General features: G+C 43.0%; 3 protein-coding genes, 1 long non-coding RNA gene and 1 pseudogene across 5 annotated transcripts in view; 1 reads left to right on the top strand and 4 right to left on the bottom strand.

Moving 5' to 3' along the window:
* LOC135511079 (alpha-actinin-2) overlaps positions 1–2,730 on the bottom strand; it is a 20,427-nt gene extending 17,697 nt beyond the window's left edge. The window contains exon 1 of the mRNA XM_064932590.1: positions 2,435–2,730. Coding sequence (XP_064788662.1) covers positions 2,435–2,566 — 132 coding nt within the window. The 5' untranslated portion in view covers positions 2,567–2,730. The remainder of the gene's footprint in view (positions 1–2,434) is intronic.
* Positions 2,731–10,780: 8,050 nt separating this feature from the next.
* LOC135511077 (prolyl 4-hydroxylase subunit alpha-1-like) lies at positions 10,781–28,877 on the bottom strand. The gene is made up of 15 exons (XM_064932586.1): positions 27,954–28,877; positions 19,547–19,644; positions 19,197–19,293; positions 18,964–19,115; positions 18,646–18,783; positions 18,326–18,565; positions 17,701–17,924; positions 17,263–17,439; positions 16,588–16,658; positions 13,852–13,951; positions 13,709–13,762; positions 13,183–13,248; positions 12,992–13,060; positions 12,782–12,878; positions 10,781–12,016 (listed from the first exon to the last, which is right to left on the bottom strand). The coding sequence occupies exons 2-15, from the start codon at positions 19,641–19,643 to the stop codon at positions 11,946–11,948; spliced, it is 1,653 nt and encodes a 550-aa protein (XP_064788658.1). The 5' UTR covers position 19,644; positions 27,954–28,877; the 3' UTR covers positions 10,781–11,945.
* A 182-nt stretch (positions 28,878–29,059) lies between these two features.
* Positions 29,060–32,306, bottom strand: LOC135511078 (serine/threonine/tyrosine-interacting-like protein 1). 2 transcript variants are annotated; one of them, XM_064932589.1, is made up of 5 exons: positions 31,976–32,306; positions 31,645–31,787; positions 31,006–31,135; positions 30,578–30,714; positions 29,060–30,448 (listed from the first exon to the last, which is right to left on the bottom strand). In XM_064932589.1, the coding sequence occupies exons 1-5, from the start codon at positions 31,993–31,995 to the stop codon at positions 29,796–29,798; spliced, it is 1,083 nt and encodes a 360-aa protein (XP_064788661.1). In that variant the 5' UTR covers positions 31,996–32,306; the 3' UTR covers positions 29,060–29,795. The 2 variants fall into 2 exon arrangements, with proteins under 2 accessions (XP_064788661.1, XP_064788660.1); XM_064932588.1 differs by having other exon boundaries at positions 31,006–31,213; positions 31,976–32,304.
* A 2,021-nt stretch (positions 32,307–34,327) lies between these two features.
* On the top strand, positions 34,328–35,971 carry LOC135510037 (uncharacterized). The gene is made up of 3 exons (XR_010451051.1): positions 34,328–34,404; positions 35,593–35,752; positions 35,918–35,971. It is a non-coding gene; the product is annotated as an uncharacterized LOC135510037 (long non-coding RNA).
* A 23,661-nt stretch (positions 35,972–59,632) lies between these two features.
* On the bottom strand, positions 59,633–63,934 carry LOC135510130 (protein ecdysoneless homolog; annotated as a pseudogene).
* Positions 63,935–65,681: the final 1,747 nt, after the last annotated feature.

Below are 65,681 nucleotides of genomic sequence, written 5' to 3'. Positions count from 1 at the left end.
TTATAAGTGAAATAATCTGTCTGTAAACAATTGTTGAAAAAATTACTTGTGTCATGCACAAAGTAGATGTCCCAACCCGACTTGCCAAAACTACAGTTTGTTGCCAAGAAATTTGTTGAGTGGTTGAAAAACGAGTTTTAAATGACTCCAACCTCTATGTAAACGTCTGTAGGTCTTCTTTAGCATGCCCCTAAAATAAATATTTGTTTTGCCTTGTTAAACCAAGATATTTGAGGTACAGTTCAACCTCTTCCATAGCAATAAAGTTTTGGGAAATGGTGAAATGCTCTGCTGACAGGTATTTTTCAACCCGCTCATACAGTAGTAATAAAGACCAAGTGCACAAATATTATAATTTTTGTATGTATATACATTACAAGTCAAAAGTTTGGACACACCAACTCTATCCAGGGTTTTTCATTATTTTTTACTATTTTTTGTATTTTAGATTAATAGTGACTACATCAAAACTATGAAATAACACATATGGAATCATGTAGTAACCAAAAAAGTATATTTGAGATTCTTCAAAGTAGCCACCCTTTGCCTTGATGGCAGCTTTGCACACTCTTGGAATTCTCTCAACCAGCTTCATGAGGTAGTCACCTGGGATCCGTCTTGTCAAAAGTTAATTTGTGGAATGTCTTTCCTTCTTAATGCGTTTGAGCCAATCAGTTGTGAGGTGACAAGGTAGGGGTGGTTCACAGAAGATAGCCCTAATTGGTAAAAGACCAAGTCCATATTATTGCAAGAACAGCTCAAATTCGCAAAGAAAAATTACAGTCTATCATTAATTTAAGACATGAATGTCAGTCAATATGGAACATTTCAAGAAAGCTAACCATCACTTTGATGAAAATGGCTCTCATGAGGATCGCCACAGGAAAAGAAGACCCAGAGTTACCTCTGCTGCAGAGGATAAGTTCATTAGAGTTACCAGCCTCAGAAATTGCAGCCAAATAAATGCTTTCCAGAGGTAAAGTAAAAGACACATCTCAACAGCAACTGTTCAGAGGAGACTGCGTGAATCAGGCCTTCATGGTCAAAAATGCGGCAAAGAAACCACTACTAAAGGCCACCAACAATAATAATGGACTTGCTTGGGCCAAGAAACATGAGCAATGGAAATCTGTTCTTTGGTCTGATGAGTCCAAATTTGAGATTTTTGGTTCCAACTGCCCTATCTTTGTGAGACGCAGAGTAGGTGAACGGATTATCTCTGCATGTGTGGTTCCCATCGTGAAGCATGGAGGAGGAGGTGTAAGGGCTATTTGAGCAAGGAGAGTGATGGAGTGCTCCATCAGATTACCTGGCCTCCACAGTCACCCGACCTCAACCCAATTGAGATGTTTTGGGATGAGTTGGACCGCAGAGTGAAGGAAAAGCAGCCAACAAGTGCTCTGTATATGTGGGAACGCCTTCAAGACTGTTGGAAAAGCATTCCAGGTGAAGCTGGTTGAGAGAATGCCAAGAGTGTGCAAAGCTGTCATCAAGGCAAAGGGTGGCTACTTTGAAGAATCTCAAATATATTTTGATTTGTTTAACACTTTTTTTGGTTACTACGTGTTATTTCATAGTTTTGATGTCTTCACTATTATTCTACAATGTAGAAAATAGTAAAACAAAAGGTTATTATGTCTTCCTTTCGAAATGCTCATCGCAGCGGGAAGAAGGGGTGCACTGCACCACTTGGGAGCCCATGTATATATATCCCAAGTGGTGCAGTGCTCTAAGGCACTGCATATCAGTGCAAGAGGCGTCACGGCAGTCCCGCATCCAGCCGTGATTGGGACTGGGTTTGGCCGGGGTAGGCCGTCATTTTAAATAAGAATGTGTTCTTAACTGACTTGCCTAGTTAAATATAGGTTACAAATTGTGATTTATCAGGGGTCCCTCATGACGGATACTGATTTGGGGGCCTAATATTCAGATGCTTGGAACAGTATTCTGTGGTTTCTATAAACAAAATAATTCCACACTAAGGACACTGGATTAATTTACTATAATGCCTTTTGGTCTCGACACTAAAATTAGATATGGCATCCATTTTAATCCCAAGGACGTCATCATGTGTTAGAAGCATCTGTTGACAGTTCTCATTCCTCGCGTATCAGTGGAATGGCAAGTTAAGAGCCGCTCATTGAGCTATTGTTAGCTGGTACCCACCGCATCCGTCCGTCAATATTTCCGTCAACTGGAGCCAAGACAGACCCCCGGCTCCGGCTGAACCAAATACCAAGAACAAGAGACAGAGTTTTGAGCCTGCGCTCAACGTGAATAATTCAATATTAAATTAATAAAACAATGGAAATGCAAACAAATGTTAATTTGCTCTCATATGAACTCCCAATCACGTGCGTAAAGTAGTCCTACTGTACAGCGTAAAGTTAATTTGTTAAATTGGTTATCTGCAGGTCATCTTCTCTTGATTTACCTTTCTTTGCTGTTTTTCCCAGGCAGGGTCCAGCAACATGTCCCTGTCCCACTCATCCTCCTGTATCATGTAGTCCTCCTCATCCCCGAATCCGTTATTATAATGCACTGTCGTCTCTATTTCGGTCATCATTGCGTCTTAAGTCTTTGTATTCTCCCAAATTCAATTAGTTTTTGTCTTCCAATATCCTTATGTATTTAGACTGAAAATGTTATATTTTTCCTGGGCTGGGTAACTTCCTCTGTCTCCCTATCTTTCTATTTGACTCCCTCTCTCACACGCTTGCCGGTGTTCGGTCTGGCCGCAGTTGCCACAGTGGAACAAATGCTGATAGCAATTAGTACTGACAGGTCACATGACAGGCGCGCAGGGCGCTATACACTTAGAGGAAACACTCTTATCACGCCACTTCGATGTAGCAGGTTAGGGAAACGTATAAAGCAGGTTAGGAGACTGAGGTTAAAGTTAGGGAAAGGGTTAGTGAAAATGCTTCCCTAACCTGCTACGAATATCACTTTGTATCGAAGTGGCGTGAAAAGAGTGTGCCCCATCATGATTGTGGGGGATCGGTAGGCGGATCGGCTAATAAGCCAGGGGAGGCGTTACTCTACGGATCTTAATTGAACTAAGCCTATAATCTGTCAAGGAATCCTATTTGTAGATCAGTGATTCTACACCTCACTTTGCTCAAGCTGACCTCCAAAGCATTCGGAAGTTGTAGTAAATTAGGGGCAGTTGAGACAATGAAACCATGTTGTGGCGAACTCGGGGAGTTGGCAGGACCTGGACTCGAACCCTGTGACTGTCCAGCCAACACCTTAACTGTTATGCCAAAATGTCAGACCTATTGGCGTAATGGTTCATGTGTTGGCTTGACTGTCTTGTCAGAAGTGGTATGGGGCCTGTGAGGTCATCAGAGAGGCGTGTACAAGTAAGAGGCTTGGAAAAGAGAAAAATGAAGAAACGCTATCCCCTTATAGTGTCCGCATAGATAGGTTTGGTTTGCTCCTGGCAGAACTTGGCTAGGCAATGCATACTCCCGAAAGACCTTCGCTTGAAAAACAAGAAAAAAGCTGCAATATTACTGTTGTTTGTCCCTCGTGAGCCACCATAGCAACAACATAGTCAGAAACACATTCTCTAAATAGTCTGAATTAATTTAAGATAACTAAAGAAATCTGTCATTAATGTTAAAGTTTTGGCAGAGGTTAGTCTTGCAATTTTACATATAGCTACGATGTTTGGTGCAGTATTTCGAAGAGTGAAATTTTTTTCATGAAAATTTGTCATCTATTGTTGGATGACAACAAACACTTAATGACTTAATGTTTCCACTTTTACTAGGAGTAATACTGTTGATCAATCACCAACGAAGGGGCCTAGACTTCGACTACTGGACTTGCCTCAAGAAAAAATGTGTGCACAAACAGCCACATTATTTTTTGACTAAGACCAAAAACAAAAACGTCATTAAATGTTATCAAAATATATGCGTCAAATGTTTCAGCTGGGAAGCATAAGATATGCTTTAGGAAAGGGATAATGTAATGACCTCAGGCTCCTCAAGAGGTTCAGAGCTCTTGGCATAGTCACACAGTGGAGGTGTCATAATACCCATAAAACCTAGTGGCCAATCCTTTTTCCACCATTCATTTTTCCCAGGGGGGATTTTAGAAAGACTAAAATAAGGGCTGTTTCGTGTAGGCTTACCCTGGCATGACGTTTTGATATCCATGTACATCTCTCTAGGACAAGGTGACTTTTATCAGTATATTCAGCTCTATTTACTCTCAGATTCGAGAATGCTAATCAGCATCAAAGTAGACATCAAGCAAAACTACAAATCCCTGCAAGCTCCTGCGTGTCATCTCTAGCTGAGACCTTTGCTAAAAGGTGTTGTGTTAATTTAAAACTTGCACAAGACAGTTCCCAAAATTGTCCATTTAAAGACAGTTTTCCCATTTATTCATTACTATATTTATCTAACATTAGATAGTTAATCCAGAGATTCTTACTTTTGCCTTGATTTGGCAGCTTCGTCCATATCATCATGGCATTTGTAGTTCTTTATGATAGGCAAATTAGCAGCTAATTAGCATTTCATTTTTGGGTCACCTTGTCCTAGAGAGATTTACATGGTTACCAAAACATCATGCCTGGATAAACTTACACAAAACACAGCCCTTATTTTAAGCGTTTCTAAAATCCCCTACCAGAAAAATGAATCGTGGAAAAACGATTGGAACCATTTCCATGTTTGACAGCTAGGTTTAATGGATATTATTTATTCTGTATAAAACTTTATTTAAACAGGGATTGAGATAAAAAAAACTATTTTTTACAAGAGAGCCCTGTATATGTTTACAAATAAAACCCAATACATAAATAAAACACAATAGTGCATTCAGAAAGTATTCAGAGCCCTTCACTTTTTCCACATTTTCTTACATTACAGCCTTATTCTAATATTCTTATTCAATCTACAGACAATACCCCATAATGAAAAGCGAAAACAGGTTGTTATAAATGTTTGAAAATGTATTAAAAAAACTAAAACAGAAATACCTTATTTACATAAGTATTCAGACCCTTTGCTATGAGACTCGAAATTGAGGTCAGGTGCATCCTGTTTCCATTGATCCTCCTTGAGATGTTTCTAGAACTTGATTGGAGCTGTGGTAAATTCAATTGATTGGACATGATTTGGAAAGGCACACACCTGTCAGCTGGCCGCACAGCCAAACTGAGCAATCGGGGGAGAAGGGCCATGGTCAGGGACGTGACCAAGAACCCAATGGTCACTCTGACAGAGCTCCAGAGTTCCTCTGTGGAGAGGGGAGAACCTTCCAGAAGGACAACCATCTCTGCAACACTCCACCAATCAGGCCTTTATGTCCAGACGGAAGCCCCTCCTCAGTAAAAGGCACATAACAGCCCAGATAGAATTTGCCAAATGGCACCTAAAGGACATTCAGACCATGAGAACCAAGACTCTCTGTTCTGATGAAACCAAGATCTTTGGCCTAAATGACAAGTGTTACGTCTGGAGGAAATATAGTACCATCCCTACGGTGAAGCATGATGGTTGCAGCATCATGCTAATAAGATGCTTTTCAATGACAAGGACAGGGCGATTAGTCAGGATCAAGGGAAAGATTAACAGAGCGAATTACAGAGAGATCGTTGATGAAAACCTGCTACACAGTGCTCAGGACCAGTGGTGTAATGTAATTAAGTAAAAAGACTTTAAATTATTAGTTAAGTAGTTTTTTTGGGTGTCTGTATTTTACTTTACTATTTATATTTTTTACTACTTTTACTTTTACTACCCAAATTTCTAAAGAAAATAATTTACTTTTAACTACATACATTTCCCCTTGCATCCAAAAGTACTACTAACATTTCAAAAGCTTAGCAGGACAGGAAAATGGTCAAATTCACACACTTATCAAGAGAACATCCCTGGTCATCCCTACTGACTCTGATCTGGCAGACTCACTAAACACACATGCTTTGTTTGTAAATTATGTTTAAGTGTTGGATTGTGCCCCTGGATATCCATAAATAAAAAATGTAATTGTGTGGTCTGGTTTGCTTAAAGCAGTGGTTCTCAAACCTTTTATAGTTCCGTATCCCTTCAAACATTCAACCTCCAGCTGTGTACCCCCTCTAGCACCAGGGTCAGCGTACTCTCAATTTTTTTTTTTTTAAATCATTGTAAGCCTGCCACACACTATACGATGCATTTATTAAACATAAGAATGAGTGTGAGTTTTTGTCACAACCCGGCTCATGGGAAGTGACAAAGAGCTCTTATAGGAACAGGGCACAAATAATAATATAATAATAATCAATCATTTTGCTCTTTACTTAGCCATCTTACATATAAAACCTTATTTGTTCATCGAAAATTGTGAGTAACTCACCACAGGTTATTGAGAAGGGTGTGCTTGAAAGGATGCACCTAACTCTGCAATGTTGGGTTGTATTGGAGAGTGTCCCAGTCTTAAATAATTTTCCACACAGTCTGTGCCAGTATTTAGTCTTCATGCTAGTGAGGGCAGAGAATCCACTCTCACATAGGTACGTGCTTGCAAAGGGCATCAGTGTCTTAACAGCTTGATCTGCCAAGGCAAGATACTCTGAGCGCGGCCCTATCCAGAAATCTGTCAGTGTCTTCTGATTAAATTCAATTTTCACAGAACCGCTTGTTGCAATTTCGATGAGGCTCTCTTGTTCAGATATCAGTAAGTGGACTGGAGGCAGGGCATGAAAGGGATAACGAATCCAGTTGTTTGTGTCATCCGTTTCGGGAAACTACCTGCGCTGTAATCCTAGATTCAGATCATTCAGGCGAGAAAAAACATCACCCAGATAGGCCAGTCGTGTGAGAAACTCGTCATTATGCAAGCGGTCAGACAAGTGAAAATTGTGGTCAGTAAAGAAAACTTTAAGCTCTTCTCTCAAAACGTGTCAATACTTTACCCTTGATAACCAGCACACTTCTGTATGTTGTAAAACGTTACATGGTCGCTGCCCATATCATTGCATAGTGTTGAAAATACACAAGAGTTCAAGGGCCTTGCTATAACAAAGCCATTAACCATTTTCACTGTCGTGTCCAAAACGTCTTTCAAAATGTCAGGCATTCCTTTGGCAGCAAGAGCCTCTCGGTGGATGCTGCAATGTACTCACATGGCATCGGGAGCAACTGCTTGCACGCGTGTTACCGCTCCACTATGTTTCCCTGTCATGACTTTTGCACGATTCAATACGGATACCAACACATCTTGAACACCAAAGTCCATTTGATGTCACAAAGCTGTCCAATAATAAAAAAATATCCTCTCCTGTTGTCCTGGTTTCCAGTGGTTTGCAGAAGAGGATGTCTTCCTTAATTGACCCCCATAAACGTAACAGACATATATACCAGAAGCTGTGCCAGGCCCGCCACGTCTGTTGACTCAACCAGCTGTAACGCATAGAATTCACTGGCTTGTATGCGAAGCAGTAAGTGTATCAAAACATCTCCTGCCATGTCTCTGATGCGTCATGAAACAGTGTTGTTTGATGAAGGCATTGTCTGTGTAGTTGTTTTGTCCTTTTCCCCCAGCATTGCCCCAGCCATAACCGCGGCAGCAGGAAGAATTATGTCCTCCGCAATAGTATGGGCCTTGCCTGTCCTAGCCACTCGGTAGCTCACCATATAAGATGCTTCTAGCCCCTTCTTATTAATGGTATCTGTTGCTTTTACATGTCTTACTACTTGAAAGTCATCTTAATTCTCACAATAAAACCACCCGTGGCTTTTTCAAATTGGCATGTTTTGTTTCTAAATGCCTGCTGAAGAGTGAAGGTTTCATCTAGTTGTTAGATAGTCCTTTTGCACATATAACACACTGTGGCTGAGGAAAGGCACTACTCCCAATATAAGTGAACCCCAAATCAATGTATTTCTCATTATATTTGCGCCTCTTCGATTGTCCAACCTCCCTGTCTGTTGTTCAGTGCTTTCCCAGGTAAGGAGGCAGTAGTTCTTCGGCTGCATCAGATTCACACTGTCAAAGTCCATGCTAGCTGGGTTTACAACAAATGTAGAATTAGCATTGGATGTGCTCGTGGAAGAACAACTTGTGTCGTCGACAGGTGCAGGTGTAGTACTGCCAGTAGAGCTGGTATGTCTCCATGGACGCGGGCCTTACTTTTTTTAACCATTCATCAATTTTCGAGCAAATGGAATGAGCAGCAGCTACGTTTGGCTACATAAGGACCGTTAGTGGAATTCCCGCCGAGAGAGTAACAGTTAATGTGATTGGATGTTAATGATTTGACCAGGCTACCTGTATTTGACATTGTGTTGTTATTTTGCACCCAAATTTAACTGCCTGTAGCTCAGGACCTGAAGCAAGGATATGCATATTCTTGATTCCATTTGAAAGAAAACACTTTGAAGTTTGTGGAAATGGGAAATTAATGTAGGAGAATACAACACATTAGATCTGGTAAAAGATAATAGAAAGAAAAAAACATTTATTTAAAAAAAAACATTTTTTGTACCATCATCTTTGAAATGCAAGAGAAAGGCCATACTTTTCCAGTCCAGGTGCAATTTGAATTTTGGCCACTAGATGGCAGCAGTGTATGTGCAAAGTATTAGACTGATCCAATGAACCATTGCATATCTGTTCAAAATGTTGCATCAAGACTGCCCAAATATGCCTTATTGGGTTATGTATCTATTTTCAAGTTCACAATTGTGCACTCTCCTCAAAAATAGCATGGTATGCTTTCACTGTAATAGCTACTGTAAATTGGACAGTGCAGTTAGATTTAACAAGAATGTATGCTTTCTGCCCATATCAGATATGTCTATGTCCTGGGAATTTTGTTTGTTACTTATAACCTCATGCTAATCACATTAGCCTACGTTAGCTCAACCGTCCGACAGAGGGGACACCAATCCCGTAGAGGATTTAACATAAGCAATGTGAAATGTAATATATACTTTTAGTTTTGATCCTTAAGTATATAACAATTACATTTACTTTTGATACTTAAAGTATATTTAAAACCAAATACTTTTAGACTTTGACTCAAGTATTATTTTACTGGGTGACTTTCCTTTTAACTTTAGTCACTTTCTATTACGGTATCTTTACTTTTAATCAAGTATGACAGTTGGGCACTTTTTCCATCTCTGCTCAGGGCCTCAGACTGGGGGTGAAGTTTCCCCTTCCAAAAGGACAACAACCCTAAGCACACAGCCAAGACAACGCAGGAGTGGCTTCAGGACAAATCTCTGAATGTCCTTGAGTGGCCTAGCCAGACCCCGGACTTGAACCTGATTGAACATCTCTGGACAGACCTGAAAATAGCTGTGCAGCGACACTCCCCATCCAACCTCACAGAGCTTGAGAAGATCTGCAGATAATGGAAGAAACTCCCCAAATATAGGTGTGCCACACTTGTAGCCTCATACCCAAGAAGACGTGAGGCTGTAATTGCTGCCAAAAGTGCTTCAACAAAGTACTGAGTAAAGGGTCTGAATACTTCTGTAAATGAGATTGTTCAGTTTTTTATTTTGTAAAATAAAATAAAAAATAAAATAAAAATCTTCTAAAATCCTGTTTTATGCTTTGTCATTATGCGGTATAGTATGTAGATTGATGAGGGGGAAAAAAACAATTAAACCCATTTTAGAATAAGGCTCTAAGTCAAGGGGTCTGAATACTTTCCGAATGCACTGTATACATTACAAATAAAACACACTATAATAAAACACATAATACACGATATTAAACATAATATTTAAGAGGTTAACGCCTTCTCATAAAAGCCTGGGTTCTGTCGCTAAAATAATTCTGAAACCATACAGGCATCAGTGCCAAGGCTTAACACAGACAGCTTACTCAACAAGATTGAATGATCAACTGCATCAAAAGCATTTGACAAATCTAGGAATAGGGCAGCACAATTAATCTTAGCATCCAAAGCATTGACAATATAATTTCAACTGATGTGGTTGCAGTAGTAGTACTTATGACTTATACTGTGGTACTCTATAGTTCATTTTGTTGGCTTGACAGGTGCTAGACCCGGGTTTGAGTCCCGGTCGGATTCATTGGAGACAGCTTGTGTCAATTATATAACTTTTCTTAGTATTTTCTACAGGCAGAAAAACCTAGTGGATAATGCTGGAAATACCAGGTAAAAAAAGAAAAGAAAATGGCCCTAGTGATAATAACTTTGGAGATAATAAGTGCTTTCCCATCTGTGTACACACAGAGGCACTGTAGGACACCATAGGACAATTGAAGTGATTAGGGAGAGAAGCCGGAGTTGGCTCTTGGAATTTAATTCCCAGGTCTGGACACTGTCCCCTCCAACAGTGCAGATCTTAGGAACGTTATTCTGGACTCTAATAAGGCAAGGGTGTGTGAGCAATCAGGTCCTAGCAGTGATTTAACAGGCGCATCCTCACCCACACACACATACAATATTGTATTTCTGATGATACCAAACACACTCTTTCATTCACCAACACAGACAGAGGCCTCCTCCCTTCCAATCAATCTGGAGCCAGGCCAGTGTTCTGATATGGCCCAGTGTATCTACAGCTGACCACACACACACACACTTTCTCTTCCTTCCTCACACATAAACAGTACATAGCATCTCTCACATCCATTGTAGCTTTTATAAACCATCATAGACTACACTACTTCCTATTGGATATTTTAGTGAAGATGGCCTACAAAACACCCATCTGAAAATGTAGGGGTCATAGCTGAGGGCTTTAAAAATGTAGTCGATGAGAGGGAGAAAAAACAACATCACTCAGGTGGGTAGCAATGACATTTAGACTTTATTTCTATAGAAAACATTCATTTCACACTTCCAAAAATATTCCTGCATATTTGAAAGGACGTACAAACCACACAATGGGTGAATCTTGTCAGATATAAATATCATGTTTCTCCTTGAGGCCCCCAGATAGTATTACATAAAGAAACAGGCCTCACAATACTTTTCAGTGGGGAAAACACCAGAAATTATTTGTCTTGCCTTCTAAAAAACACCACAACTTTTTTGGGATGGGCCCACATTGATACACTTTAAGGTTGCATGAATCTGATTGAATTTTCCAAGATTTTAAAGACACCATGTCCAATGTTTCTCCCTCCCTCTTTTCCATCACACAAATGGGGAAGTGCAACTCATCTGTATGGCCAAAGAATCAAATGTTCTGTTAAAATTTGAGTGACTATTCAAATCCAAAGTCAGTTAAATACCAAACCAGATCTTAAAAAACAATAAACAAATGATACCTCAGCTATAAACAGTTAAATGTCACATATGATTGTCTGTGCTGTATGTGGGAGTGTTGGAGTGTGTGTGGTGTGTGTTTTTGAGAGAGATATGTTAGTATAAACTGGAGCGACATCAGTATTGAAATAAGAGATGGAGTGAACACTTGACCTGAATTGAGAAAACAGTCCATGGCATACTATGGACATGCACTAAGAGAGGACATATTATTTACATTAGAACAGAGCAAGACGCAGAACCTGCGCTCTGAAATGACCATTTTTGCTGTGTACAGAGCCCGTAAAGAGTGCAAACAAAGACATAAGGGTGAACACACAACGTGTTCACTTGAGACATATCAAAGAGCCATGAGAGCACCATGTCAGTCAGAACACCACTAATACTGTCTAAGCTGAAAGCCCCAAAACATCCTGGGCTCAGAGAGGTACAGAGCTGGGGTAAGGAATGGATGACGTGAAGGAGGTAGGAAGAGGAGGAGAAGGAGGGATGCCAATGGCCCCCTTTTCACGGCCTGTCATCCACAGCAGTGCTCTCAGGCCCTGGGGTTGAAGAGAAAGCAAGGGGTAGAGGAGGAGAGGGATAGAGGAGGAGAGGGATAGAGGAGGAGAGGGATAGAGGAGGAGAGGGGTAGAGGAGGAGAGGGGTAGAGGAAGAGGGGCGTGGAAGGAAAAGCCTTCCCCCATCATGCAGTCTCATTCAGGCCACAGGGTCGCCGGAACTCCTGCCCTCTTTCATGGATCCATTTGTTAGATACTGAGGGTGACAAGGAGGACAGAGAAAGAAGTTAGCTACTGTACCATAGCCTAGTCTGGAAAAAAAATCTACAATACTCTAGTCTGGAATACTGTGTACAAAACATTAGGAAAATCTGCTCTTTCCATGACATAGACATTGATGTCACTTGTTAAATCCACTTCAATCAGTGTAGATGAAGGGGAGGAGACAGGTTCAAGAAGGATGTTTAAGCCTTTAGACAATTGAGACATGGATTATGTATGTGTCCCATTCAGAGGGTGAATGGGCAAGACATAATATTTAAGTGCCTTTGAACTGGGCATGGTAGTATGTGCCAAGAACTGCAACATTGTTAAGTTTTTCACACTCAACAGCTTCCAGTGTGTATTAAGAATGGTCCCCCATCCAAAGTACATCCAGCCAACTTGACACAACTGTGGGAAACATTGGGGTCAACATGGGTCAGCATCCCAGTGGAACGCTTTCGACACCTTGTAGAGTCCATGCCCCAACGATTTGAGGCTGTTCTGAGGGCAACTCAATATTAGGAAGGTGTTCTTAATGTTTTCTACACTCAGTTTATATCAGAGATAACTTGGTGAAGACCACAACAATGATCACTTGAGAAAAGTAAAGGAATGACAGTAGCGGGAGTTATAACTACAGATTTAGGAATTAACTAGTAACTAGTAATAATGGTAATTTAATAGGATGTCTATGGTTATAACAGTGTCATAGACATTTACAGAGCTAAATTTAGGTAGTTTCAACACACAAACTCACCCCACTTGTTGCCCACCAATACTGGGCAGGCTGCGTGCCTTGTACTGTAGTCTCCCTCCCCACTGGGAAACAGGTTGTACCAGAACACTGCAGTCCCCTGTAATACATCACACACAGTAGAGACAGGTTACAGGGAACTATGTACCTACAGTCATACACACACTCTAGGCTGCAAATACACATGCTCATTGCTCACAAGCTTTTAGTCACCTTTTTGGGCCATACTGCAGCACCCACATCTGGGAATACTGTAGCACCTCCTGCTGCCACGTCACTCATCTAGAATCGATTAAAAAAATATATATTATCATCTTGGACTCTTCAAGAGACCAAAGAAAATAGTATTTATTTTAGGGTAGGGGGCAAAGAAGGAAGCAGTCCCATGAATACAGAGCACTCACATAGAAAAGCCAGGTGGCTATGCGGTTTCCAGTGCCCAGCTCTTTGAAGGCATCAGGCTCATCTTTCTGTAGAGCGAGAAAAACAAATTATCATGACATCACGTGATCATTATGAGCAGAAATGCCAGATCCTAAATGTCACGGTTGCCCATTCGATTTTCTTGTTTACATAAAAGACTCTAACAAACCCATCAAAACAGCTCCAAGTTATTTTAATTTTGGAATTCTGTTCCAAAGTAGTCCCATAAATAATAGAGAGATATGTCATTTGACTAAAACATAATCATTTCAAACCTTGCTAACATTTGTGTACAATCACATACAGTATATCTGTTTGGGCTTCTTGCGGTCAATTTGCAGTCCACAAATGATTAGTAATTATGGTACGGCCCCCTGTCCATCTGCTCAAGAAAAGAATAGTCTGGCTGCTGAATCGAGTTGATGATCCCTGCTATATGCAATCCAAAAACGTCATACAGCAGTAATGTGTGCGGTCATTAAATCAAGGCTGCAGGGCAATACTAACCCGTCCAAAGTCAAAGTGGGGCTCATACTGCCCACCCACACCATAGTTTGCAACCTGCAAAGCAACAGTGAGATCATTAATATTGGAAATGTAACTGTCAACCATCTCAAACAACGACACACACACAAACACACACACTTTACCTGCAACTCTTCCGCAGTGTCCATCTCCAGACCTGTGAGGTCCTCAATCCGCTGGTTTATCTGGTCAATCATTGGGTGTTCATACGCTGTCAGCCATGCACTGGGACAGGGGAAGGGCACAGGGATAACAGGTCAAATACAGGGGGGTGGTAGAGTCACTATAGTACAGTAGTTATTACAGATGAAGAGTCTAGGAGAGGGAGAGAGAACAGACAAAGCATGCTGCAAGCTACTGCTGAAGATGAAATATATAAACTACAATAGGTTCATGTTACGTGCAGATGATACATGAGAAGTGAGAGGAGCGTAAAGACAGGAAGAGGAAGGACTTTAGAAAGCGTCCCGACAGAGTCTCCAATCAGCTCAGCGTACATTGGTCAGAGTGAAGTTTAGGAGTAACTAAATACAGTTGTGCGTATTTTTTATGTACTTTTCAATAATGTAAGCCTTCTATTGGTTGAAGCTCTGAGTTTGCAGTCATCGCGTGACTTGGAAGAGTTCTGGAGGTCACAAGGGCTTTGGAGGTTGATAAGTTTACTTTAGGGGCCCAGAGGGGAGAATTTTTTGAATGCTTTTAGTGAACACTACCAGCCTTTCACCATCCACCCTGGCCCAGTGGTCTAAACTACCGCCTCCAACAGGGAGCATTCCATTCTCACTGGGAGTCATGGCTTCTTTCACATATCATATAAAGACGTCACAATAACCTATCTGTCATTTCATGCAGCACAAGGCACAGTGTGAAAATAAAAAAGGGTCAAACCACAGAAAATAGCATTAAAACGGTAGATTCTCTGCTTAGTAGATTTGCAATACACTGCATAAAGTGAGAGTTGTAACAGTTGTGGCCGTAATGATTTCACGGCGAGAGGGCTAACGTTTGAGGTCCATTCAAGTTCAGCCATCTGCTCTACACACACCATCCCTTTTTATTGGATACATTGTTGAATCTCTCAGCCAATAAGATGACTCCTCTTTCCTGGTGTAATATACTGTGTGTATTACTTAATACTGAAAGTCCTTGTAAGGTTAGCCAAATTCAAAACTAAGATGTGTGTTAGTCTATGTGTGTGAGTAAAGTGATTTATTAGAAGTTGCTGTTCGGGAAGTGAAGACGGTAAAATATAAATTGGACATGATAGAGTGGTGGTTAGGTCAAAAAGTCTCTCTTCCTTCAAATTCTCTCCCCTGCTGTGATTACTCTCCCACTTTGACCTCGTTGTCAGTTTAAATGAGGTTCACGCTCAGTTCAGTTAACCCTTCACCACACACACAGTTGCACATACTTCAACACGAAGACACAGACCCAGACACACAGGCAGACAGACACACACACATCTACACTTGCATACAGACACACGTGCACACCCTAGCAAACACACACACAAATATACACTCCAATATACACAGTAATAAGCAGGGGCAGTAAAAACCAAAGGGATGTGGGATGGTATGGGTGTGGTATGGGTGTGGCATGAGCATTTCTATTTTTAAGAAGAAGAAAGTTATTAAAGTAACTATGACTAAAGATTGGCATGTTCCCCTACAATCAGCAGTCTGACCGTAGATTGGGGTTGTCTGGTATATTAGATCTACACAAGTGGGCACTCACTACTCATCAAAATCATGAACTGAGAGAGAGAATGTGTGTGGATGTGCGTTCGTTCGTGTGCACAAACTTGAGGTGTAATTGGCCCTGTCTGCACAGTAGCACAGAGGAGGAGAGAAGCCAGAATGACCTCATTCATCTGATTGTAAGGGAGCAGCATAGATTCATTGCAGAAAGAGGTGGCCCTACTGGCCCAAAGACCTGCCAAAACCTGGATAGCACATCCTGGGGATGTATGGCGGTATGGGATGGGAGACCAGAGGGGATGGGGGGGGGGGGGGGGTGTATCATGACCTTTGACCCCTTACCTCTTGGAGACTCTGTACATGGCCGTGGTGAGTTTCCCAGTTAGGGGGGTCATGTACTGTGGCTGCCATGGCTAGTTGCCCGGGCACACGAGAGAGAGAAAGAGAGAGAGAGAGATAACACGCCAAAATGATAAATGAAGTAGAGGGAAACGGGAAGTGAAAGAAACAGAGAGAGGAGAGAGAAAAGTAGATTCGGTCACAAGCGGTTAATGTTATTCCAGCAGTATGCCAGGGGTTGTTTCAGGGCCAGTCCTTTAACCAAGGGTAGTATAACTTAATGGTTTATTCTCTAGTTTAGGAGAATGCTAAACTAGTGATTACATTAGTGATGAAAGGAACAGAGGATTTGTTAAAAGTACTGCTCCCGACACACCCTTAGTTGGCCAAAAGCAACTACACCTTTTCTCCTCCCACTCCACTGGGTTCACATCCTAGAGAACTCCTGAGCAGAAACACATTTTCACCACAGACAGGACCATACAATCATATCTCCTTATTCATTAGCTTATACTCTGAACTTCTCGAACACCCCTGGACTATTCTAGAATCTGATTTATGGTTAGACTAAGAAAATGATTCAGAGAGAGTGAAGGAGGGTTCAGTAAAAGTATGGTTCTGTGCTTCTGCAGAGGAGTCTTCCAGCATTGGAGGGAGGCAGGAATACGGTCCAGACTCAGAGGCATAGGCCAGTGGCAGGTGTAAGAGGAGGGGTTTGAGCTGGGGTGTGAATGAGGAGAGGGGTTATGGGTGCTCTCCCTCCTGCTCCACCCCTCCCCTCGACACCCTCCTCTCCACTGCCTGCACCTGGCTACACCTTACCTCTTGCTGATCCTGTAGGGGGCAGTCTCGAGCACACCAGTGATGGGGTTGGAGATGGTGGCCCGGCGGAGCTATAAGGCAGGGAGAGGGGGTTTAGAGGGTACCCTGACACCACCTCCACCCCCCAGACCCTGCTTTGGGTGGGCTAACAGGGCTCAACCTACCTCCACTTCCATGGCTCTTTGGTATACACCCCTCACCACACACACTAAAAGCTTGCTGTTCCCTCTGGGAATACGTCCTGTCTAACCATTTATAGCAAAAGTCCTGTGTCTGACTGATTGGATTTGAAAAAGTCATCAATGTAAGGAAATGCTGTCTTTGAACCTAAATCTAATGACATGGTGACATGTTTTCTAGAATTCATGTTAGTTGATAACTCAACCAAATGTAAATCAAAACTAGATGTTGAAATTATGTCTGTGCCCAGTGGGAAGTGTTTATGTTTAGCATGAACATTTCCTATTCATTCTGTCTACGAGTGGCCTTGACTCTGCAGACACAGCTGCAGCTGGTCAGACAGTTACTAGTACGAGCCTCAGAGCATATCCACAGCAAATCCACTTCTGTAGGACCATGAAACCCTTCCGTCAGACACATCTGTGTGGCCATGACACCCTTCTGAACCCTTATTATCTCAATATAGCACACACACTGACAGAGAGTGGAACTCACTCTGGGCTTGGCCAGCTCTTTGACCTTCTCGATCTCGCCGTGAGAGATGATGTCATGGTAGCGGACTATGTAGGGCCGGTCCCACTCATCCTCCTGCTTCACCGGGCTCAGGAGGTACTTGGGGTGACCGTGGTTGTCAAAGTATCGGCAGAAAAGCCGTCTCTGTCTGCGGGGGGTCTACAAGGCAGAGACGGGGTGGGCGGAAGGAGGTAAGAAGACAGACAGATTGACACGTACAGATGTAGGATCTTCATTTGAGCCAGTTTTTATAGCAGGAAAATAATCCTACAGTAACAGGAAATATTCATTATTATGTTGATTATAATGAATGGACATTTTTGTAGGGGTTGATACATTTTTCGTGTGTGTGTGTGTGTGTGTGTGTGTGTGTGTGTGTGTGTGTGTGTGTGTGTGTGTGAGTGAGTAATTCCTCCTCACCAGCTTGATGCCCTCCCCTCGACACAGCATCTCATACATCTTCCTCTCTGGGACAGGCTCCCTGAAGCGCTTCTTCTTCTTGGAGGCATCACTCGTCAGTCTCTTCCTTCGCTCCTTGCCCTCCTCCCGGGCCTTCTGGGCCTCCTGGGCCTGGGCCTTCCTCTGATTTATCAGTTGAAACTCAAAGTACTTCAGGTTGCCGTTGGCACGCTGGTGTTCCGGGTCTGGAGTGAGGAGAGAGAGGGGACAGTGAGATGGAATACTGATGCTCATACAGTAAACAGACAAGGAAGAGTCATTTAGAATTTTCATCTGGATCTATCTGAATCACTAACTTCAGACCCTACTGCCACCTGGGACATTTCATGAGTAATCCTCTATACCAGTTTATGCTGGGCATACAGGTCAGCAGCTGTTGTTCAATGATTCACCTGGAGGGCATCATATTCCCTCAGCACTCATTAACATTCACAGTGTTACACTACCACTTAACCTCCAAGTATACCCATCCCATAACTTAGCTCCTTTAGTGTGCGTTCCTTTAACTCTGTCAGTGTGTTCTTCAAATCACTCCCGGTGTGACTAGTTTAACTCATTCATTCTGAGCCGCATTAGGGTAACTCACCCAGCATGAGTAGCCTCTTGGTGAGCTCCAGGGCCCTGCCTAGATCCCCCTGCTGGTAAATAGCATAGCTGAGGTAGTCCAGCACGGTGACCTTGTCCACGGTGGACTCCTCTCCTTCGTCCAGCTGCTTCAGGGCCTGCTCCATCCACAGCTCTGTGTGGTAGTAGTCCACCTCGCTGTAGGCAATCTTCCCCAGCTCAAAGCAGTCCTCCACCGTCATAGGGCTCTTGTGCGTCACTCCTGTGGATGAGTCAGTGGTTACAAACTTACAAATTATAAAAGGCCTGAGGTTCTCTCTCTAGCACTCCCTAACACATTACCTGGCAGGTCTCCTGTAGAGATGGTGTTGGTGTCCAGTCTGTAGGTGTCCTGCAGTCTGAGCAGTGCCTTGGCTGCACCTGTCTGGTCCTCGTCGGTAGGGAAGTGTTGCCTCTGGAGGGTCAGGTTAGAGATGAAGCCTGAGAGAAGGACAGAGATCCTCATTTGTGAGGATGCTCACTGTGAGCATCTAAAAGACAAACATTGCAGCAAATATTTTCTGTTACAAAACTAGTATCAGTCGTTGCTGCTTTGGGACTACCTTTCAACTTCCTTTTCATCTCTTCTAATGTGAACTTCATAGTGTCATCATATCTAACCTTCCTTGGTGTCCTTCAGCACCAGGCTCTCCAGGTCTCCCCATTCTGTGTTCAGCCTCTTCATCAGTTTGAAGGCGTTAACTGGGTTTCCCAGGAAGCCCTCGGGGTCCTGCATGGCTATGGCTGATAACACATCCAGCTTCTCTGCCCACCTAAGAGAGGGATGGGAGAAGAGACACAATTCAGCTACTCTGTGTGTGTGTGCTGTTGCTCATGTGCGTGTGGACACTCACTGTTTAACCTGCTTCAGCTTGTTCTCCTCTGCCGTGATATAATTCTTCAGTGAAGTGACTAAGTCTTTCTCTGTGTACAACAGATCTGTCATGTGACCTAAGGAAGGAAAATACACACATTATCAAACTTTATGTTAAGCTTAGTTAAACCAATCATACACATGATGATAAGGAATACACTGTGTACTACATCATTCAACTTCTGTGTAGATGAGAAATGACTAGAAACCCGTACTTCCGGGTAGATAAAATGCCCAGTATGTGCTTGACAGACAGGCTTTGAGGGCAGACCCAACACCTGTCTCACAACCATATGACTATGTATCTCATAAGGAAGGGAGGAGTCTCACCAATGGATGTGTAAAAGTCACTGTGGGCTGAAAGAGTCTGGAACAAGCAGCTCAACAGCAGTAAATAGCACCAACACTGTCGCTCCATCCTGGACATACTGGGAGAGAGAAAGACAGAGAGATAGAGAAAGATGAGGTGGCAGAGAGAGGAAAAGAGAGGAGGCCAGAATGAGGAGGAGTGAAAGAAGGACAATGAATGTATATTGTTTGCTCACTCGAACACTCTGTAAATCTAATGTACTAGAAATAGTCATAATCAACAGCGGCGTTCCCTTTTGACAGAATGGTCCAATGATCTACAGGAGAGAATTTCCTGATGAAGAATATAATTGCGAATTATATTTCACAGAATTTCTCCGATACATCTGAAACTTATAGCATCATAGTCCACTGATCTTCTTCCCCCACAGTTTAGACTATCCTGACACACAGGTCAGAAAACACATACAATTAGCTATACCTGTGCTGCCTCTCAAGTACTTAAAATAGAAGTGAGAATGGACATTCCTTGAAGGCAGGACAAACCCTAACCCTGGCTGTCTGCAGGCTGACACAGCAAGGCCTCCATCCTCAACCCCCAAAGAGTGGTTTCGTCAGTGTGAGGCCGTGGAAGGATAAGCCATGGGGAAATTGCAAACAGAAAATAGAAAGGGAGTGTTAGCGAGTGAGTGTGTGGGTGTGTGTGTGCATGCACGCGCGTGTTTTTCAAAGAGAGTAGTCCTCTAAAATAGTATTACATTGAATGACTTCCTCTCTGCCTCACCCACCACACTGAGATGAATATAACCCCTTGGATGTGGCCATAGAGTGACTAGTTTGGCACATGAGCTCTGGAGTTGGCACTGTCATGGCTTTTGCCTGGCTGCCCCTATCTAGACATGACTTAGCCCTGCGGGAGTGGTACTGTGCTCTTCCTACCCCCATAGCGAGCCTCCACTAGTCGTCCAGTGTGTGTGTGTCAGGGAAGTAGCGTGGGCCTTGTTTGAACAAACATGCCTGTCTATATTGCCCTCAGGGATGGACATGGAGGGGGATGGATGGGCCAGATAGGGGAGGAGGGGACTTCACACATAGATATTACATCTATTCCACAAACACACATCCCTATTAGCCTGGGGTCTTTAAAACACACAGACAATACCTCATCAATAGAGACAAGTCCACATTGCGGGAAACTTTATCACTGGAAGTTCCGTGAATGCTACAGTACTATCCAGCAGATTTAGCAACAAAAATGAATCACCCCTCTACACATTAGCTTATCTAGCATACCTACTACTCATTAAGCATGTAAGAACTAATGGCAACATTGGACAAAGACTGCAGTATAACCTCCCTGTGTTAACAGTAGCTGGTCTGGCTGAAAGCAGTAGCACTCTTTGTCCTGTAGCTGACACACACCAATTCATCCTAGTGTAAGAGTTTATATTGTTTAAATCCTGCAGTCAAAACATAACTCAAAACAGGTGCATACATCTAAATCCTAGCTGCACTGATGCGTAAATACCAATCTGGCAACCTCGAAGATAGTTTGGAAGACACTTGACACAAGACTGACGATCACTGACATCTAAAACATACAAGCTGGTGACACACATCTGCATTCTACTGTGCAGGTGTTATCTACTGTGCATACTCAACAAACTGGATGCAGTCTATCACAGTGCCATCCGTTTTGTCACCAAAGCCCCATACACTACCCACCATTGCGACCTGTACGCTCTCGCTTCATACTCGTCGCCAAACCCATTGGCTACAGGTTATCTACAAGTCTCTGCTAGGTAAAGCCCCACCTTATCTCAGCTCACTGATCATCATAGCAGCACCCACTCGTAGCACACGCTCCAGCAGGTATATCTCACTGGTCACCCCCAGAGCCAATTCCTCCTTTGGTCGTCTTTCCTTCCAGTTCTCTGCTGCCCATGACTGGATCAAATTGCAAAAATCTCTGAAGCTGGAGACTCACATCCCCCTCACTAGCTTTAAGCACCAGCTGTCAGAGCAGTTTACAGATCACTGCACCTGTACTTAGCCTATCTGTAAACAGCCCATCTATCTACCTACCTCAACCCCATACTGGTATTTCTTTATTTTGCTCCTTTGCACCCCAGTATCTCTACCTGCACATTCATCTTCTGCCGATCTACCATTCCAGTGTTTAATTGCCATATTGTAATTACTTCGCCACCATGGCCTATGTATTTCCTTAACTTACCTCATTTGCACTCACTGTATATAGACTTTTTGTTTTCTTTTGTTCTACTGTATTATTGACTGTATGTTTTGTTTATTCCATGTGTAACTCTGTGTTGTTGTATGTGTCGAACTGCTACGCTTTATCTTGGCCAGGTTGCAGTTGTTCTCGACTTGCCTACCTGGATAAATAAAGGTGGAAAAAAAGAAGAAAAAAAGAAGGCTGAGGAAGTAGCAAGGACCCAAAAAATAAGGTCACAAGTACTATTTCTAATATTTGGATATCTATAATTATGGCATATAGGATTACCTTTACGCATAACTCACCATGATATGAATAAGGAGGTCAAAGAGAGACAGGATTGAAAGCGGCGCCAAGTATGAAGTACGTATAAAAAAAATACTAACCCGCTGCCAATGTAAAGGTCACTGCACGTACCTTCCCCCCTCTGGCACCAACTCAGCCAACAGAGACTATCTACTGAGGGTTTAGGCAATGGACAGGCTTAGGCAAGTCCACATTTTCTTAAACAGAGTGAGGATTTGATTGAAAACAAAGGAAACATACAGGTGATATTTCTATGAAGGTCAACAGGGAGTGGAAAGAGCCAGAAGCCAAGAACTGTAAGAGCAAAAAAATTATATTTATCACAGAGAGACACAGAGTTGTCTTACACAGTACTACACCACTTACAGTAATGTTTCTCACTGGTGCTCAAATGACAGTAACACTTCACTTATGCTGCCAATCTGCTATAAAACTCATAAGAATATCAACCTTATTGCAGAGAGACAGTAGTGACAGTGTCACTGTTATGATAATGGCCTCAAAGTGTTATGCCAGAGCATGTAAAGTATTACTGTTAATTACCAAGCCTCTGAGAGCCACTAACCTCAAATGGCTGCTCTACAGACGCCCATACGTAACTGGGTTTCAACTAGCAGTAACCAGTCCCAGGAGAAATCACAATGCCTGTATAGAAAACAGACGAACCACTTTACAAAATGAGTCTGCGTTCTTTCCCTGAGGTTTAACCTCCTTGGACCAATAATCTGTTAGTACTTGTCATATGCCTGTAGGGCCTACTTGTTTCAAACAAGCCTGAGGTTAGTGTTATCCATTGCTACTGTAGAGTTAAGTCCTTTTACGTCAACTCTCTCATTACTATGTGTTACCTGGGAAACACACACACACACACCTCAATGAGGTTCAGTCACTCATTCACAGTTTGAGGCTGATGTCCAAGCTACACTTACAGAAGTCAGTCATTACCCTCCAGTTACTAATGCATGGCAAATAGAGAGCAAGAAAGTGAAATATTGACAAGGGATGGACAAGGGATTGGCAAAGCAGCTGGTGGTTGTATTAGGTGACAGAGGTATTGTGCCAGTGCCACAGACAGAATATCACTTGTGAGTGAGAAAACCTTCCCGGTCTGTCAACCCCATTTTTTAAAGTTTTAGATCATTAGCCTCACATTGTTACAGTTTCGTCATTTGTGAAGTGAAGTTGTAATATAACTAATGACTGTATTAAATTGGCTTTAAAAGGGAGTTATAGGGGCTGTTAGTGTATTTCAAAGGCTGGATGAAACACACACAGTCATGACTAAACTTTGGATGACCAGACTAAGTGTCAACATCTTACACTATTAGAATGAAACCTTCTGTTTGAGCTTTGTTTCACCTTCAACTGTAACGTCTTATAAGCACAGGGGGTGGCAGGTAGCCTAATGGTTAGCGTGTTGGGCCAGTAACTGAAAGGTTGCTGGATTGAATCCCAGAGCTGACAAGGTAAAAATCTGTCAGTCTGCCCCTGAACAAGGCAGTTAACCCACTGTTCCCCTGGTAGGCCATCATTGTAAATAAGAATTTGTTCTTAACTGACTTGCCTAGTTAAATAAAAATCACCTGATATGATAGATGCTAACTGATCCGTTATGACCACAAAGACAAAAAAGGGTTCCAGGTAGAACTCTTTTGGGTTCCATGTAGAACCCTCTCTGCTCCACGACTCTCCCTGAAAAGCACATGAATGGAGCCTTCATATCTACATTTCAAGTGTCAAGTCATGCAGTCTGAAATTTCTCCATGGCCTACACGCTTAGAAAAATAGGTGATATCTAGAACCAAAAAGGGTTCTTCAAAGGGTTATTCTATGGGGACAGCTGAAGAACCCATTTAGGTTCTAGATATCACCTATTTTGCTAAGAGTGTATGCCATGGAGAAATTTCAGACTGCATGACTTGACACTTGAAATGTAGATATGAAGGCTTCATTCCTGTGGTTTTCAGGGAGAGTCGTGGAGCCCCCGTCTGTACAGATACTCTGTAAAACCTGCAATATCCTAGACATACAAAAGCACTGATATTATAGAAGAGAAGTATTAACCTCACAAGTCATTTAATAAAGGTCTTATCTTTACAATTTTATACAACATAAACCATACAATGCAGGGGCGCAACTTTCACTGGGGACGGGGACATGCCCCCCCCCTCACATTCTGAAATTGCATTTTTATCCCCCCCCCCCCCAGTTTTATCATTGGAATGTGATACAAGACGAGGCAACGGTGAGACCATGCGGACGTCTCCGAGTGGTCGGGTAGGCTGTTTGGACTGTTATATCCGACTGGATCAAAATAGTTTTTTTTATAAGAATTATTATTATTAATTCCCCCCCACTTCTAAAACCAAAGTTGCGCCCCTGATACAATGACCCCACACTATAGGTGGAAAGATAATCCGGAAATGATCGACACCGACCAAACCGACCACTTATCATGGAGATTTTGCTGATATTGTTCATTACAATAAATAACCTATAGGGCGCTACTAGAGAAATGTGAACTTTGAAATGAAATACGTTTGCTAATATGGGTGATTGTTAATAGGACAATTGATAGCTACAACCTTCAAAGTAATATCGTTATCCTCAGTCGTAACTCTTTACCAGTGGCCATGGTTTAAAAAATAACACCCCACTAGATTAAGTGTGCCATACAAGGGCACCAACACACAAGAGCTCAAAATGCACCATTTGACAGGACATCATTGGCCCAGTTTAGTATTATCCTGGTCGGGTGAGAAATGTCAGTGAAAGGGGAGGTTCAAAGGTCACACAACCTGACACCAAAAACAAACTTGAAGTGTGACATCAATTAATTCTATTATTATAGTCCATATATTTGAGGGCTGCTGAAGCCCAAATACTTACATAAACCTGAAAGGTAAAAAAATCCCAAAACTGTATTACAGTCATTTTTGGGAGAATAACTACCTGGATGCAGGGGTAGACGTAACATAGTAAATGTAAATCCAGGATACTCACATTCGTAAATGTTATGTTTCGTATGGTACTGTATGTGTTAATTTGTGGATGTCCATCATCCATTTAGTATGATATGTTACTAATTGCAATTTGTACAATATGTTACGAATTGTAATTCATACAATATGTTACTAATTGCAATTCGTACAATATGTTACGAATTTGAAAAACACAAGATATGTTACAAATTCCAATTTGTTGTGACTAACGTTACCAAGGTGGCTAATGCTAACATTATCTAGGTGGCTAAGGGGATATGGTTAGGAGTTCTGTTAAACAGTTAGGTTTGGCTAACATGCTAAGTAGTTGCAAAGTTGTTAATTAGCACAAATTTGAAACTTGTCTGTGATGAGATTCAAACATGTTGCATGACATTCTCATTATATGCCTACCCAGCCACCCTACTTCCGTATTTGTGTTAAGTAACCTTCTGTCTTATGTAACCATGCCAAGCTTAACATACTCAATTTAGTGATCCGGATTTAAGTTGAATATGTTAAATCTAGTCTATGACACCAGGCAAAGAAGAATAAAGACTTACACTGCCAGTCAAAAGTTTTAGAACACCTACTCATTCAAGGGCTTTTCTTTATTTGTTTAACTATTTTCTACATTGTAGAATAATAGTGAAGACATCAACACTATGAAATAACACATATTGAATTATGTAGTAGCCAACAAAGTGTTAAACAAATCAAAAAATATTTTACATTTGAAATAGCCACCCTTTGCCTTGATGGCTGCTTTTCCTTCACTCTGCGGTCCAAATGATCCCAAACCATCTCAATTGTAAGTCGCTCTGGATAAGAGCGTCTGCTAAATGACTTAAATGTAAATGTAAATTGGGTTGAGGTTGGGGGTTTGTGGAGGCCAGGTCATCTGATGCAGCACTCCATCACTCTCCTTCTTGGTCAAATAGCCCTTACACATCCTAGAGGTGTATTGGGTCATTGTCCTGTTGAAAAACAAATGATAGTCCCACTAAGCCCAAACCAGATGGGATGGCATATCGCTGCAGAATGCTGTGGTAGCCATGCTGGTTAAGTGTGCTTTGAATTCTAAACAAATCACAGACAGTGTCATCAGCAAAGTACCCTCACACCACAACACCTCCTCTTCCATGCTTTACGGTGGGAAATAGACATGCGGATATCATCCGTTCACCCACACCGCATCTCACAAAGACATGGCGGCTGGAACCAAAAGTTTCCAATTTGGACTCCAGACCAGAGGACAAATTTCCACCGGTCTAATGTCCATTGCTCGTGTTTCTTGGCCCGTGTTTCTTCTTATTGGTGTCCTTTAGTAGTGGTTTCTTTGCAGCAATTCGACCATGAAGGTCTGATTCACACAGTCTCCTCTGAACAGTTGATGTTGAGATGTGTCTGTTCCCTGAACTCTTTGAAGCATTTATTTGGGCTGCAATTTCTGAGGCTGGTCACTCTAATGAACTTATCCTCTGCAGCAGAGGTAACTCTGGGTCTTCCTTTCCTGTGGCGGTCCTCATGAGAGCCAGTTTCATCATAGCGCTTGATGGTTTTTGCAACTGCACTTGAAGAAACTTTAAAAGTTCTTGAAATTTTCCGTATTGATTGACCTTCATGTCTTAAAGTAATGATGAACTGTTGTTTCTCTTTGTTTATTTGAGCTGTTCTTGCCATAATATGGACTTGGTCTTTTACCAAATAGGACTATCTTCTGTATACCTCCCTTCCTTGTCACAACACAACTGATTGGCTCAAACGCATTAAGAAGGAAAGAAATTCCACAAATTAACTTTTAAGAAGGCACACCTGTTAATTGAAATGCATTCCATGTGATTATCTCATGAATCTGGTTGAGAGAATGGCAAGAGTGTGCATAGCTGTCATCAAGGCAAAGGGTGGCTATTTGAAGAATCTCAAATATAACATTTATTTTGATCTGTTTATACACTTTTTTGGTTACCACGTGTTATTTCATAGTTTTGATGTCTTCACTATTATTCTACAATGTAGAAAATAGTAAAAAAAAAAAAAAAAAACCTTGAATGAGTAGGTGTTCCAAAATTTGTGACCAGTATTGTAGTTGTGAGTGAAAGTTCTAGAATCAGTCAGAGAAAAGGTGGAGAGCACTGCCACGTCTTCGCCCCTCCCCCGCAAGGACGTTTCTCGGGATGTGAGTTTGTGAATGATGTGATTGCTCTACTACGTGCAATCGGCAAGAAACTGAATATTGAGACAACTTGTTAATTCAGTAAGTAACTCAGTTAGCCCCTTCAGTCAATAAACACAATTTACCTTTGTAGGTCAGTAAATACACGTTAATTATGTAACAACGTGTGCATAAATGACTTGCCGCTATGTAACAATCACAAACAACGATGTAACAGCCACGGTTGTCGATTTCGTTTAGTGTCAGGTTTATTAATTTTAGCCAAGGAAAGTTTGTATAACATTTTCTTTTGATATCCTGCTAATGCCATGGCATATTCATAACTATGTCCATTTTAAAATATAGCAATATCTGTAACGTTTCCAAAGCATTCTAGTCTATTGAGACGGAGAGATTTCGCAGGCACAGTCATGTGTAAATAAACTCATACCCACGTTGCATCGGAATTTTACGCAGTGGATGGGTTTGGAATAGGATGCCTGGCGCTAGGTTTTGTGCGTAAAGTAGGCTACAAATAAATAAATGACAAGACGGGTGATTGATAGAATAGAGACAATAGGCTGACTAAAAGCAATTGATATCACATATTGGACATGCAACGTGTTTGTAGAGAAAGTTATTCATATATTAATAATACAGGTCTCATCCGATATGGTAATCAAATTTAACACTAGGCTAGGTTTAGACAAACAGATAATTGTCAACATGCAAACAAACATAAATTATTACCGAAATGATAAGAGAGACTTGTCTTGGAACGGTGGCACAAAAACACTCCGGTGGCCAAAATATATTCCCGGCAGCCGCTCGCAAGCTCTCCAAAGGTGTCCCTGCTCGTTGCTTTGGTACCGTTTATGACAGCCCCAACCTCCAGTCGCTCTTATCCTCGACGTGTCATCGGTCCTCGGCTCGCCATCTGGCGGTAGGTTCTATCCACGGAAACTGCTACGTGCAGAGTCGCACACACGCACTCAACCCTAGTTTGGTACTGGGGAATTTCAGGGGAGAATTTGTGAGCATGCCTCCACACCAATTCTGAAGTGTTCCCTTACTTCCCTGTCATTATTGGGATATAACCATTAGCATGGACGTTTTGCTCCAGACACGTGATAAAATGATGTTACTCCTAAATATGATGAATAATTAGTCTATTAGGCATTCCAGAATGCACTACTGTTTACAGTGTGTATTGTGGAGGACCACTGGTGTTTGGTTTATGTCCACATCTGAACACTTGTACATTTAATTAGCCTAGACCCAAGCCCTACTAAAAAAGTGTTTTGTCCTTTTGTGTTGGTTGATTCTTACTTTGACAGTTTGCCCCTAAAAATGTAATATGTGTATGTAACTAATTTAAGCAATGTAAGCCATTATAGGCCCTTAGCCTAAAGGTCAGGCTGCAATAGTCACACCAAACTGAATTTCTCTATTTGGATTTGTTAACTGTAAGTTTCATGGTTATGTCTTTAACAGGCACAGGTACTAAGAACTTTATAGACACCAATTTCACCCCAGTAGTAGGAGGTGGGGTCATTTATCATGTGGTCCTTCCACATTCCAGAAGAGTCTCGTTCTGCTTCCCAGTTGTTCTAGAAGGAAGCTGGCTGGAGAGAGCTGCAGGGGAGGAGCTTGGTGTATGTGTGTGTGTGGGGGGGGGGGGGGGGGGGGGGCATTCAGTCACATTCAGTCTTGTGAATCAAATGGGATAATCCACTGTGTACAGAAACGACCATCTATTACTTTGGAAGAAAGTACCTTTCTGCATGGTACAGTCAGTGTGAACAAAGTCTTGTATGTGTGTCCACTTTTGTATTGGGGGAAAAAACAACTCAATACCCATTCTCCTTTATCTTTGCAGTGACCTGTTCACAGTTTTTAAAACACACTATCATACTAATTTATGTAGGTTACTCCCTCCATTTCCTCTGCCTTTCATTACTCCATTCAAAGGCCTGGACACAGGTGTAAACGATATGGCAATAATAACCCAACGTTGACCTCTTGAGGCCCTTTCAACTGGAATTTATGTCCGCGTGTTTCATACACAGAGCATCCTCACTTTGAATGCAAAATGTCTAGTAACCACCAAATGACTCTGCTTTCTTCTAAGCATAACTGTTCAGTAGTTTTATGTTCAGTGATAGGAGAACAGGGAAATATGTTTATATTATTTGTAGCTCTACCAGGTCCCAGACAAAATATTAGAGCTGAACAAGTTTCTAACCAAGCATTGAATACACAGATGGCCTCTGTATAAGCTGGTATCAGCACTGATGCAAATATATTCACTTCCTCTCCCCTTATTCACTCTAATGCTGCAACATCAGCGTCCTAGTGTTCTGAAAAAACATCATCCCTCAAATAACCCTTAATAAAACACAGTCCTAGACCTAGGGCAACAATGACAAAGAAAACCAAACTGCTTAAAATTATTAAGACCATCAAGGTCATACAACTCTCCCAATGAGTCTTTAAAAACGCCATTATTTGAATCACAGTGGGCTCTGTCCACAGTCCACCTCCCTCTCCATGAATTATGCCCAGAAACTGCACTGCCCAAACCACATAACTTCACAGGCGGATGTCGTCCAGCGAGGTAAGCCTTCGTCCAAACAGCTGCTCCTCGTAGGTCAACAGCTGCCGCAGGAAGTTCACGTTGGGCGCCGTGCATGCTCTCCTCTCCTTCAGCCAGCGGATGGCATGCAGCAGTGTCCAGCGCTGGTGCTGCATTAGGAAGGCTAGCGTTAGCGCTGAGCTACGGCTCCGCCCCATGCTGCAGTGCACCAGCACCCTACCCCCAACCTCGCTTCTCAGGGCTCCAGCGATGAACCTCGCAGCCTGGGGCAGCGCCTCCACTAAGTCCTGCTGGGCGTCATCACTCAGCCGCAGCCTCAGGTAGCTGAGGGTGCTGGGAAATGCATCAGGGCATTCAGCCGTAGCGTTGACCACATGGGTGATGTTAAGGTTCTCAAGGATGTGGTAGTCAGAGGCCTGAGCAGCTGAGCCCTGGTAGAGCTCCCCCTCCAGGATCTCAGAGGGGTAGATGGTGAGGGCGTACCTGTCGGGCTCTAGAAGAGCCATGCGGGAGTTGCAGAGGAAGGGGTAGAGGGTGTGGAAGGCGGCAAAGCCCCCTAGGAGGATGACAGGGTCCATGCCCAGGTCACTGAGCTGGAAGAAGCAGCGCTGGAGGAACGGGGAGACTGCCCTGGCCTCCAAACTGCCCACTGATACACACACAGACATAAAACAACCACACAGTGAAGGTTAGAAGGGTGCTTTTGTGTTGCTGAGGTTGTACAGTGTCTGTGTTGATTGTGTTGGATGTTGTAGCAAAGGAGTGTGCAGTGTATTACCTGGGCTGTGGCCCTCCTCAGCGTACAACAATATGATAGAGAACTCCTGGAGCTGCACACAGCTGATCAGACAGCCCAGATCTGGGTGGATCACTGTCACACTAGCCCTGGCTGTAACCAGATGACTCTGCTTGTACCTGACAACCAATGAACATACACATATCAACACAATGCTTTTACAGTAGGTATTTATATTTATTATGAATCCCCATTAGTTCCTGCCAAGACAGCAGCTACTCTTCCTGGGGTCCAGCAAAATGAAGGCAGTTATACAATTTGAACAGATTTCATAACACATTAAGTCTGTGCCCTCAGGCCCCTACACTACTTACACGTATCTACAACAAGTCTGTGAGGTGTAGTGATCAAGTGGCTACATTGGGTGTGCATGTTTGTGTTCTGAAGTTGTGTTGCGTGAGTGCTCCCACCTCTCTGCACTGCGACAGTCCAGGATGAGGATGTAATTCGGATCATGTAGAGCGGGATGTCCAGCCTCTGCGTTCAACAGGTTATATACCTGCTGGGGGGTGATGTAGCCTCTCTGCACACTTACCCTCTCTGGGAAGGTAGGAATTAACACCTCCTGCACCTCAGGCTCACACACTACTGGACAACAGTATGCACACACACATGTACCTGCGCTCGCACACACACACATCAGAGAAAATCATACACACAGAGCCGAAATGCATATTGGAAACAATGTTCAACTGGCGACTGGGTTCAGCTTGCAGGTACCCGGCCCGCCACAAGGAGTCGCTAGAGCATGATGATGATGAGCCAAGTAAAGCCCCATCGGCCAAACCCTCCCCTCGCCCGGACAATTGTGTGCAGTCCTATGGGACTCCTGTCCACGGCCGGTCGTGGCACATCCCGGGAATGAACCCAGGTCTGTAGTAACACATCTAGCATTGCGATGCAGTGCTCTAGACCGCTGCACCACTCGGGAGGCCCAGATTGTGGTCCTTTGATCATAAATCCCCTCATGATAACTCCAGTCACAACTTTAAATCCATATTTATACTTAATCTTATATCCACTTGATCTAATATCGGCTGATAACCTACCTTGGGTCTGTCTCTGTACTGGAGTCAGTGTGTGACATTGGGATGATTTGATAGTACCATTGACCTTCCTGTAGGGGGAGTTGTTTTTTGGTTGCAAGGCGCTGCTGCGTTTTCTGGATGGTTCTACACGACAGTTAGTCACTCTGAGACAAATACACAAAGACAGAGCTGCATTACCCAGCGTTAACAAAGGACATTAAATGTATTATTTAATTAGCAATATATTTGACCAACATAATTATATTCTTCAGGGATGCATGCACGGTAACCCATATTAGACTACTGACACAAGCTGAGATCCCTATAGCTAGCAGTTAGACCTTACACTCACCTGGACACCACTATGCCCATGTTGTTTCCCAGTGCCAGACATTTGGGAGGCGCAGCTGCTGCCCCCTATGTTCCCTTATCAGGGAGATATCCTTCCATAGTGAGAATAGTCAAAACTTCTGGCAAATTCTTGACCAGCCAACCAAATATATATATACGGTTAAATGTCTGTCAAATTGCCACAAAACTGGTTTGCTTGGCTCCGGTGTAAAAGAGTTGTTTTCCTTGCCTTTTTTCTCAGTCACTCTCACACCTCCTTGTCAGGGCCTTATTTTAGCGGGTTGCCTTGACGACTTAGCAGTGATAAGTGCTCTAGAATGCCACATGGGTGCTGGCTGTGACAGGTGAGGGAGGAGAGTGATAGAAAGAAGAGAATGGCCTTCGGTCTCAGTCTAACATATAGTCAGATCATGAACACCACCCCAAATTAGGTTTTCCTCATGGACCCCTGTTGTATGACTCCATCCCTCCCAAATCAAATGATTCAATCAATAATTATTCAATATTATTCTACAATCGACAGATCCATTAAACACCGACATGTTCAACAGATATTTCAATTGTTGATCTTTTTATGAATACCTATGGCAGTCATAGACACTGAAATATATTAGGGGTATAAGCTTATATTATTATACAATACAACACAACCACACAATGGTGAGGACTTCAGTTTGATTAATTATTTTAATAAGTAGAACTGTTGATGTTACTGATAAAGTATCAACCAATCTTGATGAATCCGTCTCTCCAGGTTCCACACTGTGTTGTGTGCTAGTTTGATCAGGCATGTTGCTATAGTACCCTGGCTATGCATTAGGCCCTCTCTGCTGTTTGAATACAGAGACCAGAGGACCTCCTTCTCTTCTCAAGTCACATGAGTCTGTTTACTTTGAGCGCTTTGCCCAGATGGCTGCATGGCTCAGGTTACTAGACATTTCTGAGGTGTTGTGAAGTTTGGTAGGGAGATACAGAGGCCAGCTAGTATACAAACTCACATGCATATTCTGTGTTCACTAACACATGTATTTTCAGTAATTTGTTCAGGCAAAAGAAAAATCATTTTTCAGAAATATTTGATAATTGCTGTTCTCCTCTGCTGGAATAGCACAGGAGTGTCAGTGCTGCGGAGAGTTAGGACAGAGAGAGCGAGAGGAGAGAGAGATATGACATTTAAAATGTCTCTATTCCTTTTGTTTTGTGAGTGTAATGTTCGCTCTACATTTTTTATTGTTTATTTCACTATTGTTTATTATCGATTTCACTTGCTTTGGCAATGTAAACGTATGTTTCCCATGCCAATAAGGCCCTTTGAATTGAGAGGGGGGGGGGGGGGTCAACAATGTCACAAGCAGATGTCTGTACCACGCTGTGAATGATCAGTGATGAGATTCCCACCAGGGTTACTGTAGGATTAGACACACCTCCATGAAGTCATACTAAGCAGTATGGCATGTCACATTTGTGTTCTAGTATCCTAGTTGAATGATAAGGTAAATATGTATGGCTACAAATGCTGAGCATAGATCAGACAAATACATTGTTTATTTAGGAATTTAAGAAAGTCAAAGATCAGACATAGGTCTAACAGAACTTCCATACAGTATAGAAAGCAATCATGACACACACAGGTACTGTATATGTGATTTTAACAATAGGCTACATATAGTATGAGCTCTACAAGCATATAGCATAAAACCAGGACCAAGCCATGCTGTTTGTACAATGTGTCAAAGTTTACGACCATCTACAATGTGGCTCACAGTTATTTTCCAAATAGCTTCAGGGTATACAATGCCTTCAATTGCATCCTGGGTATATAACCAGCTGGCATGCATGGGTTAAAATCTGTCAGATTGTTCTATCTGAAAACACCTCTCCTTTTAGGGATTACATCAGCCACCGTTGGGTGATCTATTTACATATGGTGTGTAGAACAACTGTTCATCACTCATTTTAGAGGGCTACTGTTGCTTAATCCTTTTCTGTTAAACAAAATAGAGATGGGGTTTGATGCAATGCAAATGTAACAATATTTCCCTATTCAAGAATATATAGACACATACTTTATTTGTTAGTGGATTTGTCCCACCAACAGAGACACTTTGTGAGGTTAAAGTCCATCTAGATGTCAATACCTAAATGAGTGATTAGTGTTCATGTAGGTTCTCATGGAAAATGCATTCCGCTCGGGCCATTGGCCATCACACACTCCACCGCTACCCCACAGAACAGAGGAAGGGCACTGTTTTAAACCTGGTTGATATGGAACACACTTCTGTGGTTAATATACCCCACCAACCTGTTTCATATGTGGATATTGCTTGGAGAGGAGAGGAAGAAGAGGGACGCTGGAGGAGATTGTGGAATGTTGAATAAGTGGAATAAACACCTACTGTAAAAACACCATGATGGAATAGAGACTCAATGGTAAGTCCATCAGTTTGACCGTTTTCATCATGGACATATTAAGTGTAACAATGTTAGATTTGCTGTTCTTATGCTTGGGTCTATTTGAGTCTTATATGGTGCCTATGTCACATGTTTATGATTCTCGTGTGTGAGGTTACATAACAGACTAGCTATGTACACTACCATTGTACAGTATCATCGTCCCTTCAGTAAGTTCCGTTTACCAAGATGTAAAATAAGTATGTATGCATGGTTTATTTACATAATGACATTTTCAATCTGATAATGTTACTAATAGCATGCCTTTTTGTAAAATCAAGCCAATCTTCCCACCGTGTATTACAGGTTACAGATAGAAAGGTGGATATGAAATGTCTAGGAAACACAAATAGAAAATTATTAAAATAACAAGAAATTAAGAACTGTAGAACGAAATAGCACTGTAACAGTAATCCAAATGCAATCTATACATATACAGTATACACAGGATGCATTTACACAAGATAAACTAAGAATGATATGTAGTGTAGATATATTAGTGAGCTATGTCAAGAATTCAGTATATAAATACACAGTACAAAACCCCATGCAAAATGAATAGCATTGCAGGAAATGAGCTATGTGTATAGACAGTATAGACAGTATGTGAATAGAAAAGGTGTGTACAGCAGTATTTAAATAGGACAAGCCTTGACTAGAATACAGTAAATAGATATGAAGTGGATAAAACAGTATGTAAACATTATTAAAGTGACCAGTGTTCAATGACTATGTACAGCACATACACTCTAAAAAAAAAGGTTATGTCCCCAAAGGAGATCCCTTTTTGATTCCAGAAAGAACGGGTTCTAAAGGGTTCTACCTGGAACCTTCCAGGGGTTATTCAAAGGGTTCTTCAATGAGGACAGCCAAAGAACCCTTTTTGGTTCTAGATAGCACCTTTTTTTCTACGAGTGTAGGGCAGCAGTCTCTAAGGTGCAGGGTAGAGTACCAGGTGGTAGCCGGTTAGTGACAGAGTCTAAAGTTCAGGGCTTATAGATTAGTGTCTGAGTATATATAGGGTGTATTCCATTTATTGTTCTGTCAAAGTTTTTTGGAAATTACAACTACAGTACCTCACCGCAATGGTAAGTTAAAATTATAAAGAAATAAAGATATCAATGTGATTTATGCCATGGAAGTGATCGGTGATCGCCCAATATTTAGGGAGTGGAGGAACGATGACTCTACCTCCATTACCTGCTGCAGTAGAAGGGCTGATAGTTTGACTCCATCCCCTCTTCCCCTCGCTGAGAGGCAGTTGGACTATGACAATGAACCACAGGGGTACCCACCCCACTACCGTGGGCTGTCTCCTCACAGAATGGTATTCACCTGTTTTGTATAATAGTAGACAATAGTTAAATAAATGTAGACACTTGTTTGATAAGCAGTTAATTGCAGTGCATTCCAATTAGTGTAAGTGTTAATCAATAATCTCATGAACTCCAGTCCATGCGTAACACTCTGTACCATTGTGTTCCCTGAGCAGTCCCTGGTGGATGAGATGGAGGAGGAGTGCTTGTACACTGAGGAGGCTTTCATCTGATGTATGGAAGCCTCTTGTGCCATTACTCTGCTTTAGCGCCACCCTTGTGGTCGTGGTGTTATATGCCCTGGCAGATCGGCTCCGCAGCTTTGTAGCTGACATCTTCATTCCCCAGTACCACTACCCATTTGCTGTACCAATCACCTTTGTCCAGGTAGGCCACCATTTGTTCAGGGTTATTATAGGAATAATCTGTGTCGGGTTTTGAGTTGTGGTGTTGGGATTTTTCATGAGCCAACATAATGGTTCTTATCATCATTAGGCCTTTGCTATGTGGTAACTTTTACAAATAATAATATTGCTAATTCCTGAAATGTGCTTCTAGTCACATATTATCAATCTGTTCCCATATATTAGTATGGGTAACATCTGCTAAATATGTGTATGTGACCAATACAATTTGATTTGATTTATGTGCTTATATAATGTGGTTGAGTGAACATGTGTGCTTGTATATTAGGGAGTCTCCATGTATGTGTACACTTATAGCAGTGGTCACCAACCTTTTCTGAGTCGACATCAATTTCTGAGTTAAGCCGAGATCTACCACTCAAATTATTTTTAAACATGACTTCAACAGCGTAAGCCTATGCAACATTAACCAATTAAAAACAGTTCTGTTGCAATGACGTTTGTGTAGTAAGCTATAGGCCCAATACATTATTACTGCATATTGGCTATGCTTGAATTGCCCTGCCAATGTTGTTCTTCTCTGACCATTTTGAAATCTATATATACACATATAAAAAAAACGTGTACAGTATATGATCACACTGGTAATAGGTCATTTGCTGTATAATTTGTGAGGCACAGCTGAGTGAGCATAATCATTAGCCTTTTTTTTTACTCAGCTGATGGCCTGCATCTGATGGTCAGTCTGAGGGGAGGCAAAGAGCAGCGTTGAGGCTGCCTCTCACCCGACTCACCTTCCCTCCACTTTCTCTCCCTCCACTGAGAAAAGGGGACACAGTCTTCCAGTTGATGGCAAAACTCAAGTCACATTGCATTATTCCTGCATTACTCCTATAACCTGAGAAAGTGAAATATTCCTTGATAATAAAGAAGACAGAAGCCGCTAATGATAACAACGCAAGCTCATCGGAACACTTTGCTATGCTCATTCATTGCAGCTGCAGTGCCTGTTGTAGTGTGAGTGGAAGTAGGGAGAATGTACATCTTCCCCTTATTGTATGGGACACTTTTAAATGTGCCTTTAGAGGCCATGCAATTCAGTACTCATCAATAAAACAAAAGCAATTTAGGTCAAAAGAGTACATATTAACAAAGGAAATTGAAAGACTAACAGTACAGTTTGATAGCAATAAAAACTGTACCATAGAGGCATGTGTTAAGATAGAGGAAAAACAATTAGAAATGGAGGAACTTATTCAAGAAAGATCCAGTGTAACATATTATAAAAAATAAATGGACTGGATGGAATATGGGGAAAATAATTTTTGTCTTCAACATAGAAATGCTACCAATTTTTTTATTGAAACTTGTTACAAATGATGGAGTCATGCATGATTCACCGAACAATATTTTGAAAGAGGAAGTGAAGTACTTTAAGAACATGTTTTCATTTCAGTCTCCTCCATCTCCAGTAACCGAAGCTATTGTATAGATTTTTTTCCTATTATTAATGTAAAATTTACATCTGTACAGAAAGACTCATGTGAAGGCCAAATTACAGAGGAAGAACTTCTTGATGCAATTAAAGCCTTTAAGTCTGGGAAAACTCCAGGGCTGGATGGCATACTGGACCATTTTTAGCATGTTTTAACCACTCCTATATAAACAGTAGATTATCGGTCATGTAACAAGAAGGTCTGATTTAATTATTACTGAAACAGGATCCAAGTGGTATATACAGTATGAAGATCCAGTCTATTTAAAAAATTGGAGGCCTCTTACACTTCAGTGCTGTAATGCAAAAATTCCAGCTAAATGCTTGGGGCATAGAATTAAAAAGGTATTTTCAGATATTATTTATCCTAATCAGACAGTTTTTTTTTACATGGACGATATATTGGAGATAATATTAGACAAGTACTGGAAACAATAGAATATCGGGGAATATATTTTTTTTATCTCATCAATCTACACACAATACCTAATAAAAAAAATTAACCTCTATTTAACCAGGCAAGTCAGTTAAGATCAAATTCTTATTTTCAATGACGGCCTAGGAACAGTGGGTTAACTGCCTGTTCAGGGTCAGAACGACTGTAAGGGTTTTCCTGTGGTGAAGTAGAGGAGGACCAAAACGCGGCGTGGTTATATTGATTCATGTTTAATTAAAACAGATAAACATCAACACTACAAAACAACAAAACGTGGAAAACCAAAAACAGCCCTATCTGGTGCAAAACACAGAGACAGGAACAATCACCCACAAACACACAGTGAAACCCAGGCTACCTAAATATGGTTCCCAATCAGAGACAATGACTAACACCTGCCTCTGATTGAGAACCATATCAGGCCTAACATAGAAATGGACAAACCAGACACACAACATAGAATGCCCACCCAGCTCACGTCCTGACCAACACTAAAACAAGGAAAACACACACGAACGATGGTCAGAACGTGACAGTACCCCCCCCTCAAGGTGCGGACTCCGAACGCACAACCTAAACCTATAGGGGAGGGTCTGGGTGGGCATCTGTTCGTGGTGGCGGCTCTGGCGCTGGACGTGGACCCCACTTCATAATTGTCTTAGTCCCCCTTCCTTAGCGTCCCTTGAGTGGCGACCCTCGCCGCTAACCTCGGCCTAGGAACCCTAACAACGGGCCACACTGGACTGAGGGGCAGCTCCGGACTGAGGGGCAGCTCCGGACTGAGGGGCAGCTCCTGACTGAGGGGCAGCTCCTGACTGAGGGGCAGCTCCTGACTGAGGGGCAGCTCAGGCAGGTTGATGAATCGAGCAGATTCTGGCTGGCTGATGGTTCTGGCAGATCCTGGCTGGCTGGCGGTTCCGGCAGATCCTGGCTGACTAGCGGTTCCGGCAGATCCTGGCGGAATGGCGGATCCTGGTTGACTGGCGGATCCTGGCTGACTGGCGGATCTGGAAGATCCTGGCTGACTGGCGGATCCTGGCTGACTGGCAGTTCTGGCAGATCCTGGCTGACTGGCAGTTCTGGCGGAATGGCGGATCCTGGCTGAATGGCGGATCCTGGCTGACTGGCGGATCCTGGCTGACTGGCAGTTCTGGCAGATCCTGGCTGAATGGCGGATCCTGGCTGAATGGCGGATCCTGGCTGAATGGCGGATCCTGGCTCAATGGCGGATCCTGGCTCAATGGCGGATCCTGGCTGAATGGCGGATCCTGGCTGACTGGCAGTTCTGGCAGATCCTGGCTGAATAGCGGATCCTGGCTGACTGGCAGTTCTGGCGGATCCTGGCTGAATGGCGGATCCTGGCTGACTGGCAGTTCTGGCAGATCCAATCTGAATGGCGGATCCTGGCTGAATGGCAGATCTGGAAGAGTCTGGTTGACTAGCAGATCTGGAAGAGTCTGGCTGACTGGCAGATCTGGAAGAGTCTGGCTGACTGGCAGATCTGGAAGAGTCTGGCAGATCTGGAAGAGTCTTGCTGACTGGCAGATCTGGAAGAGTCTTGCTGACTGGCAGATCTGGAAGAGTCTGGCAGATCTGGAAGAGTCTTGCTGACTGGCAGATCTGGAAGAGTCTGGCTGACTGGCAGATCTGGAAGAGTCTGGCTGACTGGCAGATCTGGAAGAGTCTGGCTGACTGGCAGATCTGGAAGAGTCTGGCAGATCTGGAAGAGTCTTGCTGACTGGCAGATCTGGAAGAGTCTTGCTGACTGGCAGATCTGGAAGAGTCTGGCAGATCTGGAAGAGTCTTGCTGACTGGCAGATCTGGAAGAGTCTGGCTGACTGGCAGATCTGGAAGAGTCTTGCTGACTGGCAGATCTGGAAGAGTCTGGCTGACTGGCAGATCCTGGCAGACTGACAGCTCTGGCTGCTCCACGCTGACCAACAGCTCTGGCAGCTCCTTGCAGACTGGCAGCTCCTTGCAGACTGGCAGCTCCTTGCAGACTGGCAGCTCTGGCTGCTCCAAGCAGACTGACAGCTCTGGCTGCTCCTTGCAGACTGGCAGCTCTGGCTGCTCCATGCAGACTGACAGCTCTGGCTGCTCCAAGCAGACTGACAGCTCTGGCTGCTCCAAGCAGACTGGCAGTTCTGGCTGCTCCATGCAGACTGGCTGCTCTGGCTGCTCCATGCAGACTGGCAGCGCTGGGCCGACTGACGGCGCTGGGCCGACTGGCGGCGCTGACTGCGCTGGGCAGACTGGAGGCGCTGGGCAGACTGGAGGCGCTGGGCAGACTGGCGGCGCTGACGGCGCTGGGCAGACTGGCGGCACAGACGGCGCTGGGCAGACTGGCGGCGCTGGGCAGACTGGCGGCACTGGGCAGACTGGCGGCACTGACGGCGCTGGGCAGACTGGCGGCGCTGGGCAGACTGGCGGCACTGACGGCGCTGGACAGACTGGCTGCGCTGGGCAGACTAGCGGCACTGGGCAGACTGGCGGCACTGGGCAGACTGGCGGCACTGACGGCGCTGGGCAGACTGGCGGCGCTGGGCAGACTGGTGGCACTGGGCAGACTGACGGCGCTGGCGGCGCTGGGCAGACGGGTAGCTCAGGCGGCGCTGGGCAGACGGGTAGCTCAGGCAGTGCTGAACAGAGAAGCTCTGGCGCCTCTGGACTGAGGGGCGGAAACTCTGGTAGCGCCAGACAGGCGGGAGCACCTGTGTTGATGGAACGGAGAGACAGCCTGGTGCGGGGTGCCAGCACTGGTGGTACCGGGCTGGGGACACACCTGAGGGCGAATGCCTTGCATACTACGCCAAAGCAACTCCTCTCTCTCTTCACACTCCCCCAATTCTATTAAGACCTCCTCGAGTGTCTCCTCATCTCCCATCCGTTCACTCTCCACCATTCTGTCCAATAACTCCTCGACCCTCTCAGACTCAGCCCTCAGCTTCGCCGATAGCTCCGAATACATCCATGGCTCCTTACGGTTAACAGGGGGAGTTGGCTCAGGTCTGGCTCCTACCTCTGCCACACTCTCCCTGTGCCTCCCCCCAAGAAATTTTTGGGGGTACCTCTCGGGCTTCCAGCCGCTCTGCCGTGCTAGCTCCTCATAATGCCGCCTCTCTGCTTTCGCTGCCTCCAGCTCGGCTTTGGGGCGGCAATATTCCCCTGGCTCTGCCCAGGGTCCTTTCCCGTCAAGGATCTCCTCCCAAGTCCATTCCTCCAAATAGTGCAGCCTCTCCCACTGCTGCTTCTCCTGCTCCTGCTGCTGCTGCTTCTCCTGCTGCTGCTTCTGTTGCATCTCCTGCTGCTGCTGCTCCTGCTGCACCTGTCGCTTCTCCTGCTGCCTCCGTTTACCACGTCGCTTGGTCCTTGGTTGGTGGGTGATTCTGTAAGGGTTTTCCTGTGGTGAAGTGGAGGAGGACCAAAACGCGGCGTGGTTATATTGATTCATGTTTAATTAAAACAGATAAACATGAACACTACAAAACAACAAAACGTGGAAAACCAAAAACAGCCCGATCTGGTGCAAAACACAGACTGGAACAATCACCCACAAACACACAGTGAAACCCAGGCTACCTAAATATGGTTCCCAATTAGAGACAATGACTAACACCTGCCTCTGATTGAGAACCATATCAGGCCTAACATAGAAATGGACAAACCAGACACACAACATAGAATGCCCACCCAGCTCACGTCCTGACCAACACTAAAACAAGGAAAACACACACGAACAATGGTCAGAACGTGACAACGACAGATTTGTACCTTGTCAGGTCGGGGGTTTGAACTTGCAACCTTCAGGTTACTAGTCTAACGCTCTAACCACGAGGCTACCCTGCCGCCCCATAATGACAAAGGTAATGTATTATAAATAGAAAAGTGAAATATCACATTTACATAAGTATGCAGACCCAGTACTTTGTTGAAGCACCTTTGGAAATGATTACAGCCTCAAGTCTTCTTTGGTATGATGCCACAAGCTTGGCACAGCTGTATTTGGGGAGTTTCTCCCATTCTTTCTGCAATTCCCCTCAAGCTCTGTCAGGTTGGATGGGGAGTGTTGCTGCACAGCTATTTTCAGGTCTCTCCAGAGATGTTCGAATGTGTTCAAGTCCGGGCTCTGGCTGGGCCACTCAAGTACATTGAGACTTATCCCGAAGTCACTCCTGAGTTGTCGTGGGTGTGTGCTTAGGGTCGCTGTCCTGTTGGAAGTTGAGCCTTCGCCCCAGTCTGAGGTCCTGAGTGCTCTGGAGCAGGTTTTCATCAAGGATCTCTATATACTTTGCTCCATTCATCTTCATGCACTGTACTGTATGTTAGCATGTTCCTCACACTTGCTTTAGCCAAAAGGCAGCAGTGTTGCCAATACAACTGTTGCCTAGCAATGCTTGACTCGCTTCAACGAATGTCTCCATAGCTCTTCAAATTGCCATGATTTGTCAATCTGTTTCAGACCAAACAGCTAGCGTTAAGATTAAGAATACTTTCCCGGTCTGGACGATCTGTAATGATAAAGAGAAGATTTATAATGCTTACTAGCTTTGTCCTCCTTTGCAGGATCATGCTAAGTGCTCTAAATAACTTAACTGGCTAGTTTGCCTGTCTCTAAAGAGAAGGGTGGGATGTACACCTCCGTTTGGATAGAGCGGATTAGGAATAGTTTATACCAATAAAAAGTTACAGATGTTTGATAGAGTTTAGAGCGACAAAAAGTTTCTAGCTCACGTCTACTAACAGGTCTCTGTGTCATCATTGAGCAGCCTAAATGGGGCCGTTGCTATTGATACTCACAGACACAGAGGGCAAAAATGTTGATGAGAGTGAAGAGAGTGACCACAATTACTGATCACAACTACACAAATATTGACCACACAATTACAGACCACAACCACACAACTACTGACAACATCTATTGATGACAACACAACTCCTGACCACAACCACACAACTACTGATCACTCAAATTTTTGACAACTACTAACCAAAACTACACAACTTTTGACCACATCCGCACAACTAGTGACCACAATCACACAACTTCTGACCACATCTAGTGACCACAACCACAGAGCTACTGATCACAACCACACAACTTATGATAACACACCTAATGACCATTCAACTACTGACCACAACTTCTGACCACTACCACACAACTGTTGACCACATCTAGTGACCATAAAAACACAACTACTGACCAAAACCACACAATTTCTGACCAGAATAACACAATTGCTTACCATATCTAGTGACCACAACCACACAATGACTTACCACAACCACACCACTACTAACCACATCGACACAACTTCTGACCGCAACAAGACAATTGCTTACCATATCTAGTGACCACAACCACACAATGACTAACCACAACCACACAACTACTGACCACAACGACACAACTTCTGACCACAATAAGACAATTGCTTACCATATCTAGTGACCACAACCACACAACTACTGACCACAAACACATGACTTCTGACCACAAACACACAACTGCTGAATACCTCTAGTGACCATAACCACACAACCACTGGCCACTCATCTACTGACCACAACCCCACAACACTGACCACACAACTACTGACCTCTCTTCTACTGACCACAACTACTGACCACAACCACCCAACGTCTGACCACAACCACACAACTCCTGGCCACAACCACACAACTACTGACCACAACCACACAACTACCTACCACAACTACTGACCACAACCACACAACTACTGACCACAACCACACAACTGCTGAACACCTCTAGTGACCATAACCACACAACCACTGGCCACTCATCTACTGACCACAACCACACAACACTGACCACACAACTACTGACCTCTTCTACTGACCACAAATACTGACCACAACCACCCAACGTCTGACCACAACCACACAACACCTGGCCACAACCACACAACTACTGACCACAACCACACAACTACCTACCACAACTACTGACCACAACCACACAACTACTGACCACAACCACACAACTTCCTACCACTCAACTTTTGACCACAACTACTGATAAAATCACACAACTTCTGACCACAACCACACACCTACTGACCACAACCACACAATGTGTGACCGCATCTAGTGACCACAACTACAGACATACTGACAACAACCACACAACTTCTGACCAGAACCACACAACTTATGATAACACACCTACTGACCACTCAACTGCTGACCACAACCACACAACTACTGACCACAACCACAAAACTATTGACCCCAACGTCTGACCACAACCCCACAACACTGACCACACAACAACTGACCTCTCTTCTACTGACCACAAATACTGACCACAACCACCCAACGTCTGACCAAAACCACACAACTCCTGGCCACAACCACACAACTACTGACCAAAACCACACAACTACTGACCACAACCACACAACTTATGATAACACACCTACTGACATACTGTCCATTTGACTGCTGACCACAGCTACTGACCACAACCACATAAGTTCTGACCACAACCACACCACTGCTGACCACATCTAGTGACCATTAAAACATAAATACTGACCACAACTGCACAATTTCTGACCACAACCACACAAGTACTGACCACAAACACAACTTCTGACCACATCTAGTGACCACAAACACACAACTACGGACAACAACACAAATTCAGACCGTAAGAACGCAACTTCTAACCACAACCACACAACTACTGACAACATCTATTGATGACAACAACAACTCCTGACCACAACCACACAACTACTGATCACTCAAATTTTTGACAACTACTAACCAAAACTACACAACTTTTGACCACATCCGCACAACTAGTGACCACAATCACACAACATCTGACCACATCTAGTGACCACAACCACAGAGCTACTGATCACAACCACACAACTTATGATAACACACCTAATGACCATTCAACTACTGACCACAACTTCTGACCACTACCACACAACTGTTGACCACATCTAGTGACCATAAAAACACAACTACTGACCAAAACCACACAACTTCTGACGACAACCACACAACTACTGACCACAACCACACAATTTCTGACCAGAATAACACAATTGCTTACCATATCTAGTGACCACAACCACACAATGACTTACCACAACCACACCACTACTAACCACATCGACACAACTTCTGACCGCAACAAGACAATTGCTTACCATATCTAGTGACCACAACCACACAATGACTAACCACAACCACACAACTACTGACCACAACAACACAACTTCTGACCACAATAAGACAATTGCTTACCATATCTAGTGACCACAACCACACAACTACTGACCACAAACACATGACTTCTGACCACAAACACACAACTGCTGAACACCTCTAGTGACCATAACCACACAACCACTGGCCACTCATCTACTGACCACAACCACACAACTACTTACCACAACCCCACAACACTGACCACACAACTACTGACCTCTCTTCTACTGACCACAACTACTGACCACAACCACCCAACGTCTGACCACAACCACACAACTCCTGGCCACAACCACACAACTACTGACCACAACCACACAACTGCTGAACACCTCTAGTGACCATAACCACACAACCACTGGCCACTCATCTACTGACCACAACCACACAACTACTTACCACAACCCCACAACACTGACCACACAACTACTGACCTCTCTTCTACTGACCACAAATACTGACCACAACCACCCAACGTCTGACCACAACCACACAACTCCTGGCCACAACCACACAACTACTGACCACAACCACATAACTACCTACCACAACTACTGACCACAACCACACAACTACTGACCACAACCACACAACTTCCTACCACTCAACTTTTGACCACAACTACTGATAAAATCACACAACTTCTGACCACAACCACACACCTACTGACCACAACCACACAATGTGTGACCGCATCTAGTGACCACAACTACAGACATACTGACAACAACCACACAACTGCTGACCACAACCACACAACTACTGACCACAACCACTGACCACAACTACTTACCACAACCCCACAACACTGACCACACAACAACTGACCTCTCTTCTACTGACCACAAATACTGACCACAACCACCCAACGTCTGACCACAAACACACAACTCCTGGCCACAACCACACAACTACTGACCACAACCACACAACTTGTGACCACAACCACGCAACTACCTACCACAACTACTGACCAAAACCACACAACTACTGACCACAACCACACAACTTATGATAACACACCTACTGACATACTGACCATTTGACTGCTGACCACAGCTACTGACCACAACCACACAAATACTGACCACAACCGTAACATTTCTGACCACACAACTACTGCCCACTTATCTACTGACCACAACAACTGACCACAACCACACAACTGCTGAGCACACATCTAACTACTATATCCACACAACTTTTGAGCACAACCACATAACTGCTGACCACAACTACTGAACCACACAACTACTGACCAAATCTACTGATCACTACTGACTATGATTTCACTATTCAAGTTATATAATCAAAGTACAACTTTTTAAACTTTTTTCACTATCACAAAAATACTTTTAAAAGAGCTTTAGCAAGCCTCACAACTTTACTTGTAAAGTTGCAATCTAGTTATTATTATCGTATTTATTATTTATCCTGCAACCAGTCACTTTCTCCTAATCCCCGCCGACATCTACATATCTACCTCAAATAATTCAGTATCCCTGCACATTGTAAATGCTGTACTGGCACTGACCCTGTATATAGCTTCTTCTCTTATTGATTGTGTTTTTAAAAAGTATATATACAGTGCCTTGCGCAAGTATTCCATTGTAGATTTTGCTTTATGTTTTGGATCATTGTCTTGTTGGAAGACAAATCTCCGTCCCAGTCTCAGGTCTTTTGCAGACTCCATCAGGTTTTCTTCCAGAATGGTCCTGTATTTGGCTCCATCCATCTTCCCATCAATTTTAACCATCTTCCCTGTCCCTGCTGAAGAAAAGCAGGCCCAAACCATGATGCTGCCACCACCATGTTTGACAGTGGGTATGTTGTGTTCAGGGTGATGAGCTGTGTTGCTTTTACGCCAAACATAACGTTTTGCATTGTTGCCAAAAAGTTCAATTTTGGTTTCATCTGACCAGAGCACCTTCTTCCACATGTTTGGTGTGTCTCCCAGGTGGCTTGTGGCCAACTTTAAACGACACTTTTATGGATATCTTTAAGAAATGGCTTTCTTCTTGCCGCTCTTCCATAAAGGCCAGATTTGTGCAATATACGACTGATTGTTGTCCTATGGACAGAGTCTCCCACCTCAGCTGTAGATCTCTGCAGTTCATCCAGAGTGATCATGGGCCTCTTGGCTGCATCTCTGATCAGTCTTCTCCTTGTATGAGCTGAAAGTTTAGAGGGACGGCCAGGTCTTGGTAGATTTGCAGTGGTCTGATACTCTTTCCATTTCAATATCATCGCTTGCACAGTGCTCATTGGGATGTTTAAAGCTTGGGAAATCTTTTTGTATCCAAATCCAGCTTTAAACTTCTTCACAACAGTATCTCGGACCTGCCTGGTGTGTTCCTTGTTCTTCATGATGCTCTCTGCGCTTTTAACGGACCTCTGAGGCTATCACAGTGCAGGTGCATTTATACGGAGACTTGATTACACACAGGTGGATTGTATTTATCATCATTAGTCATTTAGGTCAACATTGGATCATTCAGAGATCCTCACTGAACTTCAGGAGAGAGTTTGCTGCACTGAAAGTAAAGGGGCTGAATAATTTTGCACGACCAATTTTTCAGTTTTTGATTTGTTAAAAAAGTTTGAAATATCCAATAAATGTCGTTCCACTTCATAATTGTGTCCCACTTGTTGTTGATTCTTCACAAAAAAATACAGTTTTATATCTTTATGTTTGAAGCCTGAAATGTGGCAAAAGGTCGCAAAGTTCAAGGGGGCCGAATACTTTCGCAAGGCACTGTACATTTCATTTTTTTATTAGTTATACTATTTTGATATTGATTACTGCACTGTTGGGTTGAGCTTGCAAGTGAAGCATTTCACTGTACTTGCACATGTGAAGTTGAACTACAGTATATCTGTGAATGAATTGATACAGTACATGTTTTGCACATGCATGATTGGAAGACCCAGGCCCAAGGCATGAAATACCCTAAATCATCTGAGTTAGTTTTTTTCTTGATACTGCAGGACATAATCGGCTAACTCTTGCAATCTCCACGATGGTTCATGTTTAAAATGGCTATTGATGGCTAATGTTTAAAATGGCTAATGTTTACCTGTGTTTATGTCATGTCTCTCCCAGGTGCTGGTGACTCTGCTATACTTGCTGGTCCTCCATGCCGTGGGCCTGGCACCACTGAAGCCCTACTCTCTGTCTCTGGGAGAGCGCCTGCTGGTGCCCTCTATCTGTGGGAGTGCCCAGGCTGTGCTAGGTGTGTGGGCAGAGGCCAGTGCCCACTCTGGCATGTACCCACTCACCATGGGCCTGCTGCCTCTGCTCTGTGTGGGCTGGAGCCACGGCCTGCGACTGGCACTACTCCCGTCAGTCCACCTAATGGGTCTTATCACAGTCATCACTTTCACCTCTGTCACTATCACAGGTAAATGTGTTTACAGTGTTTAGCTTGAGGGGAAAGTTGGCTCTCTAACCAGCATTTACCAGTTAATCAATTTGTAAGTCGCTCTGGATAAGAGCGTCTGCTAAATGACTTAAATGTAAATGTAAATGTAAATAACAGACTCATAGCCTCAAATGTGATGGTGTGTCAATCATCTATTGTGTCAGCACACTAATTCACCCCTTCTCCCTGCAGTGTCTCAGGGTGTCCCGTCAGTGGAGGTTCTGGAGTGGCTCTACGCCCCACTGGCCCTCCTTCTCCACAGCCTCTCTCTGACCTGGCTGGCCAAGGTGGCTGAGAACGAGCACCGGCGCCACATCAACTCCCACATCTCACCCTTTGACCTGTACTTCACCCTGATGGTGAACCAGAGCCTGGTGCTGGGCTTCCTGTGCCTGCTGCACCCAGAGGGCCCCCGGGCACTGAGCGAGGGTAGCTGGCATAGTCTGCTATTCATGGGGTACCTGCTGGCCATACTGCTGCTGGGAGCGCTACAGAATCTCTTGGTCGACATGGCCGCTCTGGCCTTCTCACCGCTGGCTGCAGCACTACTTCACACGGCACGTGGCTTAACAAGACCTTTGTACAGCCTGTTGTAGAGATCCAACATAGAGGATGAAGTTGATGGTAGAGACTAGTCAGTCTCAAGTCAGTTTTGCATTCCTCCTAATGATAAAAGGGAGGATTTGTCAAGGATAATCTGATCCTAGATCTGTTCCATGAGCAGGATACATAGCTTTACTACAAAGCAGTATAATTCACTCTAAGGCCAAGACTTCAACTCCCATGGTGCATTTCTTGGGACTTTTACTACGATTGCATTTTGTTCCTAACCTTTGGGCTGGATTGAGTGTTAACTTCAACCATACAGGAATTATCAGGTGACTTGAATAAAATCCAATCAAGCTTTATTTATACAGCACATTTCAGACATGGAATGCACTGCATAGCAGTGAAAATCAATGCTGTGCTTTCTGATAACGCTGCCAAGGGGTAACACATTGGGGAGAACAAGTATTTGATACACTGCTGATTTTGCAGGTTTTCCAACTTACAAAACAAAAATCCAGAAAATCACATTGTATGATTTTTAAGTCATTAATTTGCATTTTATTGCATGACATAAGTATTTGATACATCAGAAAAGCAGAACTTAATATTTGGTACAGAAACCTTTGTTTGCAATTACAGAGATCATACGTTTCCTGTAGGTCTTGACCAGGTTTGCACACACTGCAGCAGGGATTTTGGCCCACTCCTCCATACAGACCTTCTCCAGAGCCTTCAGGTTTCGGGGCTGTCGCTGGGCAATAGACTTTCAGCTCCCTCCAAAGATTTTCTATTGGGTTCAGGTCTGGAGACTGGCAAGGCCACTCCAGGACCTTGAGATGCTTCTTATGGAGCCACTCCTTAGTTGCCCTGGCTGTGTGTTTCGGGTCGTTGTCATGCTGGAAGACCCAGCCACGACCCATCTTCAATGCTCTTACTAAGGGAAGGAGATTGTTGGCCAAGATCTCGCGATACATGGTCCCATCCATCCTCCCCTCAATATGGTGCAGTCGTCCTGTCCCCTTTTCAGAAAAGCATCCCCAAAGATTCATGTTTCCACCTCCATGCTTCACGGTTGGGATGGTGTTCTTGGGATTGTACTCATTCTTCTTCTTCCTCCAAACACAGCGAATGGAGTTTAGACCAAAAAGCTCTATTTTTGTCTCATCAGACCACATGACCTTCTTCCATTCCTCCTCTGGATCATCCAGATGGTCATTGGCAAACTTCAGACGGGCCTGGACATGCGCTGGCTTGAGCAGGGGGACATTGCGTGCGCTGCAGGATTTTAATCCATGATGGCGTAGTGTGTTACTAATGGTTTTCTTTGAGACTGTGGTCCCAGCTCTCTTCAGGTCATTGACCAGGTACTGCCGTGTGATTGACCGCCATCTTGAACTTCTTCCATTTTCTAATAATTTTGCCAACAGTTGTTGCCTTCACACCAAGCTGCTTGCCTATTGACCTATAGCACATCCCAGTCTTGTGCAGGTCTACAATTTTATCCCTGATGTCCTTACACAGCTCTCTGGTCTTGGCCATTGTGGAGAGGTTGGAGTCTGTTTGATTGAGTGTGTGGACAGGTGTTTTTTATACAGGTAACAAGTTCAAACAGGTGCAGTTAATACAGGTAATGAGTGGAGAACAGGAGGTCTTCTTAAAGAAAAACTAACAGGTCTGTGAGAGCCGGAATTCTTACTGGATGGTAGATGATCAAATACTTATGTCATGCAATAAAATGCAAATGAATTACTTAAAAATCATACCAGACCCAAAATCGAACCTTGTAGAACGCCATGTGATATGTATTTTTCTCTGAGTTATGTTCACCAAGGGTGACAAAAAACTCTTGACTGGTTAAAAACGTCCTAAAACAATTTAGAACTGGACCAGAGAGGACAACCCATCACTACATTCTGTCCAGAAGGACATCATGGTCAACAGTGTCAAATGCAGCACTTAAATCCAAGAGCACAAGGACAGAGAGCTGTATGGCATCCGTATTGGCTCTAAGATCATCTACCACTTTAACTTAGTTGGCAAATAAATAAATAATTTAGCTGTTTGAACACCAATTTCTACAGAATTTTGCTTAAAAATGGAATTTTGGAGTGCTGAAGAATCTAGATTACTTTTCAGACGGAGTTTCAGCATAGCAGTTTTTAGTGCAGTGGGGAAAGTGCCATTGAACAGGGAGGGATTAATAACAATAGCGTGCCGTTCTCCAGATATGCAATTCAAAACTGTTTTGAAGAAGGTGGTGGGGATAGGATCGAGAAGGCAGGTAGAAGGCTTAAATTGTGATAATACTTTCCTGAACATGTCTGTGTCAACCAGGGAAAATAAACCCATAGTGCCTTTGCGTAGTAGGCTAGTGCACATAAAGACCTTCTCATCAGGTCTTGCTTGACTGATACCCAGCCTAATGGGTGTCATTTTATCTCTGAAATATGCAGCAAACTCATCACATTTACAGTTGAAGTCGGAAGTTTACATACACTTTAACCAAATACATTTAAACTCCGTTTTTCACAAATCCTAGTAAAAAGTCCCTGTCTTAGGTCAGTTAGAATCAGCACTTTATTTTAAGAATGTGAAATGTCAGAATAATAGTATAGAGAAGGATTTATTTAATCTTTTATTTCTTTCATCACATTCCCAGTGGGTCAGAAGTTCACATACACTCAATTAGGATTTGGTAACATTGCCTTTACATGTTTTAACTTGGGTCAAACTTTTCAGGTAGCCTTATACAAGTTTCCCACAATAAGTTGGGTGAATTTTAGCTCATTCCTCCTGACAGAGCTGGTGTAAATGAGTCAGGTTTGTAGGCCTCCTTGCTTATACATGCTTTTTCAGTTCTGCCCACAAATTTTCTATAGGATTGAGGTCAGGGCTTTGTGATGGCCACTCCAATACCTTGACTTTGTAGTCCTTAGGCCATTTTGCCCCAACTTTGGAAGTATGCTTGGGGTCATTGTCCATTTGGAAAACCCGTTTGTGACCAAGCTTTAACTTCCTGACTGATGTCTTGAGATGTTGCTTCAATATATCCACACAATTTTCCTCCCTCATGATGCTATCTATTTTGTGAAGTGCACCAGTCCCTCCTTCAGCAAAGCACCCCCACAACATGATGCTGCCACCTCCGTGCTTCACAGTTGGGATGGTGTTCTTTGACCCCCTTTTTCCTCCAAACATAACAATGGTCATTATGGCCAAACAGTTCTATTTTTATTTCGAACTGACTTTCGTTTTAAGTTATATGTGCTTCCATCGCATTTTGAACTATAGTTTTGTCACAAAAACTGTTGTGTTAAATAGCAAATGTGCCTACTCTGGTCTTGGTGCATGTACAGCTCACAGATTGTGCGGGAATGCTGTTCGGGTAGGCTCGACATAATGTAGTTAATTTATTTGTATTTGTCAAACGGCAGTCAAGCATCGATCATCATGTTACCAGAATCAGATCCTTGATATTTATTGGAAAGCTGCATCAAGATCAGCGTGCACTTTCACCTCCTTGTGAAGTTCATCAAAGTTATTTCATCTGTTGCCTACTGTGGAGTCTTAGTGGAAGGACCACACGCCATTTCACAGTGTGGCTCCAAGTTTATTTTGACCTGACGTTTTTTATATCAATATTTGGTCGTTCCCCTGCCATTTCAAATAAAATAAAATTGTATTTGTCACATGCGCCGAATACAACAGGTGTATACTTTACCAAGAAATGCTTACAAGCCCTTAACCAACAATGCAGTTCAAGAGAGAGTTAAGAAAATATTGACTAAATAAAGTTAAAACAATCTTACAAATCAAAAAGTAATTCAAGAAAATTACATAACAATAACAAGGCTACATACAGGGGATACTGAGTCAATGTGAAGGAGTACAGGTTGTGTACTATGCATTAGAGATTGACCGATTATGATTGAAACATGTCCAATTTAGTTTAAGTAATGCAAAAACAAAGTGTTGGAGATGACAGTAAAAGTGCAATATATAACATGTACAAAAGCTAACGTTTAAGTTCCTTGCTCAGAACATATGAAAGCTGGTGGTTCCTTTTAACATGAGTCTTCAATATTCCTAGGTAAGAAGTTTTAGGTTGTAGTTATTATAGGATTATTTCTCTCTATACCATTGGTATTTCATATACCTTTGACTATTCAATGTTCTAATAGGTACTTTGGTATGGCCAGCCTAATCTCGGGAGTTGATAGGCTTGAAGTCATAAACAGCACAATGCTTGAAGCACAGCGAAGAGCTGCTGGCAAACGCAGGAAAGTGCTGTTTGAATGAATGCTTATAAGTCTGCTGCTGCCTACCACCGCTCAGTCAGACTGCTCTATCAAATCGTAGACTTAATTATAACATAATAACACATAGAAATACGAGCCTTAGGTCATTAATATGGTCAAATTCGGAAACTATCATGTAGAAAACAAAATGTTTATTCTTTCAGTGAAATACGGAACTGTTCGGTATTTTATCTAACGGGTGGCATCCCTAAGTCTAAATATTGCTGTTACATTACACAACCTTCAATGTCATAATTATGTACAATTCTGGCACATTAATTACGGTCTTTGTTAGGAAGAAATGGTCTTCACACAGTTTGCAACGAGCCAGGCGGCCCAAACTGCTGCATACAGTGCCTTGCGAAAGTATTCGGCCCCCTTGAACTTTGCGACCTTTTGCCACATTTCAGGCTTCAAACATAAAGATATAAAACTGTATTTTTTTGTGAAGAATCAACAACAAGTGGGACACAATAATGAAGTGGAACGACATTTATTAGATATTTCAAACTTTTTTAACAATTCAAAAACTGAAAAATTGGGCGTGCAAAATTATTCAGCCCCCCTAAGTTAATACTTTGTAGCGCCACCTTTTGCTGCGATTACAGCTGTAAGTCGCTTGGGGTATGTCTCTATCAGTTTTGCACATCGAGAGACTGATTTTTTTTCCCATTCCTCCTTGCAAAACAGCTCGAGCTCAGTGAGGTTGGATGGAGAGCATTTGTGAACAGCAGTTTTCAGTTCTTTCCACAGATTCTCGATTGGATTCAGGTCTGGACTTTGACTTGGCCATTCTAACACCTGGATATGTTTATTTTTGAACCATTCCATTGTAGATTTTGCTTTATGTTTTGGATCATTGTCTTGTTGGAAGACAAATCTCCGTCCCAGTCTCAGGTCTTTTGCAGACTCCATCAGATTTTCTTCCAGAATGGTCCTGTATTTGGCTCCATCCATCTTCCCATCAATTTTAACCATCTTCCCTGTCCCTGCTGAAGGAAAGCAGGCCCAAACCATGATGCTGCCACCACCATGTTTGACAGTGGGTATGGTGTGTTCAGGGTGATGAGCTGTGTTGCTTTTACGCCAAACATAACGTTTTGCATTGTTGCCAAAAAGTTCAATTTTGGTTTCATCTGACCAGAGCACCTTCTTCCACATGTTTGGTGTGTCTCCCAGGTGGCGTGTGGCAAACTTTAAACAACACTTTTTATGGATATCTTTAAGAAATGGCTTTCTTCTTGCCACTCTTCCATAAAGGCCAGATTTGTGCAATATACGACTGATTGTTGTCCTATGGACAGAGTCTCCCACCTCAGCTGTAGATCTCTGCAGTTCATCCAGAGTGATCATGGGCCTCTTGGCTGCATCTCTGATCAGTCTTCTCCTTGTATGAGCTGAAAGTTTAGAGGGACGGCCAGGTCTTGGTAGATTTGCAGTGGTCTGATACTCCTTCCATTTCAATATTATCGCTTGCACAGTGCTCCTTGGGATGTTTAAAGCTTGGGAAATCTTTTTGTATCCAAATCCGGCTTTAAACTTCTTCACAACAGTATCTCGGACCTGCCTGGTGTGTTCCTTGTTCTTCATGATGCTCTCTGCGCTTTTAACGGACCTCTGAGACTATCACAGTGCAGGTGCATTTATACGGAGACTTGATTACACACAGGTGGATTGTATTTATCATCATTAGTCATTTAGGTCAACATTGGATCATTCAGAGATCCTCACTGAACTTCTGGAGAGAGTTTGCTGCACTGAAAGTAAAGGGGCTGAATAATTTTGCACGCCCAATTTTTCAGTTTTTGATTTGTTAAAAAAGTTTGAAATATCCAATAAATGTCGTTCCACTTCATGATTGTGTCCCACTTGTTGTTGATTCTTCACAAAAAAATACAGTTTTATATATTTATGTTTGAAGCCTGAAATGTGGCAAAAGGTCGCAAAGTTCAAGGGGGCCGAATACTTTCGCAAGGCACTGTATACCCTGACTCTGCTTGCACAGAACGCAAGAGAAGTGACACAATTTCCCTAGTTAAAAGAAGTTCATGTTAGCAGGCAATATTAACTAAATATACTAAATATTAACTAAATATATACTTGTGTATTGATTTTAAGAAAGGCATTGATGTTTATGGTTAGGTACACATTCGTGTAATGACTGTGGTTTTTTTCGTGAATGCGCTTGTTAAATCACCCGTTTGGCGAAGTAGGCTGTGATTCAATGATAAATTAACTGGCACCGCATCGATTATATGCAACGCAGGGCAAACTAGATAAACTAGTAATATCATCAACCATAAAATAAGAATTTGTTCTTAACTGACTTGCCTAGTTAAATAAAGGTAAAAAAACAAACAAACGTGTAGTTAACTAGTGATTATGTTAATATTGATTGTTTTTATAAAATAAGTTTAATGCCAGCTAGCACCTTACCGTGGCTCCTTGCTGCACTCGCATGACAGGTAGTCAGCCAACCACGCAGTCTCCTCATGGAGTGCAATGTAATCGGCCATAACTGGTGTCCAAAAATGCAGATTACCGATTGTTCTAACTTGAAATCGGCCCTGATTAAATCGGCCATTCCGATTAAATCGGTCAACCTCTACTATGCATACATAATGAACAGCGAGTAGCAGCAGTGTAAATAGACGGGTGGCCATTTGATTAATTGGTCAGCAGGATGCTCTCGATGGTGCAGCTGTATAACATTAAGGATCTGGGAACCCATGACAAATCTTTCACTCTCCTGAGGAGGAAATTATGTTTTTGTGCCCTTTACACAACTGTTTTGGTGTGTTTGGACCATGATAGTTTGTTGGTGATGTGGACACCAAGGAACTTGAAACTCTCAACCCGCTCCACTTCAGTCCCTTCAATGTTAATGGGGGCCTGTTCGGCCCTCCTTTTCCTATAGTCCATGATCAGCTCCTTTGTCTTGCTCACATTGAGGGAGAGGTTGTTGTCCTGGTACCACACTGCCAGGTCTCTGACCTCCTCCCTATAAGCTGTCTCATCATTGTCGGTGATCAGGCCTACCACGGTTGTGTCGTCAGAAAACTTAATGATGGTGTTGTAATCGTGGGTGAACAGGGAGTACAGGAGGGGACTAAGCATGCACCCCTGAGGGGCCCCAGTGTTGAGGATCAGTGTGGCCAATGTGTTGTTGCTTACCCTTACCACCTGGGGGTGGCCAGTTAGGAAGTCCAGTTTAGTCCCATGGTCCTTAACTCAGTGATGAGCTTTGTGGGGACTATGGTGTTGAATACTGAGCTGTAGTCAATGAACAGCATTCTCACAAAGGTGTCCCTTTTGTCCAGGTTGGAAAGGATCTGTTGAATGCAAATTGGAGTGGGTTTCGTGTTTCCGGGCTGGATGGTGTTGATGTGAGCCATGACCAGCCTTTCAAAGCAGTTCATGGCTACCGACGTGAGTGCTACAGGGCGGTAATCATTTAGGCAGGTTACCTTCGCTTTCTTGGGCATAGGGACTATGGTGGTGTGTTTGAAACATGTAGGTATCACAGACTCAGTCAGGGAGAGGTTGAAAATGTCAGCGAAGACACTTGCCAGTTGGTCCACGCATGCTTTGTGAATGTTGATCTGTTTAAAGTGTGATGGTTCGTCTGAGGGTTTAGCGGGATTTCTTATAGCGTTGGGATTAGTGTCCCGCTCCTTGAAAGCGCCAGCTCCATCCTTTCGCTCGGTGAGGATGTAATTTCTCGCATTATACATTTCACAGACACAAAAAGATCCCAACATATCAAACGAACAAATGATCTGTCGGCTTCCTGTTTCCGTCACAACTGTCATGATTTTTTTTCATTTGGTATGACTTTACTCGCATAAAAACTGTGGATGGAAACATGGTTAGTGAGAAGATTAATGGAAATAAGCAATACACTCCATGTCGGTGGTCACCAACTGGTCAGATCACCATGTCTGCTGTTTTAATGAAATGCGTGTTTTCCTTACTTCAACTCACACTACAACCAGCACTGCAGCTGGAATGAATGAGTATAGCAAAGTGTTCCGATAAGCTTGCGTTGTTATTATTAGCAGCGTGTCTTTCTTTAAATCTAGGAATATTTCACTTTCACTGATCATAGGAGTAACAACATGAATGTGTGCATGAGGCAGAAATAATGCAGTGCGACTTGAGTTTGGTCATCAGCTGTCCTTTCTCAGTTGAGAGGGAGAGAGGAGGGACAGTGAGAGGCAGCCTCAGTGCTGCTCCTTAGCTCCCCTCAGACTGAACATCAGATGCAGACCATCAGTCCAGTAAAAAAATATATAAAATACCAGTCAAAAGTTTGAACAATGAACTATGAAATAACACATATGGTATTAGGTATTAACCAAAAAGGTGTTAAACAAATCAAAATATATGTTTTATTTTATATTCTTCAAAGCAGCCACCGTTTGCCATGATGACAGCTTTGCACACTCTTGGCATTTTCTCAACCAGCTTCATGAGGAATGATTTTCCAACAGTCTTGAAGGAGTTCCCACATATGCTGAGCACTTGTTGGCTGTTTTTTCTTCAGTCTGCGGTCCAACTCATCCCAAACCATCTAAATTGGGTTGATGTTGGGTGATTGTGGAGGCCAGGTCCTCTGAAGCAGCACTCCATCAATCTCCTTGGTCAAACAGTGCTTACACAGCCTGGAGGTGTGTTTTTGGGTCATTGTCCTGTTGAAAAACAAATGATAGTCCCACTAATTGCAAACTAGATGGGATGGCGTATCGCTACAGAATGCTGTGGTAGCCATGCTGGTTAAGTGTGCCTTGAATTCTAAATAAATCAGTGTGACCAGCAAAGCACCCCCACACCTCCTCCATGCTTCACGGTGGGAACCAGACATGCAGAGATCATCCGTTCACCTACTTTGCTTCTCTCAAAGACAAGGTAGTTGGAACCAAAAATCTCAAATTTGGACTCATCAGACCAAAAGACAGATTTCCACCGGTCTAATGTCCATTGCTCATGTTTCTTGGCCCAAACAAGTCTCTTGTTCTTATTGCTGTCCTTTAGTAGTGGTACAGACCATGAAGGCCTGATTCACGCAGTCCCCTCTGAACAGTTGATGTTGAGATGTGTCTGTTGCTTGAATTCTGTGAAGCATTTATTTGAGCTGCAATCTAAATTGCAGTTATCTCTAATGAACTTATCCTCTGCATCAGGGGTAACTCTGCGTCTTCCTTTCCTGTGGTGGTCCTCAGGAGAGCCAGTTTCATCATAGCGCTTGATGGTTTTTGCGACTGCACTTGAACAAACTTGCAACGTTTTTTAAATTTTCCGCATTGACTGACCTTCATGTCTTAATGATGGACTGTTGTTTCTCTTTGCTTATCTGAGCTGTTCTTGCTATTATATGGACTTAGTCTTTTACCAAATAGGGCTATCTTCTGTATACCACCCCTACCATGTCACAACACAACTGATTGGCTCAAACCTCATTAAAAAGGAAAGAAATTCCACAAATGAACATGGCACTGTTAATTGAAATGCATCGCAGGTGACTACCTCATGAAGGTGGTTGAGAGAATGCCAAGTGTGTGCAAAGTTGTCATCAAGGAAAAGGGTGGCTACTTTGAAAAATCTAAAGTCTCAAATATATTTTGATTGGAGCAGGATCTCTTTACTTTTCTCCATTCATCTTTTTTTTTTAGATCCTAATTAGTCTCCCAGTCCCACCCGCTGAAATAAAATCGCCACAGCATGATGCTGCCACCACCATACTTCACCATAGGGATGGTGCCACATTTCCTCCCGACATGACACTTTGGTATTCAGGCCAAAGAGTTCAATCTTGGTTTCATCAGACCAAAGAGTCCTTCAGGTGCCTTTTGGCAAACTCCAAGCTGGCTGTCACATATGCCTTTTACTGAGGAGTGGCTTCCGTCTGGCCACTCTACCATAAAGGTCTGATTGGTGGAGTGCTGCAGAGATGGTTGTCCTTCAGGAAGGGTCTGAATACTTATGTAAATAAGATATTTCTGTTTTTTATAAATTTGCAAACATGTCTGAAAGCCCGTTTTTGATTTGTTATTGCAGGGTATTGTGAGTAGATTGACGAGGAAAAAAATTGTAATTTAATCCATTTTAGAATAAGGCTGTGACATAACAAAATGTGGAAAAAGTGAAGGGGTCTGAATACTTTCCCGAATGCGCTGTATATTATGCTCGTCAGCCTCACAAGTAATACAACAAATGATATACTACCAGTGTGATCATATTCCTATTTTTTTTGTATATCATTTTAAAATAGTTTGAGTAGAACAACACTGACAGGGCAATTCAAGCATAGGATGTCATAAGGTGAATTCACCAATTTGTAAGTCGCTCTGGATAAGAGCGTCTGCCAAATGACTTAAATGTAAATGTCAACTGGCAGTGATAATGTACTGGGCCTATAGCCTATTGCACAAACCTCATTGATACAGAACTGTTTTTAATTGCATAGTTAAAATCTGAGCAGTAGATCTCAGCTTGCATTTAGACTCAGAAAGTGATCTCTACTCCAAGTGCTAGAAACCAATACAGCAGTGTTTCCCAAGGGGTCCACGTTTTGGTTTTAGCCCTAGAAATTACAAACCTGAACCAAAATAGGGCCTACACCAAAACGTGCACCCCTTGAGGTCCCGAAGATAATCTTTGGGAAACTCTGCATAGAGACACTATGTCTTCCTCAAGGTTTTTCAAATCCCCACATGAAACAATAAAAAGTTAACAGTAAGCAAGTCCACATGTTTATCTCAAATGTATTACTAAAATTGGCTGGGCTTAGGTTAATATTGAATCACAATGAGAATGTGTAATAACACGGCACAGGGTAAGCGAAGAAAATAATATTTTCACTGCCTTGAAACCTCATTTAACATCATATATTTAGAAAATGACTACACATTTTGTCCCCAAAAAATTATCAAATCAAATTGATTTATATAGCCCTTCTTACGTCAGCTGATATATCAATGTGCTGTACGACTTTATTATTTGACTAAGTAATGATTTAAGTGCTGTAAAACAAAAACATTTTAAACTACATGTTATATTTAGGACAATCAGATTCAAATATCCAAAAGGGGTGAAAGTGCCTCTACGTTAGGATCACAACTTTGTAGGGTTACAGTTACCTTTTAGATCCTGCATTCAGAATGGCAAACATGATCCAGTTGTCAAACCACTGTCCTGATGTACATTATTGATTCTGGTGTGGTCCATGGTGTACTCTGTGAGCAAAACGTTTAAAGGGCAGTGTATCTAGGCTGCGCAGACAGTAAGAACTAGGTGTTGGGTGATTTTGTTTGCTAGGGCATAATGAGCGGTCAGAGTTCTCAATGAATGGTCAGAATTGAGGGGCAGGTGTTCAGCATGAACGGTCAGTATTGGGTGGCAGGTGAATGCCCAGACTCTGCAGCAGGTTAGAGGCCGGCCCGGCCTGCCCGGGAGCTCAGAGACTCCAGGAGGTTAGTGACCATGTTAAGGTCTATGTCCAGGGGCTGGATCTCCTCATCCTCACCCGGCAGACCCTCCCCGCTGGGGGAATGATGGCAGCCATTGGCTGCTGGGTCTGCTTTATTGGTGCCCTGTAGGAATCATAGAATACAATCATTATTTGACATATTTATATGCAATTAATGCAACTTAGGTATCCCTAATCCTTCCTCTTTCCAAAGAACTCTTTACAGAATTTGCACACTGCAACAAGAAGTGGTAAATATCGATCACATATCTTACCTGCTGGTTGAAGCTCTGTCCCATGCTGGTGCCCAAGAGCTCATGGTCCATCTCATCCATGTACTTCCTAAGACCTTCCGAAGCCTCTGCCCCTTCATCCCCTCGCAGTCCGGTAGGACCATCCACGGCCTCATCGACATCATCTAGGTCATCTGAATCCAACTCCTCATCCTTAGCCCCTGACATGTCTACATAGCACATAGTTAAAAAGTACAATGTGCAATTTGTTTATTTCCGTGTTTACGTGACTAATGCTACTATTTTTTGGAAAATGTGTTGTATACATATGTGACATATGGCCTTCATATAGAACTTACTACTAGCAACTACATACCCAGTAGTCTGTCCAGTGCACTGGCCATAGAGTCTGGATCAAACCCGAAAGGCTCATTTGAATGGGACCTGTAACATAAACAAAGGCAAATTACATTGATACCCGTTACAGTCAGCAGCTAGCATACGTTAGCATTCTACACAGTATCTCATAGCAGTTAGCATACCGCATACAGGGCTAAGTAGAACAGTGTGGACAGACAGTCTGTCAGTCTCACCAGGGTAGATGGGCCCCCTCATGTGAAGACATGGCGTTGATGAAGTTCTTTATGCCTTGGGTCACAGCCACCAGGCTGTAGCTGCCCCCCTCCTCCTCACCCCTTCCCCCCCTGCGTCTGTTCGGTGTGGATGGGCTTAAGCCACCCACCCCCACTCCTCCCCCTATGCTCCAGCTCCTGGGCTGAAATATCCAGCCAACTCTCACCTGGAGATGGGGGGCATTAGAAAAATCAGTGTTTCAACCAACTCATTCTAGCTCATCATTTTGGAAACCGCTAATTTAACTAGTTTACGATATGGGTATGTTTAGTAAAGGCTGAACCCTTCCTCTAAAAATCAGCAGGCCTTATGCCTGTGTGGTTTTATCTGACACGAAAGCCAGCAGTCTACTTAGTGGTGTGAACATATCAGCGCTGTAAATGTCATATAATAACAGGGATTTTACTCATTACACCTGAGCTGATACCAGACTGAGTGACTGCTGTACTGTAGTAATAGGAGGTGTTTACCCACTGTCCTCTGGGGGTAGATGGGCCTCGCATTTCCTCACTTCTTCCATGTTGCAGGGATCCCAGCTCTGTAGCAGCTGAAGGATCTCCTCACCTGGGGCCCTGCCACCAGAGTTAAACACACACACACACACACACACACAATAGAGTGTATTCACACACATATATGCAGGCACACATGTAGACAAACAGACACCAGTGTTCCTGGTGTTCCTGCAGCTACTCCTGACACAGACAACAACCACAATAACACATCATCACCAAAAGGGATAACATTATGAATCACTGACAATTGCAATGCTAACAGCCCGATACCGCTATGCTCATTGAAATGTAAAATAGAGGGCTGTTATGAGTAATCTAGGAAATATTACTGTTCAGGAGAATATAAAAACACCTTACTGGTTAGCTAGCATCAGTGATTAGCAGTCTCACACACTGAACAATTATTTACTTTTGTTTGCAAGATTGCATAATCTTTTGTTTCTGTTTCTAACCAGTAATAGAACAATTATACTCCAACATGTGTAATCAGTTCTCTGGGTTAACAATCAATAGAAGCAAATGCCATGCTGTCAAGATTGAAGCTGTCTAATAACCATTAGGCTACAGATAGTGCTCCTGACGTACATTGGTACAAATCCTATGAGCTACAGTGTCTGCTCAATTTTATATCATATACAGTACCAGTAAAAGTTGACACACCTACTCATTCAAGAGTTCTTTATTTTTTACAATTTTCTACATTGTAGAATAATAGTGAAGACATTAAAAACTATGAAATAACGCATATGGAATCACGTATTAACCAAAAAAAGTGTTAAACAAATAAAATATATTTTATATTCTTCAAAGTAGCCACCTTGATGACAGCTTTGCACACTCTTGGCATTCTCTCAACCAGCTTCATGAGGAATGCTTTTCCAACAGTCTTGAAGGAGTTTCCACATAGGGCTCCCAAGTGGCGCAGTGTTCTAAGACACTGCGTCCCATTGCAAGAGGCGTCACTGCAGTACCTGGTTGGAATCCAGGTCGCATCACATCCGGCCGCGATTAGTAGTCCCATAGGGCAGCGCACAATTGGCCCAGGATCCTCCGGGTTAGGCCAGGTTTATGCCGTCATTGTAAATAAGAATTTGATCTTAACTGACTTGCCTAGTTAAATGAAAAAAAAATGCTTAGCACTTGTTGGCTGCTTTTCCTTCACTCTGCTTTCCAACTCCTCCCAAATCATCTCAATTGGATTGGGGTCGGGTGATTGTGGAGGCCAGGTCATCTGCTGCAGCACTCCATCACTCTCCTTCTTGGTCAAATAGCCCTTACACAGCCTGGAGGTGTATTGGTTCATAGAGCTGTTGAAAAACAAATGATAAGCACTAAGCGCAAACCAGATGGGATGGCATGTCGCTGCAGAATGCTGTGGTAGTCAGGCTGGTTAAGGGTGCCTTGAATTCAAAACAAATCACAGACAGTGTCACCAGCAAAGCACCCCCACACCATCACACCTCCTCCATGCTTCACGGTGGGAACCATACATGCTGAGATCATCAGTTCACCCACACCGTGTCATGGCGGCTGGTACCAAAAAACTCCAATTTGGACTCCAGACCAAAGGACAGATTTCCACTGGTCTAATATCCATTGCTCGTGTTTCTTGGACCAAGCAAGTCTCTTCTTCTTATTGGTGTCATTTAGTAGTGGTTTCTTTGCAGCAATTCGACCATGAAGGACTGATTCATGCACTCTCCTCTGAACAGTTGATGTTGAAATGTGTCTGTTACTTGAACTCTGTAAAGCATTTATTTGGGCTGCAATCTGAGGTGCAGTTAACTCTAATGAATTTATCCTCGGCAGCAGAGGTAACTCTGGGTATTTATTTCCTGTGGCGGTCCTCATGAGAGCCAGTTTCATCAAAGAGCTTGATGGTTTTTGCAACAGCACTTGAAGATACTTTCAAAGTTCTTGACATTTTCCGGATTGACTGACCTTCATGTCTTAAAGTAATGATGGACTGTTGTTTCTCTTTGCTTATTTGAGCTGTTCCTGCAAAATCAAAGCCCCGACCTCAAGCCTATAGAAAATGTACAAACCTGTCTCAGTTACACCAGCTCTGTCAGGAGGAATGGGCCAAAATTCACCCAACTTCTTGTGGGAAGCTTGTGAAGGCTACCCGAAACATTTGACCCAAGTTAAACAATTTAAAGGCAATGCTACCAGATACTAATTGAGTGTATGTAAACTTTTGACCCACTGGGAATGTGATGAAAGAAATAAAAGCTGAAATAAATAAATCATTCTCTACTATTATTCTGACATTTCACATTCTTAAAATGAAGTGGTGATCCTAACTGACCTAAGACAGGGAATTTTTACTAGGATTAAATGTCAGGAATTGTGAAAAACTGAGTTTAAATGTTTTTGTCTAAGGTGTATGTAAACATCCAACTTCAACTATGTGTGTGTGTGTATATAATATTTATATATAATATATATATGTACACAACTATGTGTGTGTTTACATACATAATATTATTTTATTTTTTCATTCTATGAGAATGGAACAATACTATGACAATTATGATAATGACCTTTTAGTGTAAAAGCTGCTTGAACAGACAGCCTTAAATTTCAGCATGTTTTGGTGGGATGGAGTTTTGGCAGTTAATAGACCAATAAGAAAGAGTTCCAAACCTCTCTGCCAATAACAGCTCATTTTCAGTTTTACCCTCCCCACTCAATTCTTTTTTGCAGGAGAAACTGCTCTTGCTAAGAAGTTACCTGTTTATTTTTTACCATTTTGATTGAAAACAGTAAGGTACTTAATTGTTACCAGGAAATTATTTGACGGCTGCATTGGGCCATTAACATATGGGAACGATAGCCATTTTTACATCTGGGTCCTTAAGATGTCTCTACCCTAAACTTAACCCCTACCATTATCTAACCTTACCTAACCTTAATCTTTTTACATTGTAACATCTGAGTTGGGACGTCCCAAGAATTCAGGATAGCAAGGACTTTTTTATATCCGAAATTTTAGAGGGGAAAATTAGTTTCAAAACAAAGTGGCTAGTCTATTTTCATTCACTATAAAAATAACAACCCAACAACTTCTCCAACTCTGTTAAGACCGAGTATTTGGAGAGATACGATTCCCCGCCTCCACAAAGCGCACGTAAAATCGCAGGTAGCCTACTTGGAATGATATGCCAACACTTGAATAGTTCACTTCCTGTAAATACCCTGTAGCAGTCAGAACAACTAAACATCTTCACCCAGCTCTCCTACATGAAAAATATTGGTCTTGTGGAGTCAGT

This window comes from Oncorhynchus masou, chromosome 23 (assembly GCF_036934945.1).
Source record: "Oncorhynchus masou masou isolate Uvic2021 chromosome 23, UVic_Omas_1.1, whole genome shotgun sequence".
NCBI lineage: Eukaryota > Metazoa > Chordata > Actinopteri > Salmoniformes > Salmonidae > Oncorhynchus > Oncorhynchus masou.
Note: the sequence above shows the minus strand (reverse complement) of the source record. Positions and strands in the feature narration are given on the sequence as shown.

Coding starts and splice junctions, on each gene's coding strand:
- LOC135511078 (XM_064932588.1), bottom strand. CDS start 31,995: ATGGGCATAGTGGTGTCCAG. Junction 31,788..31,975: donor ATGGGCATAGTGGTGTCCAG/GTGAGTGTAAGG, acceptor TATTTGTCTCAG/AGTGACTAACTGTCGTGTAG. Junction 30,449..30,577: donor TGAGGAGGGCCACAGCCCAG/GTAATACACTGC, acceptor TGTGTGTATCAG/TGGGCAGTTTGGAGGCCAGG.
- LOC135511077 (XM_064932586.1), bottom strand. CDS start 19,643: ATGTCCAGGATGGAGCGACAGTGTTGGTGCTATTTACTGCTGTTGAGC. Junction 17,925..18,325: donor CAAGAGGCTACTCATGCTGG/GTGAGTTACCCT, acceptor TCCTCACTCCAG/ACCCGGAACACCAGCGTGCC. Junction 16,659..17,262: donor AAGAGCTGGCCAAGCCCAGA/GTGAGTTCCACT, acceptor CCTGCCTTATAG/CTCCGCCGGGCCACCATCTC.